Source organism: Hippopotamus amphibius, chromosome X, assembly GCF_030028045.1.
Source record: "Hippopotamus amphibius kiboko isolate mHipAmp2 chromosome X, mHipAmp2.hap2, whole genome shotgun sequence".
In the NCBI taxonomy this organism is placed as follows: Eukaryota; Metazoa; Chordata; class Mammalia; order Artiodactyla; family Hippopotamidae; genus Hippopotamus; species Hippopotamus amphibius.
Genome location: NC_080203.1, coordinates 86,622,860 through 86,694,948, shown reverse-complemented (window position 1 = coordinate 86,694,948; position 72,089 = coordinate 86,622,860).

The window sequence follows — 72,089 nt, the reverse complement described above, 5'->3', positions numbered from 1 at the left end:
GCTTTCATCCTATTTGGTGGGCGGAGCTCAGTAAAACTTTAATCCGCTTGTCTGCAAATGGGTAGGGCTGTGTTCACACCTTGTTGGTTGTTTGGCCTGAGGCCACCTAGTGCTGGAGCCCACAGGCTTTTTGGTGGGACTAATAGCGGACTCTGGGAGGGCTCACACCAATAGGCACTTCCGAAAACCTCTGCTGCCAGTGGCCCTGCCTCCTCGATGAGCCACAGATGCCCTGCACCTCAGCAGGCAACCCTCCAACACCAGCAGGTAGGTCTGGTTCAGTCTCCTATTGGGTCACTACTCCTTCCTCCTGAGTCCTGGTGAGCACATTTTTTTGTGTGCCCTCCAAGAGTGGAGTCTCTGCTTCCACCAGTCCTGTGAAGGTCCTGCAATCAAATCCCGCTGGCTTTCAGGGTCGATTCTCTGGGGATTCCTCTTCCCGTTGCTGGTCTCCCAGGTTGGGAAGCCTGATGTGGGGCTCAGAACACTCACTTTAGTGGGTGGACGTCTGCAGTATAACTGTTCTCTGGTTTGTGAGTCACACACCCAGCATTTATGGGATTTGATTGTAATGCCATTGCACCCCTCCTACCGTCTCACTGCGGCTTCTCCTTGGTCTCTGGATGTGGAGTAGTTTCTTTTGGTGAGGTCCAGTGTCTTTCTCGACCCTTTATTTTTTTCTTCTTCTTCTGGGATGCCTATAATTCGAATGCTGGTATGCTTAATGTTATCACTGAGGTCTCTGAGACTGTCTCCTATTCTTTTTATTTTATTTTTTTCTTTTTCCTGCTCTTTGGCATTTCTTTCCCCCACTCTGTCTTCCAACTCAATTATTTGTTCTTCTGCCTCAGTCATTCTGCTGGTTATAGCATCTGGAGTATTTTTAATTTCAGTTATTTTATTATCCATTGCTGATTGTTTTTCTGAGTTCTTATGAACTGTTTCTTGTACTTTATTTTGTTATCGAGATTTTGTATCATTTTTACTATCATTACTCTGAATTCTTTTTTCAGGCATCTTTCCTATTTCCTCCTCATTTATTTGGTCTTGTGGGGTTTTTTCCTGCTCCTTTGCCTGCATGGTGTTTCTTTGTTTCCTCATGGTTGTCCAAACTTTTGGGGTTGCTTGTCCTGGCGATAGAGGTGTTTATAGAAGACTGTCCAAGCCTCACACTAATGTCTGAGTGTTGGGTTAAACAAATACTTAGTCTAGGAAACACACACATGTATAAGGCACACAATTACTGAATCCATTAGGACATAAGGCTCTAGAAAGACCTGTTGGAATTCCAGTATGCTATCAGATATTCAAAGAGAAACCCAACAGAAGTTGACAACTGAAACAGAACAAATCAGAGACAAAAGCAAAAGCAAACAAACAAACAGATATCACCTTACACATACAAACACTAATCCAGGGAGATTTTGTAAGCTAGGATCAAATATAGAAAAGAGCTAGAGTACCACCAGTCAAAATGAATATTCTCAGAATGAAATTAGACAATTGTACTAAGAACTAAGATAAAGACAAAAGCCTAATATTAAATACCAAGGCAGTGCGTCATCTGGAGAATAGAGCAAGGAGTCAGAGCAGATCGATAGTGTTACTTATAAGTATGTTAAGATAAAATAAACTAAAAATGGATGGAAGACAGGGGAACAGAAGAGTGTAGTGTGATTGGAAATATGCAAATAGAAAGAAAGGAATAGAAATGTATAAAAGATAGGGATGAAAGGAATGTATGAGAGATATATTGTCCATACTACCAAAAACTTAGCTAGAAATAGAAGTATATAAAAAGGCCAAAAAAAAAATAGAATAAAAATATCATTAAAAATTAGGTTATAAAACTTGTAGATCCCTTAGGACTAAGATCATAATTAATAAAGAAAAAAAAAATGCAGACCTGATCCCAGAATGTACCAGTTCAATAGGATTGATACTAATATTTCTGTTTCCTTAGAGTCTCAGCTGTAAGTGTCCTTCTCCTCGCCTTGGGTTTTTTTGCATTATTCTGTGACCAGCAGAGCTTCCTTTATTGTTCATCTGTAAGTGTCGGTGTGTGGGGAGGGAGAGGGTACAATAGTGGCTCCTTCCCCTGGGAGTGAGTGAGCAGTGGCACACTGTTGTTTCAGTCGGGCTTGGAGGTACCTGTTGCAGAGGGACGTCGGTGGCTCAGGGGTAAACAGAAAGTCTTAGAGTTGAGCCTCTCTCAGGTTTTTTTTTTTTTCTTCTTCCTGGCAGCCTCCCTGCTGCAGGAGTTCCAATGGGTTTTAATCTAGCCCCACCCGAGTGCCTGATGGTACTTGTTATCCCTGAGCACCTTAGGTGGCTCACAGGGCGTCTCTCCACTGCCTGTTGCAGAGGTGCTGAAAGAGAGAGAGAGGCTATGGCCACAGCTTCTCCCCACCGCCCCTGAACCTGCAGCATCCAGCTGCCATCGTGGGCAGGCAGCTCTCAGGGGCAGGCACTCCTCACCGCAGATCTCTTCCCTCTTGTCCTCTCGGTCTGTCACCTTACTGGCAACAATTTTCCTCACCCTAAACCAGCTCTCTGGTTCCCACGCTCCTGCTCCCGGACCCTCTGTTCAGCTGTGAATCAACGTCTCAGTCTGGGAATGCTGAGCTAAGGTGCGGAACCTCCGTGTGTTTCTCACTCCCTCCCATCTGCCACAGCTCCGCCGCTTCACCCTCTTTAAGCCGTTGTAGATGCCTCCCTACAGGTTATGTCGGGATCCTTGCGGTCCTTTCTGGTGTCCAAGGCCGTCTGCTGGTGTTCAGCTGGTTCTCTGTGGGAATTATTGTGTCCTTTGGTGCATTCCCAATGCATCTGTGGAGAAGGATGCATTCTACGTCCCTCTACTTTGCCGCCATCTTTTTCTCTCCCTGAAGTTTCTTTTAGTGTGATAAAAGTATTCTGGAATAAGATAGTGATTGTGGTCTGAACTATTTTATATTTTTAGAAATCACTGAATCATACATTAGAAATCAGTGAACTTTAAGTGAATTATATTTCAATATTTTTTTATTTGTACCTATATATAAAAACAGTTATGGGATGCAGATAAATCTGAATATAGAAGAAATATTTATGTTTGTATGCATATTCACATAAGTTTTGATATGTAGTGTTTTCATAATCCTTCAATTCAAAATATTGTTATGTGTATGCTTGAAAACAATGTGTCTTGTGAATTTTGGGTGCAATGATTATAATCTATCTATCTATCTATCTATCTATCTATCTATCTATCTATCATCTATCTATCTATCTATCTATCTATCATCTATCTATCTATCTATATCTATGTGTCTGTCCATCATGTCATACATCTATTTATCCATCATTTGTCTGTTATCTATCCATCTATTTTTCTATTGCAACATTTGATACAAATATCCATTAAATCAAAATTCTAATTGCATTTTTCAGTGTTGCCTGTCTTATGATGTTTAGCAATAGCACAGTGTTCTACTGACCAATAGATTTTTTAATGGATATTTAGTCAATTTACATTTAGTATAATTGTTGAATATTTGAATTTAATACACCATCTTACTAATTGCTTTCTACTTGTTCATTCTCTGTTCTTTTATTTTTTTCTCTCTCCTTCCTTACCTTCTTTTGGATTGAGCATTTTTTACAAAACCACTTCTCCCTACTATTAGCTTAGAAGTTGTTTGCTCTTTTAATATGCTTTCAGTCATCACTTAGTGATTAAAGCATGCATCCTTGATTTATGAATGTCAAATATTAATTGGCTCTTTGTTAATCTTTTCCTAAATAATGAAGGGAAATGAGAACACTTAACTCTGTTACCTCTCAACTTGTATACAAACTTTGTGCTGTATTTTATGTTTTTTATCTATCATCATCTATCTATGTCAATTATCTATTATCTTTCCTTCCTTCCATCCATCAATTTTCTACCTACCTAACAATCCCCAAGTAGTCAATATTATTATAGTTTGTACTGTCAGTGCTCTTTTAGTTTTTGCTCACATGTCTATGCTTTTTATTGCTCTTTATCCCTGCTGGTGTTAATTTGCCTCTTCCTAAAGCACAATTTCTTTTTTTTAACACCTTTATTTAGATATAATTCACATTCCATATAATTCACTGATTTAATGTGTACAATGGTTTTTGATATATTAAGGTATTATTTTTAAAAAGTATTGTAGCATAGTATATAACATAAATTTTTAACCACTTTAACCAAATTTACAATTCAATGATTCAGTGGCATTAAAAACATTCACAGGGTAAAGCACACTTTCTTTACAGTAAATCAGCTGGTGATGAAATTTCTGGCTTTTCATTTATCTGATACTCTCCCCCTTTAAAACTTTATCATTAAAGTTTATTTCCTCTATATTATTATAGGCTGAATGCTGTGTGCTTTTAATATTTTAAGATATATTTCTGTTGTCTGCTGATTTCTGTATATAATGAAGGAGATATCATCTTCTAGCTTTTAAAAATGCAGTTTATCATTTTCCCTAGGTTTCTAAGATTTACTTTTTGCCTTTTATTTTCATCAGTTTAATTTTTATATTCATAGATGTAAATTTTTAAAAATCTATCCTCCTTGTTTTTTTTTAGGAATTCCTAAAACTATGTTTTGATACTTTTTATCAGCGTTGGTGAAGTCTCAGCAATTATCTCTTGAAATGCTTTTTCTCCTCCTTCTGGGAATCTAATTACATGAACATCAAGTCTTCTCACTGTAAGCTTTATGATTCTTTACTTCTCCTCTGTCTTTGCAATTATTTTGTTTCTCCAGGGTTTTTTTTCTGATTTGAATTTTAATTTACCAACTCTCTTGCTAGCTGTGTCTAGTATACTATTAAACCCACCCACTTTAGTACATAATTTCCATTATTAAAATTTGGATTTCAAAATTTTGGGTTCTTTATGTTTACTTATTTATTGTCTATATATATATTTATTAAGTTATATTTGACATACATTATATTAGTCCCAGATATATAACATAATGATTCAATATCTGTATATATTGCAAAATTACCATGCACAGTAAGTATAATTAATATCCATCACCATACATAGTTATACATTTTTTGTCTATAGTCTTGTCTATATTCTTATTGTCTATATTCTTTTTCTGGAAAATTTTATTGGAGTATAGTTGACTTACACTGCTGTGTTTCTTTCAGGTGTACAGCAAAGTGAATCAGTTATACATATATATACATATGTATATACATACATATATGTACATTCTTTTTCAGGTTATTTTTCCATATAGATTATTACAGAATATTGAGTAAAGTTCCCTGTGCTATATGGTAGGTTCTTATTAGTTATCTATTTTATATATAGTAATGTGTATATGCTAATCCCAATCTCCTAGTTTATCACATGTCCCACTTCCCCCTTTGGTAAACACAAGTTTGATTTCAAGGTCTGTGAGTTGTGTGTTTTTATTTGTTTTTGGTAAATAAGTTCATTTATATCATTTTTATTAGATTCCACATATAAGTAATATCATATGATATTTGTCTTTCTTTGTCTGACTTGCTTCACTTCAAATAATAATCTCTAGGTCCATCCATGTTGCTGCAAATGGCATAATTTCACTTTATATGGCTGACTAATATTCCATTGTATATATGTAACACATCTTTATCCATTCCTCTGTTGATGGACATTTAGGTTGTTTCCATGTCTTGGCTATTGTAACTAGTGCTGCAATGAACATCGGGGTGCATGTATCATTTCAAATTATGCTTTTCTCCAGATATATGCCAAGGGGTGAGACTGCTGGATCATAGGGTAGTTCTATATTTAGTTTTTTTAAGGAACCTCCATACTGCTCTCTATTATGGTTTTACCAATTTATATTCCCACAAACAGTCAAAATTTCAGTTTTTATTTTTTAATAGTTTGAAGACTTAAAAATGTGTATTTTTAAAAACTCTCTTTAATCACATATTTTAAAGCTTGTACCTGTCAATATCAATATTTGGAACTTTGTGATTAAGTTTTTTTTTTTTTAATTTCTTTTGGGGGTACACCAAGTTCAATCATCTGTTTTTATATACATATTTCCGTATTTCCTCCCTCCCTCGCCTCCCCCCCACCCTCCCTTGAGTCTCCCACACACTCCCCATCTCAGTCCTCTAAGGCAAATTCCATCCTCGAATGGAAATCCCTTTGCTATACAACAACTTCCCACTGACTATCTATTTTACAGTTGGAAGTATATATATGTCTGTGCTACATACTCACTTCATCACAGCTCCGCCATCACCCCCCGCTCCCCACAAATTTCGAGTTCTCCAGTCCATTCCCTGCATCTGCATCCTTGCTCTTGTCTTGTCACTGAGTTCATCAGTACCATTTGTAGATTCCTTATATGTGAATTAGCATACAATATTTGTCTTTCTCTTTCTGACTTAATTCACTCTGTATGACAGACTCTAGGTCTATCCACCTCATGACATATAGCTCCATCTCATCCCTTTTTATAGCTGAGTAATATTTCATTGTATATATATGCCACATCTTCTTTAACCATTCATTTGTTGATGGGCATTTCGGTTGCTTCCATGTCCTGGCTATTGTAAATAGTGCTGCAATAAACATTATGGTACATGTTTCTTTTGGGATTACGGTTTTCTTTGGGTATATGCCCATTAGTGGGATAACTGGATCATATGGTAGTTCTATTTGCATTTTTTTAAGGAACCTCCAAATTGTTTTCCATAGTGGCTGTACCAACTTACATTCCCACCAACAGTGCAGGAGAGTTACCTTTTCACCACATCCTCTCCAACAATTGTTGTTTGAAGATTTTGTGATGATGGCCATTCTGATCAGTGTGAGGTGATACCTCATTGTGGCTTTGACTTGCATTTCTCTGATGATTAGTGATGTTGAGCATCTTTTCATGTGTTTGTCGGCCATCTGTATGTCTTCTTTGGAGAAATGTCTATTTAGATCTTCCGCCCATTTGTAGATTGGGTTATTTGTTTTCTTGGTATTAAGCTGCATGAGCTGCTTGTATATTTTGGAGGTTAATGCTTTATCCGTTGATTCATAGGCAACTATTTTTTCCCATTCTGAGGGTTACCTTCTTGTCTTGTTATGGTTTCTTTCCCTGTGCAAAAGCTTTTAAGTTTCATGAGGTCCCATTTGTTTATTCTTGATTTTATTTCCATGATTCTAGGAGGTGGGTCAAAAGGGATCTTGCTTTGATGGATGTCATACAGTGTTTGCCCAAGTTTTCCTCTAGGAGTTTTATAGTGTCTGGCCTTACATGTAGGTCTTTAATCCATTTGGAATTTATTTTTGTGCATGGTGTTAGGAAGTGTTCTAATTTCATTCATTCATTTTACATGTTGCTGTTCAATTTTCCCAGCACCACTTATGGAAGAGGCTGTCTTTCTTCCATTGTATATTCCTGCCTCCTTTGTCAAAGATAAGGTGCCCATATGTGTTTGGGCTTACTTCTGAGTTCTCTATTCTATTCCATTGATCTTCCTTTCCATTTTTGTGCCAGTACCATACTGTCTTGATCACTATGGCCTTGTAGTATAGTTTGAAGTTAGGAAGCCTGATTCCATCAACTCCATTTTTCCTTCTCAAGAATGCTTTGGCTATTTGGGCTCTTTTGCGTTTCCATACAAATTGCAAGATTTCTTGCTCTAGTTCTGTGAAAAATGCCATTGGTAATTTGATAGGGATTGCATTGAATCTGTACATTGCTTTGGGTAGTACAGTCATTTTCAAGATGTTGATTCTTCCAATCCAGGAACATGGTATGTCCCTCCATCTGTTTGTGTCATTTTTGATTTCTTTCATCAATGTCTTAAAGTTTTCTGCATACAGATCTTTTGCCTCCTTAGGCAGGTTTATTCCTAGGTATTTTATTCTTTTTTTTTGCAATGGTGAATGCGAGAGTTTCCTTAATTTCTCTTTCTGCTCTTCCATTGTTAGTGTATAGGAATGCAAGAGATTTCTGTGCATTAATTTTGTATCCTGCTACTTTACTAAACTCATCAATTAGTGCTAGCAGTTTTCTGATAGAGTCCTTAGGGTTTTCTATATATTATATCATGTCATCTGCAAAGAGTGACAATTTTACTTCTTCTTTTCCCATTTGGATTCCTTTTATTTCTTTTTCTTCTCTGATTGCTGTGGATAAAACTTCCAAAACTAGGTTGAATACTAATGCTGAGAGTGGACATCCATGTCTTTCCTTGTTCTTAGAGGGAATTCGTTCAGTTTGTCCCCATTGAGAGTAATGTTGGCTTTATGTTTCTCATATGTGGCTTTTTTTATGTTGAGGTAATTTCCTTCTATGCCCATTTTCTGGAGGGCTTTTTATCATAAATGGATGTTGAACTTTGTCAAAAGCTTTTTCTGCATCTATTAAGATGATCATATGGTTTTTATCCTTCAATTTGTTGATATGATGTATCATGTTGATTGATTTGCGTATATTGAAGAATCCTTGCATCCCAGGGATAAACCCCACTTGATCATGGTGGATGATTTTTTTAATGTGCTCTTGGAGTCTGTTAGCTAGTATTTTGTTGAGGATTTTTGCATCTATATTCACCAGTGATATCACTCTGTAATTTTCTTTTTTTGTGACATCTTTGCCTGTTTTTGGTATCCGGGTGATGGTGGCCTCGTAGAATGAGTTTGGGAGTGTTCTGCCTTCTGCAATATTTTGGAAGAGTTTGAGAAGGATAGGTGTTAGCTCTTCTCTAAATGTTTGATAGAATTCGCCCATGAACCCATCTGGTCCTGGGCTTTTGTGTGTTGGGAGATTTTTAATCACAGTCTCAATTTCCGTACTTGTGATTGGTCTGTTCATAGTTTCTATTTCTTCCTCGTTCAGTCTTGGAAGATTGTATTCCTCTAAGATTTTATCTATTTCGTCCAGGTTATCCAATTTATTGGCATAGAGTTGTTTGTAGTAGTCTCTCATGATCTTTTGTATTTCTGAGGTGCCCATTGTTACTTCTCCTTTTTCATTTCTAATTCTGTTGATTTGCATCTTCTCCCTTTTTTTCTTGATGAGTCTGGCTAATTGTTTATCACTTGTGTTAATCTTCTCAAAGAACCAGCCTTTAGTTTTATTAATTTTTGCTATGGCTTCCTTCCTTTCTTTTTCATTTATTGCTGCTATGATTTTTATGACTTCTTTCCTTCTGCTCACTTTGGGGTTTCTTTGTTCTTCTTTCTCTAATTGTTTTAGGTGTAAGGTTAGGTTGTTTATACTATAATTTTCTTGTTTCTTAAGGTAGGACTGTATTGCTATAAACTTCCCTCTTAGAGCTGATTTTGCTGCATCCCATAGGTTTTGGGTTGTTGTGTTTTCATTGTCATTTGTTTCTAGATTTTTTTGATTTCCTCTTTAATTTATTTAGTGATTCCTTGGTTGTTTAAGAGTGAATTTTTTAGCCTCCATGTGTTTTTATTTTTTGCAGTTTTTTCCCCCTGTAATTGATATCTAGTCTCATGGCGTTGTGGTCAGAGAGGTTGCTTGATATGATTTCAATTTTCTTGAATTTGCTGAGGTTTGATTTGTGACCCAAGATGTGATCTATCCTGGAAAATGTTCCGTGTGCACTTGAGAAGAAAGTGTATTCTGTCGTTTTTGGATGGAATGTCCTATAAATATCAATTAAGTCGAGATGGTCTAATGTGTCATTTAAAGCTTGTGTGTCTTTATTTATTTTCTGTTCGGATGATCTGTCCATGGATGTAAGTGGGGTGTTCAAGTCTCCCACTATTATTGTGTTACTGTTGTTGTCCCCTTTTATAGGTGTTAGCATTTGCCTTATGTCTTGAGGTGCTCCTATGTTGGGTGCATAGATATTTACCATTGTGATATGTTCTTCTTGAATGGATCCCTTAATCATTATGTAGTGTCCTTCCTTGTCTCTTGTAATAGTCTTTACTTTCAAGTGTAATTTTTCTAATATGAGTATTGCTACTCCAGCTTTCTTTTGACTTCCATTTGCATGGAATATCTTTTTCCATCCCTTGACTTTCAGCCTATATGTATCCCTTGGTCTGAAGTGGGTTTCTTGTAGGCAGCATATAGAAGGGTCTTGTTTGTGTATCCATTCAGCCAGTGTATGTCTTTTGGTTGGAGCATTGAATCTGTTTTCATTTAAGGTGATTATTGACATGTGTGTTCCAATTACCATTTTCTGAATTGTTTTGGGTTTGTATTTGGAGGTGTTTTCCTTTTCTTGTGTGTCCTACTTAGAGAAGTTCCTTTAGCACTTGTTGTAAGGCTGGTTTGGTGGTGCTGAATTCTCTTAACTTTTGCTTGTCTGGAAAGCTTTTGATTTCTCCCTCAAATCTGAATGAGATTCTTGCTGTGTTCAGTATTCTTGGCTGTAAGTTTCTCTCTTTCAGGACTTTGAGTATATCCTGCCATTCCCTTCTGGCCTGCAGAGTTTCTGTAGAGAGGTCAGCTGTTATCCTTATTTTTGTTTTCCATTATATGTTATTTCTTGCCTTTCTCTTGCTGCTTTTGATATTTTTTGTGTGTATTTAATTGTTGTTCATTTGATTAATATGTGTCTTGGTGTATTTCTCTTTGGGTTTACTCTGTATGGGACTCTCTGTGCTTCTTGGACTTGGGTAATTATTTCCTTTCCCATGTTGGGGAAGTTTTCCACTATAACCTCTTCAAATATTTTCTCAGACCCTTTCTTTTCTTCTTCTTCTTCTTCTGGGATGCCTATAAATCAAATGTTATTACATTTAATGTTGTCACTGAGGTCTCTGGGACTGTCTTCTATTCTTTTTATTCTTTTTTCTTTTTCCTGCTCTGTGGCATTAATTTCCCGCATTCTATCTTCCAACTCACTTATTCATTCTTCTGCCTCAGTCATTCTGCTGGTTATAGCATCTAGAGTATTTTTAATTTCAGTTATTTTGTTATCCATTGCTGTTTGTTTTTCTGAGTTCTTATGAACTGTTTCTTGTACTTTATTTTGTTATCGAGATTTTGTATCATTTTTACTATCATTACTCTGAATTCTTTTTCAGGCATTTTTCCTATTTCCTCCTCATTTATTTGGTCTTGTGGGTTTTTTTCCTGCTCCTTTGCCTGCATGGTGTTTCTTTGTTTCCTCATGGTTGTCCAAACTTTTGGGGTTTCTTGTCCTGGCGATAGAGGTGTTTATAGAAGACTGTCCAAGCCTCAGACTAATGTCCAAATGTTGGATTAAACAAATATTAAGTCTAAATTTAGCTTTTGTTCATGAGGCTACATAGTGTTAATCAGCTTACAAGCGCTGGCTCGTTGTACAGTAGTCTCTTTGGAATCTCTCATGGCATCAGGGACTGGCTCAATGTAACAGAAGCAACCACTTCCTTCCAAACACATTGACGGAAACACACTTTCCAACGCTTTTCAACAAGTAGTTCAGTTTAGCTTAGGGTTGAAACTAAAAAGTAAGCTTCGTCACAAAAACTCAATCCAACACTACCTCCCCCCCCATCTGCAGGTCTCTGAGAGAAAAAGGAGTGGGGTCACAACATAGTTCACAAAGCAGAGTTGAAAGCGAAGATTTTATCTTTCCCACTAGTTTCTAAAGGACCAACCGTACAGATATTGCTTCGTGCTATCGTGATTACGTTTCTATTGTTACTTTTTAAAATTATTTTCCTTATGTAGTCTTACCACATGCTTGCTTGTTTTTTATTGTGTACTGGAAGTTATACTCAAAAATATTTCTAAATAAATTTGAGACCAACCCTAATGTTATATTTCTCTAAAGAGTAAATTTTTGGAAAAGTATACATACATAAGGGTACTGATAATCTGGAATCCAATTTCAAGGATTGACATAACTGAAAGCTCAATTCCAGTCCTTGTGAGTACCTGTATAGGTTGTAGTTGAAATTCAAGAGCCACCATAGATGACACTGGCAGAACCTGACTTCAATATTTAACTCAATAACTTTGTGAAGTTATTAAGGAGCTGCTTACTCTGTTTGTGGCTTTTTTACTCCCTCTGGAATAAGTAGTTTCTCCAAGAAAAAGCAGACCTAAAACTGGGGTTTATCTATATTGGCCTTTGTGCTCTCCATGGATCCTGTTCTTATAATTCATTATTGTCTTATTAGATCACTGATTTCTTCAAGCAGGTGTTTATTACTAATTTTCTAGCTTTCCTAGTGTTCCTTAATGGGAGGATTGGTTCAAATTACCAAGACTGGCCATTACCAGAATCATATGTCTTGTTTCACATAATGTTTAATTTAACTGATAACTTGGAAGCTATTCAAATTATTATTATTTCTATTTTAAACAAATACCCAATGAACAAATGTATGCCAGGCACTGGCTCAGGCAGGCTCACTTTTGGTTTTCCCATTAGTAATGTCTTATTACTGATATGCTTCCTCACATTTTTCAGTTTAGGAAACCAAGATACTGAGATGTTTAGTAAATTGCTCAAAATTCTGTCCCAGTCATATCTATGTCGCATAATAACAGTAGAATTTTGTGTCATATTTTTAATATACACAATAGGGCTAATACAGTATGGCTGGAGCAGGCTTTCTGTCATGGCAGTGTGAGGAGTCTGGTGGACACTCTCTTCAGTAAAAGAACAATTTAACTGGTGAAAATGATAAAATCAACTATTTTAATTTCCTGAAAATTATGTTAAGTGTGCAGAGTAAATTAATAAACATGTATTTTAAAATTATATTAAATCTAAATAAGAACAGTAAAAATTTGTAGCATTTGAGACATTATTTGCTTTCATTTCCTTTTTCTCTTCCTCCAACAGCTCCTTGTGCTGGTAGTTCCACTTTGATTTCTGTACTAAAAGCAGGTACAGACAGGGAGATGAATCTCCTTCCCCCTAATTCCTAGTTTAAGGATGCAATTTCACCATGGGAAAAGTAGGCTGCCACTCTCTCTTATCCCATTCTAGGCAGACATGGCTGAGAGAATTGGATCTCCCTTCCCCTAGCTATCTCTCACTTGTAGAATGAAAGATCTGCCCCAGGTGTGACAGACTGAGACTACTGGGCCATCATCAATATTATCCCAATTTTCTCACACACTGGAGGTAACATATTGAGAAGGACAAGCAGTGAAGGTTAGCACCAAATATCCCTCTCCCCTCTAGTGCCCAGTTGTAGAATACAGGTGTTACTTTGGGAGAAGTGAGGCACCATTCCCATATCCATCTCTGGTGCAGTTGGGCAGAAGTTTTTCCTAGGGGAAAAGACAAACAGTAAGTACAGAGATAACACAGCTCTGTCTTCAGAAACTAAGTTTAGTTGAAACAGTCTCGAGAAGTTTGGGCCTCAAAACACTGTGTAAAATGTCAGAGAGGGCTGACCACCTCATGATACTAGTATCCACAAATGAAATGACAGGCCAACCAGAAATTTAAAACAGAAAATCATAGAAGGAGACAGCCAATCAGAACCCTCTTGGGATCACACTCACTAAGGTGTCAGGAATCCTGGGTACACGTGCTAGGTAGATCCCACTCAGGAAAGATCAGAATGAAAAGAAGGTAATGTAGATAATGATTGAGTTAGGAGCTTGACAAAAAGCAACAATAAAAATTGACAAATTATCAAAAACAACAATTTTAGGACTCTGAAGATAATCCCAAGGTGTAAAACAAATTGGAACAAGGCAAGCTGTGAGAAATAGCAGCTTGTCAATAAAACCTAGGCCTATGGCTGTTACCAAGAGAAATAACAATATTGGTGGAAAAAAAAATGGAACAAACCAACTTTGTAGCTAGCCTGAGGTCGAGGCTCTGAATTGTGACAATCAACAGACTATCAATACTGCTAGAAATTTAATAGAGAGATCTAGGGAATGAGATATAAAAAGAGGGTCTTCATAAGTTTCCACATGTCCCTTGTAGTCTGAAAGTGTGCTTATATACAGGACGGTGTACACACTCAGGAGAGATAATAGAAGAGCCTAACTACTCAACCTAGGATGAGTGTAAAACCTTTTACATGCAAAAATGAGAATGTAAGCTAGACTTGTGAACTCCCTAAACTGTGACTGTTCCACTGCCATACACATATCCAATAGTAAACAGTGGAAGTTTTATTGACTCCAGATGTTTAAGTACAAACCTCTGACTACTTGCTGGATGTATAAGAATCAAAACTTAAAAATAGAAAGATAAATTAAAAATAATTAATAGAGGCATCAGCAGCCATACACTTCAGGGCAGATAGTCGTTACAGAATTAAGCCAAGGAATTCACTATAAAAATAATCAAATAACACCTGCCCCACAATAAAAAGAACACAATAACCCCCAGGGGGAGGACCAAAATTCAGAGTTGGTACAACAAATTCATGTTTAGATTTCAGCCAAAACAGAAATAAAGACACCAATGAGACCTTAAAAGTAACAGGGAAGTGTAAAGCATAGGCATGAAAGATAGCAATCAGTAGAATTGAAGACTTTAAAACACTTATATTTTCAAAGAGAAACAATGCTTTAAAAGGCAGCTAGGGGAGCTGCCAGGAAGATGGCAGAAGAGTAAGACTTGGAGATCACTTTCCTTCCCACAAATACATCAAAGATACATCTACTTGTGGAAAAGCTCCTGCAGAACACCTTCTGAACACTGGCAGGGGACCACAGACTTTTAAAAAGGCAAGAAAATCCCCACATAACTGGGTAGTGAAAAAGAAAAAAAAAGGGGGGGGGATAAAAGAGACAAAGGAATATCAAGGACACATGCCCCTCTGGGAGGGAGCTGTGAAGGGGGTAAAAGTTCCACATACTAGGAAGCCCCCTAATTTGTGGGGAGAGATGGGGGGAGCTTCAGAGCCTCTGGGGGAGAGAGCAACAATGGGTGCAGAGAGGGCAGAGTGAAAAGATTCCCACATGGAGGATCTGGGCCAATCAGCACTCCCCAGCCTGTGATGCTACTCTGCTCACTGCTGGTAGTGGGTGGGGCTGGATGGAGAGGCTTGGGCCTTGGAGAACAGACACCAGAGAGAGAACTGGGGCTGGCTGCGTGAAGATGGCCTGGTGGGCAAGTGCATGACAGCTAGTTGGGCAGGCATCTGGGAAAAAGCTTGGGCTTGACAGAGAGTAAGGAAACCTTTGTTTTGGGGAGCTTAAGAGGAGCTTTCTACCCCTAGAGCCCACAGGCTGCAGAGCAGCACTGTTGTGAGCATCACTGCAAACCACAGCTGCTAAATCAGAACACAGAGCCTGCTGCCATGGCCACCAAGGGTCCTGCGTGTAAGGCAGGTCATTGGCCACACCCTCTTGGCAGCAGGTGCAGCCCACCAATGCCAAGGGTCCCGCATTCAGGACCAACCTCCAAGGGAGAACACAGGGCACACCTCAGGCTCACACTAACCTCTGCTGCTGCTAGCACTCCTGCAAATTTCAATTAGACTGCCATATCCCTCCCTCCCCCTGACGTGAATTTACAAGTGAACCCCAATCACCCTCTTTTGCCCCTCTTGCCTGGGTGGAGAACTGACTCCTGAGAGCAACCCACAGGCAAAGAAGGGACCAAAATGAAAACTGATCCCTAAGTACTGTAGGAACAAAAATGAGAAAGGGAAACAGCTTCAGGAGGAGCAGATTTAATACCCACAATAGGTTTGATAGACCCTGCATCTGTGAATCACCTGAATAGATGAGTGTTTCTACAATAGAGGCTGTAGACTTAGTGGGCAACTGTGGAATGTGGGGGCAAGTACACACAGGACTAGTACCAGATCACAGCCTGAGCTCTCCACAGTCCCCTTAACAACAGGTTCAGACTTACCTAGAAGTATTGGAGGGTTTCTGGGTGTGTGACTTGTTCTTGGTTTTATGTATTTGTTAGTTTCATCTTTACTGTATATATTTGTACCTGGGTTTATTTATTGGTTTGATTACTCTGTTCTTTGTTCTCTCTCATTTTCTTTTTTTGTTTGTTTTCTCTTCTCTTTTCTTCTCTTTTTGCAAGTGCAAGTGTGTACATCTCCTTGTGTTATTTTGACTGCTTAGTGTTGATTTTACCATCTGTCTTGGGGATGTGTCTGTTCTTCCCCATTCTGTTTTTTTTTTTTTTTCTTTTCTCTCCTTCTTACTCCTTTCTCTCAGGAATGTGCAGCTTCCATGGTCTTGGTGCCCCAGCTGGGGATTGGACATGGACCCCCAATGCAGCAGAGCTGAGTCCAGGATGTCAGACAACCAGAGAACTCCCGACCCCATGGAATATTAAACAGCAAGTGCTCTCTCGGAGGCCTTATTCTCAACACTAAGATTCAACTCCAACCAAAGGCCAGCAAGCTCCAGTACTGGATACCTCAAGCCAAACAACTAGCCAGACAGGAACATAACACCACCCATTAGAAAACAGACAGCCTATAGTCATACTAAGCACATAAACACACCCAAACACACCAAGAGATGTAGCCCTGCACGTTAGAAGGATAAGATCCAGCTCCATGCACAAGACAACAGTCACCACCACCCCCACACACACCACCAAAAAGCCTACACAACACACTGGAGCAACCTCCCCACTGGGGACAGACAACAGAGTTAAGAAGAACCACAACCCTGTAACCTGAGGAAAGAAGACCCCCAAAACAGTAAGTTAAACAAAATGAGAAAACAGAGAATGATGCAGCAGATGAAGGAACAAGGTAAAAACCCACAAGACCAAGCAAATGAAGACGAGATAGACAGTCTACCTGAAAAATAATTCAGAATAATGCTGCTAAAGATGACCCAAGATTTCAGAAATAGTATTGAGGTACAGATGTAGCAAATGAAAGAAATGCTTAACGAGGAGCTAGAAGTACTAAAGAGCAACAAACAGTGACGAACATGAAAATAACTGAAATTAAAAATACTCTAGAATGAATGCAGAGCAGAATGACTGAGACAGAATAATGGATAAGTTACCCGGAAGATACAATGTTGGAAATAACTGACAAGGAGTAGAATAAAGAAAAAGGAATAAAAATAATGAGGACAGCCTCAGAGACCTCTGGAACAACATTAAATGTACCAATATTCAAATTATAGAGGTCCCAGAGGAAGAAGAGAAAAAGAAAGGGTCAGAGAAAATGAAGAGGTTATAGTGGAAAACTTTCCTAACATGGGAAAAGAGTCCAGGAATCACAGAGAAATACCACATAGGATAAACCCAAGGAGAAACACACTGAGACACATATTAATCAAACTATCAAAAATAAAATACAAAGAAAAAATATTAAAATCACCAAGGGAAAAGCAACGAATAACATACAATGGAACCTCCATAAGACTAACAGCTGATCTTTCAGCAAAAACTCTACAGGCAAGAAGGGAGTGGCCGGGTATATTTAAAGTGATGAAAGGGAAAAACCTACAACCAAGATTACTCTGTCCAGCGAGGTTCTCATTCAGATTGGAGGGAGAAATTAAAACTTTATAGACAAGCAAAAACTAAGAGAATTCAGCACCACCAGACCAGCTTTACAACAAATAATAAAGGAACTTCTCTAGACAAGAAACACAAGAGAAGGAAAAGACTTAGAAAAACAAACCCAAAACAAATAAGAAAATGGGACTAGGAAGCTACATATCGATAATTACCTTAAATGTGACTGGATTACATGCTCCAACCAAGAGACACAGACTGGCTGAATGGATACAAAAGCAAAACCTATATATATGCTGTCTACAAGAGACACACTTCAGAACTAGGGACACATACAGACAGAGTGAGGGGATGGAAAAAGATATTCCATTCAAACGGAAATCAAAGAAAACTGGGGTAGCAATACACCTATTAGACAAAATAGACTTTAAAGTAAAAATTATTGCAAGAGACAAGGAAGGACACTAAATAATGATAAAGAGCTTAATCCAAAAAGATGGTATAACAATTGTAAATATCTATGCATCCAGCATAGGAGCACCACAATATATCAAGCAAGTGGTAACAGCCATAAAAGGGGAAAATGACAGTAACACAGTAATAGTAGGGGACTTTAACACCTCACTTACAACAATGGACAGATTATCCAAACAGAAATTAAATAAAGAAGCACAAGCTCTAAATGAGACATTAGAACAGATGGACTTAATTGATATTTATAGGACTTTCCATCCAAAAAACAACAGAATACACTTTCTTCTCAAGAGCACATGAAACATTCTCCAGGATAGAGCATATCTTGGGTCAAGCCTCAATAAATTTAAGAAAATAGAAATAGTATCAAGCATTTTTCTGACCACAAAGCCATGAGACTGGATATCAATTACAGGGGAAAAAAAACTGTAAAAAAATGCAAACACATGGAGGCTAAACAAAACTCTACTAAAAAACCAAGAGATCACTGAAGAAATCAAAGAGGAAATAAAAAATACCTAGAAACAAATGCCAATGAAAATATGATGACCCAAAACCTACAAGATGCAGCAAAAGCAGTTCTAAGAGGGAAGCTCATTGAAATACAATCATATCTCAAGAAAGAAAAAAAAAGTCAAATAAACAAGCTAACCATAAATCTAATGCAATTAGAGAAAGAAGAACAAAAAAAACTCCAAATTTATCAGAAGGAAAGAAATTATAAAGATAATACCAGAAATAAATGCAAAATAAATCAAGGTCACAATAGCAAAGATCAATAAAACTAAAAACTGGTTATTTGAGAAGATAAACAAAATTGATGAACCATTAGCCAGGCTCATCAGGAAAATAGGGAGAAAATTATAATCAGCAGAATCAGAAATAAAAAAGGAGAAATAACAAATGACACTGCAGAAATACATAGGATGATGAAAGACTACTACAAATAACTATATGCCAATAAAATGGACAACCTGAAAGAGATGGCCAAATTCTTAGAAAAGGACAAACTTCCAAGACTAAACCAGGAAGAAACAGAAAATACGAGCAGACCAAACACAAGCACTGAAATTGAAACTGTGATTAAAAACCTTCCAACAAACAAAAGCCCAGGGCCAGATGGTTTTACAGGCGAATTCTGCCAAACATTTAGAGAAGAGCTAACGCCTATCCTTCTCAAACTCTTCCAAAATATAGCAGAGAAAGGAACACTCCCAAACTCATTCTATGAGGCCACCATCATCCTGATACCAAAAGCAGACAAAGGTGTCACACAAAAAAGAAAATTACAGGACTATATCACTGATGAATACAGGTGCAAAATTTCTCAACAAAATACTAGCAAACAGAATCCAATAGCACAATAGAAGGATCATACACCATGATCAAGCAGGGTTTATCCCAGGAATGCAAGAATTCTTCAATATACACAAATCAATCAATGTGATACACCATATTAACAAACTGAAGAATAAGAACCATATATAATCTCAATAGATGCAGAAAAAAAAAAACGTTTGACAAAATTCAACACCCATTTATGATAAGAACTCTTCAGGAAGTGGGCATAGAGGGAACATACCTCAACATAATAGAGGCCATATATGACAAACTCACAGCCAACATCATCTTCAATGGTGAAAAATTGAAAGCATTTCCTCTAAGATCAGGAACAAGAGAAGTGTGCATACTCTCACCATTATTATTCAACATAGTTTTGGAAGTTTTAGACCCAGCAATAAGAGAAGAAAAAGAAATAAAAAGAATCCAATTTGCAAAAGAAGAAATAAAAATGTCACTGTTTACAGATGACATGATACTATATATAGAAAGCCCTAAAGATGCTACCAGAAAATTACTGGAGTTAATCACAGAATTTGGCAAAGTTGCAAGATACAAAATCAATGCACAGAAATCTCTTGCATTCCTGTCCACCAACAATGAATAATCAGAAACAGAAATTAAGGTAACACTCCCACTTACCATTGCAACAGAAATAATAAAATATCTAGGAAAAAAACTGCTTAAGGAGGCAAAAAACTTGTATGCAGAAAATTATAAGACACTGATGAAAGAAATCAAAGATGACACTAACAGATGGAGAGATATACCATGTTCTTGGATTGGAAGAATCAACATTGTGAAAGTGACTATTATATCCAAAACAATCTACAGATTCAATGCAATCTCTATCAAATTACCAATGGCATTTTTCACAGAACTAGAACAAATATTATACAATTTATATGGAAACACAGAAGACCTTGAATAGCAGAAGCAATCTTGAGAAGAGAAAACGGAACTGGAGGAATTAACCTCCCTCACTTCAGACTAAATTACGAAGCTACAGTAATCAAGACTGAATGGTACTGGCACAAAAACAGAAATCTAGATCAATAGAACAGGATAGAAAACCCAGAGATAAACCCACGTACATATGGTCACCTTATTTTTGACAAAGGAGGCAAGGATATACAATGGAGACAAGGCAGTCTTTTCAATAAGTGATGCTGGGAAAACTGGAGACTTACTTGTAAAAGAATGAATTTAGAACATTCCCTAACACCATACGCAGAAATAATTTCAAAATGGATCAAAGTCCTAAATGTATGTCCTGACAGTGTAAATCTCTTAGAGGAAAACACAGGCAGGACACTCTATGACATAAATGACAGCAAGATCCTTTTTGACCCACCTCTTGGAGTAAAGGAAATAAAAACAAAAATAAACAAGTGGAACCTAATGAAACCTAAAAGCTTTTGCACAGAAAAGGAAACTATAAATATGACAAAGAGATAACCCTTGGAGGGAGAGAAAATATTTGCCAATGAAGCAACTGACAAAAGATTAATCTCCAAAATATATAAGCAACTCATGCAGCTCAATATCAAAAAAAAAAAAAAACCAACCCAATCCAAAAATGGGCAGAAGACCTAAACTTACATTTCTCTGAAGAAGACATACAGATGGCCAACAAACACATGAAAAGATGCTCAACATCACTTATCATTAGAGAAATTCAAATAGAAACCACAATGAGGTATCACCTCACATCAGTCAGATTGGCTCTCATCAAAACATCTAGGAACTATAAATGCTGGAGAGGCTGTGGAGAAGAGGAACCATCCTGAACTGTTGGTGGGAATATAAATTGATACAGTCACTATGGATAACAGTATGGAGGTTCCTTTTAAAAACTAAAAATAGAGCTACCATGTGACCCAGAAATCCCACTACTGGGCATATACCCAGAGAATACCATAATTCAAAAAGATACATGTACCACAATGTTCATTGCAGCATTATTTACAATAGCCAAGACATGGAAGCAATCTAAATGTGCATAGTCAGATGAATGGATAAGGAAGATGTGGCAAATATATACCATGGGATATTACTCAGCTGTAAAAAGGAATGAAATTGAGTTATTTGTAGTGAGGTGGATGGAGCTAGGGTCTGTTATACAGAGTGATGTAAGTCAGAAAGAGGAAAAAAATACCATATCTTAACACATATATATGTAATCTAAAAAGAAAATGGTACTGATAAACTCAGTGGTAGAGGAACAGTAAAGATGCAGATGTAGAAAACAGACTTTAGGACACGGGAAGGTGGGGAAGGCGAAGCTGGAACAAAATGAGATAGTAGCATTGACATTTATTCACTAGCAAATATAAAATAGATGGCTAGTGGGAAACAACTGCCTAACACAGGGAGATCAACTCAATGCTTCATGATGACTTAGAGGGGTGGGATAGGGAGTCTGGGAGGGAGGCTTAGGAGGGAGACTCAAGAGGGAGGGGATATAGGGATATATGTATAAATACAGCTGATTTGCTATGTTTTACAGTGCAAACTGGCACAACACTGTAAAGCTATTACACTCCAATAAAGATTTTTTTAAAATATTAAATCTAAAGGCAGCTAAAATATTTTGACAATAATTCACCAAATAGATCAATATATCAAGAAAATATAGGAATTTTTTTAAAAGAAAGTCTGGAGTTGAATAGTAATGTAAAAACGTAATATAAAACATTCAATGGCAGATTTGAGATGGCAGTATAAAAGATCAGAAAACTTGAAAATAGATCAATAGAGATAGATCAATAGAGAACCAATCTGCAATATAGAGGAAATACATTTTTTAAAATGGGGATATATGTATAAATACAGCTGATTCACTTTGGTGTACAGAAAAAAACTGGCACAACAGTGTAAAGCAATTATATTCCAATAAAGAGCTTAAAAAAATGAACAGAGCCTCAGAGACCTATGGGACACTATCAAGTATACCAAAATGTGTGTAATGTATTTCCAGGAAAAAAAGAGAGAAAAGAAACAGAAAAATATTGGAAGAAACAATGACCAAAATCTTTGCAAATATTTAAAACAGTATCTATGTGAGTGGTTCTCAAGTGAGGGTGACTTTTCCCCCTAGGTGGCATTTGTCAATATTCCTAAATACTTTTGGTTGTCAAAAATTGATGGGCTTTTACTACTGCCACCTAGTAGGAATAGGCTACAGATATTGTAAAACATCCTATAATGTACAGAACAGAACCCTACAATAATTAATTATAAAGCCCAAAATGTCAATAGTGATAGTGTTGAAAAACCCTAATCAACAAATGTAAGGTCATCAAATTCCAATTAAATAAACACAAAGAAAGCCCTACCTATCTAGACACATTACAAACTATTGAAAAAAAACTTCAAAATGGAGAGAAAAAATATTTATCACATACATGGTAATGATAGTCATATTAGCAAGTAACTTAGAAACAATAAAGAAGTGAAATTATATATTCAGAATGTTGAAAAAACTGTTAATCAAAAATTCTATATCAGACAAAACATCAAGAAAACATTTACAGATGAACAAAGAGTAAGACAATTCACTGTAAATAAACCTAACTTACAAGAAATTCTAAAGGAAGTCTTGAAGGATGGAAAGAAATGATATGAAGGTGCAATTAAAATTTACATGAAGAAATAAAGAGGACTCCATGGGAAATTATGTAAATAAATATAAAAGAGAGTATAAAAGAATAACACACACTCTTTCCTTGTCTTAACATAATTAAAGAGCATATCAATGAGTACTAAACTTAATGTTTACATTTATAGCAATTTTAATTGAACTACAGTTGAATTGCAACATTATATTAATTTCAGGTATATAACACAATTTAGTATTTAATAGATTATACTCCATTTACAGTTATTACAAAATAATGGCTATATTTCCTTTGCTGTAAAATATATTTTTATTTTTAAAAAAAATTATACATAGAAATTTGTGTTTCTTAATCGCATACTGTGTCACACCCATCTCCCTTTCCTCTCCCCACTGGTAACCACTGGTTTATTCTCTATATCTGTGAGTCATTTGTTTTATTTTTTTAGATTCCACCTATAAATGATAAAATATAATATTTGTCTTTCTCACCTGATATTTCACTAAGCATGATACTCTCTAGGTTCATCCACATGGTTTTAAATGACAAAATTTCATTCTTTTTTATGGCTGAGTAGTATTCCATTGTGTATGTGTACCATATCTTCTTAATCCATTCAACAATTGGTGGATGCAAAAATTCTTCCATACACTGGCTATTGCAAATAATGCTGCTATGAATATTGGGACACATGTATCTTTTTGAATTACTGTTTTCATTTTCTTTGGCTATATATCCAGCAGTGGAATTGCTGAATCATGTGGTATTTCAATTGTAAGCTTTCTGAAAAACCTCCATATTGTTTTTCCTAGTGGCTGCACCAATTTACAACCCCACATAAAGTGTGCTAGTCTGCCTTTTCTCTACATACTAGCCAACATTTGTTATTTGTAGACTTCTTTATGATAGCCGTTTTGACAGGTGTGAAGTGATACCACATTGTGGTTTTGATGTGCATTTCTCTGATGATTAGTGATGTTAAGCATTTTTTCACATACCTCTTGGCCATCTGTATATCTTCTTTGGTAAAATGTCTTATTCAGGTTTTCTGTCCATTTTTACCTGTATTCTTGTATTTTTTATATTAAGTTGTATGAGCTCATTACAAATATTGGATATTAACCCCTTATTGGTAATATCATATGCAATTTTTTTCTCCATTCAGTAAGTTTTTTTTTCTTTTGTTAATGGTTTCATTTACTGTGCAAAAGCTTTCAAGTTTAATTAGCTCTCACTTATTTATTTTTACTTTTATTGCCTTTTAGAGACAGATCCCCCCAAAAAATATTTCTACTACTTATTGCAAAGAGTGCTCTATATTCTCTTCCAAGAGTTTTGTGGTTTAAGGTCTTACATTTAGGTCTTTAATCAATTTTGAGATTTTTTTTTGTATAAGATGTGAGAAAATATTCAAATCTCATTCTTTTACAGGTGTCTGTCCAGCACCAATGTTGAGGAGGTTGTCTTTTCTCCATTGTATACTCTTGCCTAATTTGTCATGCATTAATTTACCATAAATATGTGGGTTTATGTCTGGACACTTTTCTGTTCCATTGATCTATGTGTTTGCTTTTGGGCCAGTACCATGTTGTTTTGATTACTGCAGCTTTGTAGTATAGCATGAAGTCAGGGAGTGTGATACCTCATATTTTGTCCTTTTGTTTTTCAAAATTGCTTTGGGTATTTGTTTATTTGTGTGTGATTCCATACAAATTTTAGGATTATTTGCTTTAGTTCTTTGAAAAATGTCATGGCTATTTTGATGGGTATTGTATGAAATCTGTAGATTGCTTTGGGTAGTATGGAAATTTTAAAAATATTAATTCTGGACGCAGATACAGAGAATGGACTGGAGAACTCGAGGTTTGGAAGGGGGCGGGGGGTGAAGGGGAAGCTGAGACGAAGTGAGAGAGTAGCACAGACATATATATACTACCAACTGTAAAATAGATAGTCAGTGGGAAGTTGTTGTATAACAAAAGGGAGTCCAACTCGAGGATGGAAGATGCCTTAGAGGACTGGGGTGGGGAGGGTGGGGGGGAACTCGAGGTGGAGGGAGTCAAGGAAGGGAGGGAATACGGGGATATGTGTATAAAAACAGATGATTGAACTTGGTGTACCTCCAAAAAAAGAAAAAAAATTCTTCCAGTCCATGAACATGGGATATCTTTCCACTTATTTGTATCATCTCCTATTTCATTCCTCAATGTTCTATATTTTTGAGAGTATAGGCCTTTCACCTCTTTGGTTAAGTTTATTCCTAGGTATTTTATTCTTTTTATGTGATTAAAAATGGGATCATTTTCTTAACATTCTCTTTCTCATAGTTTATTATTGTATAGAAAAGCAACTGATTTCTGTATATTAATTTTTAACCTGCAACTTCACTGAATTCATTTATTAATTCTAAAACTTTTTTGGTGGAGACCTTAGGGTTTCTATATACAGTATCATGTCATCTGCAAATAGTGACAGTTTTACTACTTCTATTCCAATTTGGATGCCTTTATTCCTTTTTATTGTCTGATTGCAGTGGCTAGTACTTCCAATACTATGTCATGTAGCAGTGGCAAAATTGGGCATCCTTGTCTTATTCCTAAAACAGAGGAGGTGCTTTTAGCTTTTAAACATTATGATGATAGCTGTGGATTTCTGTAGACGGTCTTTATCATGTTGAGATATGTTGCCTGTAATTCAACTTGAATGAGAGTTTTTATCATGAATGGATGTTGAATTTTGTCAAATGCTTTATCTGTGTCTCATTGATAATCATGTGTTTTTATCCTTCTTTTTGTTAATATGATGTATCACATTGATTGATTTGTGAATATTGAACCATCCTTGCATCCCTGCAGTAAATTCACTTGCTCATGATACATGATCCTTTCTATATATTTTTGAGTTCTATTTGTTAAGATTTTGTTGAGGATTTTTGTATTTATTTTCATCAGAGATATTGGCATGTAATATTCTTTTTTGTAGTGTCTTTGTCTGGTTTTGATATCAGGGTAATTGTGGCCTCATAGAATAAATTTGGGAGCTTCCTGTCCTCTTCAATTTTTTGGAATAGTTTGAGATGGATAGGTATTAGCTCTTTTTAATATGTTTGGTAGAACCCCCTGTGAAGCAGTCCAGTCCTGGACTATTTTTTGGTGGGATTTTTTCTGTTACAAATTTAACTAAAGCACTAATGATCTGTCTGATCAGATTGAATATGCCTCTGTGACTCATTCTTGGGAGGTTGCATGTTTCTCAAAATTTGTCCATTTTTTTCTAGGTTGTCCAATCTTTTGGCATATAACTGTTCAAAATATTCTGCTATGGTTTTTATAACTTTGTGGTCTTGTTTGTTATTCCCCCATTTTCATTTTATTTATTTTGGTCCTCTCTCTAATTATTGAAGAGCCTGGTTAAAGGTTAATGAATTTTATTTATTTTTTTCAGAGAACCAGCACTTGTTTTCTTCAATCCTTTCTGTTGTATTTTTTCTCAATTTTAGAATTTTTTCCTCTGATATTTACTATTTCCTTCCTTCTACCTTTGGTGTTTGTCATTCTTTTCCTACTTACTTTAAATGAAAAGTTATTTATTTGAAATTCTTCTTGTTTCTTGAGGTAAGCCTGGATGGCAATAAACTTCCATCTTAGAACTGCATTTTTTTTGAAGAATCCCTTGGATTTTCAAAAGTCATCTTTCCATTTTCATGTGTTTCATGCATTTACAGATTTCCTTCTTGATTTATAGTGGCATGTTATTTAATCTTGGTGTGTTTGTACTTTTCTCATATTTCTTCTGATAATTGATTTGTAGTTTCATGATGTTTGGACTGAAAAAATGCTTGATATAATTTCTATCTTGTTAAATTGGTTGAGAATTACTTTGTGGCCTAGCATGTTATCTTTCCTGATGAAAGTTCCATGTGCACTTGAAAAGAATGTTTATCCTGCTGATTTTGGGCAAACTGTCCTGTAAATATCTATGAATTCCAACAGGTTGATTGTGGAATTTGACAACTATTGGCTCATTGACTTTCTCTCTGTATGGTCTTTCCCTTGATGTAAGTGGCATGTTAAAGTCCCATACTAATATTGTATTGTATTGTTATCAATTTCGTCTTTATGTCTGTCAATATATGCTTTGTACATTTAGTTACTTCTATGTTGTTTGCACCTTTTTGAGTGAGTGTAATATCCTCTTATTGATCCCTCTATCACTATATAATGTCCTTCTTTGTCTACTGTTATAGACTTTTTGTAAAGTCTATTTTGTGTGATATGACCATTGCTATTGCTGCTTTCTTCTTGTTTCTATTTGCATGAGATATCTTTTTCCACTCCTCAATTTCAGTCTGCGTGTCTTGTTTTGAAGCAGGTCTCTTGTAAGTAGCTTATAAAAGGGTATTGTATTTTTTCATCCAAATACCGACCCTAAACCCTTTCATTGGAACATTTAGTCCATTGACATTTCAAGCAATTATTAATGTGTGTACTTAGCGCCATTGTGTTATTTGGCTCCCCATGGTTTTTGTACATCTTCCCTGTTTTTTCTTCTTTTAGTTCCCTTTTAGTTGGATGATTTTCACTAGCAGTTTGTTTGTGTTTCTTTTACTTTTTTTGTGTGTTTTTTATAGTAGGTTTTTCATTCATGGTTACCACATGGTTCATATATGTTTACCTTTATCTGTTTGTTTTAAACAGGTATTTATTCAAGTTCAAATGCATTCTAAAAGACATATTTTGTACTCCTTTCCCCCAACTTTGTGGTTTATATGTCATATTTTACATCTTAAGGTCTGATTTGGTTCATCTTGTTTGGGATACTCTGTGCTTCCTGTAAGTGTATACATGTTATCTTCTCCAGGCTTGGGAAAATTTCAGCCATTATTTACTTGAATACATTTTTGATCACCTTCTCATTCACATCCCTCTGGGACCCCTTTAATGGGGATATTACACTTTATGTTGCCCAAAAGATTCCTTAACCTGTTTTCTACTTTTTAATTTGTTTTTCCTTTAGATCTTCTGATTGGGTGATTCCACTATTATTTTATTTAACTGAAGAATAATTGATTTCCAAATTTTGTTAGTGTCAGGTGTACAGCATAGTGATTCAATTATTTTTTTCCATCATACTCCATTATCAGTTATTACAAGATATTGAACATAACTCCCTATGCTATACAGTAAATCCTTTTGTTTATCTATTTTATATATACTAGTTTGTAGCTGTTAATAACATACTCCTGATTTGTCCCTCCCTCTCCCCTTTGGTAACTATAAGCTTGCTTTCTATATCTATGAGTCAGTTTCTGTTTTCAATACAGGTTCATTTGTATTATTTTATAGATTCCCCATATAAGTGATATCATATAGTATCTGTATTTCTCTGTCTGACTTACTAAGTATAACATTTTCTAGGTCAAACCATGTTGCTGCAACTGGCAATACTTCATTCTTTTATATGACTGAGTAATATTCCATTATATATATGTACCACATCTTCTTTACTCAATCCTCTGTTGATGGACATTTAGGTTGCTTCCACGTCTTGGCTATTGGAAACAGTGCTTCAAAGAACCCTGGATCACATGTGTCCTTTCAAACAATGTTTTTCTCTGTATATATGCCCAAGAGTGGGATTGCTGGGTCACATGGTAGTTCTATTTTTAGTTTCTTAAGGAACCTCCTACTGTTCTCCATAGAGGCTGTACCAATTTACATTGTACCAACAGTGCAGGAAGTTTCCCTTTTCCCCACACCCACTACAGCATTTATTTATTTATTTATTTTTGTAGATTTTTTTATTACGGCCACTCTGACTGGTGTGAGGTGATAACTCCTTGTAGTTTTGATCTGCATTTCTAGAATTATTAGTGATGTTGATCATCTTTTCATGTGCCTCTTGGCCATCTGTATGTCTTCTTTGGTTAAATATCTATTTAGGTCTTCTCATTTTTTAAATTTTTTTTAATTGAACTGTTTATAAATTTTGGAGATTAATGCCTTGTGGGTCGCATCATTTGTGAATATTTTCTCCAATTCTGTGGATTGTCTTTTCGTTTTCTTTATGGTTTCCTTTGCTCTGCAAAAGCTTTAAGGTTAATTAGTGCTTGATTTATGTCAAAAGTGTTCTGCCTATATTCTCCTCTAGAAGTTTTAAATTATGAGGTCTTACATTTAGGTTTTTAACCCATTTTGAATTTATTTTTTATGTATGATGTTAAAAATGTTCTAAGTTTCTTCTTTTACATGAACTTCAGTTATCCCAGCACAATTTATTGAAAAGGTTGTCTTTTCTACACTGTATATTCTTGCCTCCTTTGTTGTAGATTAATTGACCATAGTTGTGTGTGTTTACTTCTGGGCTTTCTATCCTGTTACATTGATTTATAAGTTTGTTTTTGTGCCAGGACTATACTGTTTGATAACTGTGGCTTTGTAGTATAGTCTTAAGTCTGGGAGCCTGATTTTTCCAGTTCCATTTTTCTACCTGATGATTGCTTTTGCTATTCAGGGTCATATGTGTTTCCATACAAATTGTAAGACTTTTTTTTTGTAATTTGATAGGGATTACATTGAATCTGTAGATTGTCTTTGTGTGGAGTTCTAACCACTGCCAGGGAACTCCAAAGAACATAGTATATTTTTCCATTTCTTTGTGTCATCTTCAATTTCTTTCATCAGCATCTTAGCATTTTCAGAGTAAAGGTCTTTTGCCTCCTTATGTAGGTTTATTCAAATCTTTCCTTGGGCACATGGCGTGTTTCAATGTCTTAGCTATCGTAAGTAATGCTGCAATGAACATTGGGGTGCATGATTTTTTCAAATAAGTGTTTTCACTTTTTCCAGACATATATCAAGGAGTAGAATAAGCGGATCATATGACAGCTTTATTTTTAGATTTTTGAGTAACCTCCATACTACTCTCCATAGTGTCTGTACCAATTTACAATCTCAACAAGAGTGTACAAGGATTCACTTTTCTTCGCACCCTTTTCAGCACTTATCTTTGTAGAAATTTTAATAATAGCCATTCTTACCATTGTAAGGTAATATATGAGGTATTACATTACAATGAGTAGTTTTGTTGCACACTTCTCTAATAATTAGCAATATTGACCATCTTTACATGCGTCTTTTGGCCATCTGTGTGTCTTCTTTGAAGAAACTTCTGTTTAGAACTTCTACCAGTTTTTTTTATTGGATTGTTTGTTTTTTTCAATATTGAGTTGTATGAACTGCTTGTATATTTTGGATATTAAGCCTTGTTGATTGCATCATTTTCAAATATTTTCTCCTATTCTATAGGTTATATTTTTGTTTTCTTGATTTTTGCCTTTTCTCTTTCTTTTTTCTTTTTTTATCTGTTCAAATCGTTTAAGCTTGATTAGGTCTGGTATATTTATTTTTGCCTCTAAATTCTTTACCTTGGGAGACGGATCTAACAAAATATCACTACAATTCATGTTAGAAAACTTTATACTTGTGTTCTCTTATAGAAGTATTATGGTATTATGACTTATTTTATGTATTTAAAGCATTTTAAGTTTATTTTTGTATAAAGTGTGAGAGAACATACTAAATTCAATGATTGACATGTAGCTGTCCAGATTTCCCAACATCACTTTTCAAGATACTGTCTTTCCTCCATTGTATCCTCTTGTCTCCTTTTCTTTTTGGATATTAACTGTTGGCCTATGGGTTTATTTCTTAGGTCCCTATTCTGTTCCATTGATCTATATGTCTGTTTTTGTGCCAGTGCTACAATTTTTTTAAGCTCTTTATTGGAGTATAATGGTTTTACACTCTTGTGGAAAGTTCTGCTGTACAACAAAGTGAATCAGCTGTATTTATACATATATCCCTATATCTCTTCACTTCCACTACTCCTTCCAACGCTCCCTATCTCACCCCTCTAAGTCATTACCAATCATTGAGTTGATCTCCCTGTGTTATTCAGCAGTTTCTCACTAGCTATCTATTTTATATTTGGTGGTGTATATATGTCAATGCTACTCTCTCACTTCATCACAGCTTCCCCTTCCCACCCACACCCCTGCCCTGTATCCTTAGGTCCAATCTCTGAATCTGCATCTTTATTCTTAACTGGTCACTGGGTTCATCAGTAACATTTTTACAGATTCCATATATATGCATTAGCATACGGTATTTGTTTTTCTCTTTCTAGCTTACTTCACTATCTATGATAGACTCTAGGTCTATCCACCTCACTACAAATAACTCAATTTCATTCCATTATATGGCTGAGTAATATTTCATTGTATATATGTGCCACATCTCCCTTATCCATTTATCTGTTTATGGGCATTTAGGTTGCTTACCTGTCCTAGCTATTGTAAATAGTGCTACAATGAACATTGCAGTACATGTATCTTTTTGGATTATGGTTCTCTCTGGGTATATGCACAGGAGTAGGATTGCTGGCTCATAGGGTAGTTCTATTTTTACTTTTTAATGGTACCTGCTTAAAGTTTTCCATAGTGGCTGTACCAATTTAGATTTACAAAAAAAAAGTGCAGGAGAGTTTCCTTTTCTCCACACCCTCTCCAGCAGTTACTGTTTCTAGACTTTTTGATGATGACCATTCGGACTGAATGGTGAAGTGATTCCTCATTGTGGCTTTGACTTGCATTTCTCTAATGATTAGTGATGTTGAGCATCTTTTCATGTGTTTGTCAGCCATCTGCATGACTTCTTTGGAGAAAAGTCTATTTAGGTCTTCCACCCATTTTTGGATTGTGTTATTTGCTGTTTTGGTATTGAGCTGCTTTTATATTTTGGAGATTAATCCTTTGTCAGGTGTTTCATTGGCAAATATTTTCTCTCATTCTGAGGGATGTCTTATTGTATTACTTATGGTTAATTTTGTTGTGAAAGAGCTTTTAAGTTTCATAAGGTCCCATTTGTTCATTTCTGTTTTTATTTCCAGTATTATAGGAGGTGGGTCAAAAAGGATCGTGCTTTGTTTTATGTCATAGAGTGTTCTGCCTATGTTTTCCTCTAAGAGTATTATAGTGTCTGGCGTTACATCTAGAACTTTAATCCATTTTGAGTTCATTTTTGTGTATGGTGTTAGGGAGTGCTCTAATTTCATTCTTTATATGTAGCTGTCCAATTTTCCCAGAACCATTTATTGAAGAGGCTTTTTTTTTTCTCCATTGTATATTCCTGCCTCCTTTGTCAAAGATAAGGTGACCATAAGCACTTAGACTATTTCTGGGCTCTCTATTCTGTTCCATAGATCTATATTTCTGTTTTTGTGCCAGTACCATACTGCCTTAATCACTGAAGCCTTGTAATATAGTCTGTAGTCAGGGAAACTGATTCCTCCAGCTTTGTCTTTCCTTCTCAAGATTGCTTTGGGCATTTCGGGTCTTTTGTGTTTGCATACAAATCATAAAATTTCTTGTTCTAGTTGTGTGAAAATTGCCATTGGTAATTTGACAGGGATTGCATTGAATCTGTAAATTGCTTTGGGTAGTACAGCTATTTTCACAATATTGACTCTTCCTATCCAAGAACATGGTATATCTCTCTATCTGTTTGTATCATCTTTTGATTTCTTTCATCAGTGTCTTATAGTTTTCTGCATACAGTTTTTTTTTTCTCCTTAAGCAGGTTTATTCTTAGGTATTTTATTCATTTTGTTGCAATGGTAAATTGGAGTGTTTCCCTAATTTCTCTTTCTGATTTTTCATTGTTAGTATATAGGAATGCAAGAGATTTCTTTCCATTAGTTTTGTATCCTGCTACTTTACTAAATTCATTGATTAGTGCTAGCAGTTTTCTGGTAAAATCTTTAGGTATTTCTATGTATAATATCATGTCATCTGCAAAGAGTGACAATTTAACTTCTTCTTTTCCAGTTTGGATTGTTTTATTTATTTTTCTTCTCTTATTGCTGTGGCCAAAACTTCCAAAACTAGTTGAATAATAGTAGTGAGTGTGGGCACCTTTGTCTTGTTCCTGTCCTTAGAATGATTTCACTTTTTCTGCATTTAGAATGATGCTGGCTGTTGATTTGTTATATGTGGCTTTTATAATGTTTAGGTAGGTTCCCTCCATGCCCACTTTCGGGAAAGAATTTTCCATAAATGGATGTTGAATTTTGTCAAAAGCTTTTTCTGCATCTGTTGAGATGATCGTATGGTTTTTATCCTTCAGTTTGTTAATATGATGGATCACATTGATTGACTTTTGTATATTGAACAATCCTTGCATTCCAGGGGGAAACCCCACTTGATCATGGTGTATGATCTTTTCAATGTGCTGTTGGATTCTGTTTGCTAGTATTTTGTTGAGGATTTTTGCATCTGTATTCATCCATAATATTGGCCTGTAATTTTCTTTTTATGTGACATCTTTGTCTGGTTTTGGTATCAGGGTGATGGTGGCCTCGTAGAATGAGTTTGAGAGTGTTCCACCTTCTGCAATATTTTGGAAGAGTTTGAGAAGGATAGGTGTTAGCTCTTCTCTAAATGTTTGATAGAATTCTCCTGTGAAGTCCTCTGGCCCTGGACTTTTGTTTGTTGGGAGATTTTTAATCACAGTCTCAATTTCAGTGCTTGTGCTTGGTCTGTTCATATTATCTATTTCTTCCTGGTTCAGTCTTGGAAGATTGTATTTTTCTAAGAATTTATCCATTTCTTCCAGATTGCCCAATGTATTGGCATATAGTTGCTTGTAGTAGTCTCTCATGGTCTTTTGTATTCCTGTGGTGTCAGTTTTTACTTCTCCTTTTCCATTTCTAATTCTGTTGATTTGCATCTTCTCCCTTTTTTTCCTGATGTGTCTGGCTAATGATTTATCAATTTTGTTTATCTTCTCAAAGAAGCAGCTTTTAGTTTTATTGATGTTTGCTATTGTTTCCTTCCTTTGTTTTTAGGTTATTTCTGTTCTGTTATTTATGATTTGTTTTCCTTCTGCCAACTTTGGGAGATTTTGTTCTCCTTTCACTAATGTTTCAGGAGTAAGTTTAGGGATTTTACTTGAGATTTTTCCTGATTCTTGAGGATTGTATTACTATAAACTTCCCTCATGGAATTGATTTTGCTGCATCTCATAGGTTTTTATCATCGCTTTTTCATTGTCATCTGTTTCTAGGTTGTCTTTGATTTCCTATTTGATTTCTTCATTGATCTCTTTCTGATTTTATAGCATACTGTTTAGCTTCCATATGTTTGTGCTATACATATCAATTAAGTACTTCCGATAATGTGTCATTTAAGACTTGCATTTCCTTATTTATTTTCTGTTTGGATGTTATGTTCATTGGTGTAAATGGGGTGTTAAAGTCTGCCTCTATTATTGTGTTACTGTCAGTTTCCCATTGAATGGATGTTAGCATTGCCTTCTGTATTGAGGTGCTCCTATGTTGGATGCATAGACATTTACAATTGTTATAGCTTCTTCTTAGATTGATCCCTTGTTCATTATGTAGTGACCTTCCTTTTCTCTTGTAGTAGTCTTTACTTTAAAGCCTAATTTTTCTGATATGAGTATTGATACTCCAGCTTTCTTTTGACTTTCATTTGCATGGAATATCTTCTTCCATCCCCTTACTTTCAGTTTGTATGTGCCCCTGGTCTGTAGTGGGTTTCTTGCAGATAGCATATAAAAGGGTCTTGTTTTTGTGTCCATTCAGCCAGTCTGTGTCTATTGGTTGGAGCGTTTAATCCATTTACATTTAAGGTAACTATTGACGTGTATGTTCCTATTACCATTTTCTTAAGGGTTTTGGGTTTGCTTTTGTAGGTCTTTTCCTTCTCTTGTGTTTCCTGCCTAGAGAAGTTCCTTTAGCCATTGTTGTAAGGCTGGTTTTGTGGTTGCTGAATTCTCTTAACTTTTGCTTGCCTGTGAAGCTTTTGATTTCTCCACCAAATCTGAATGAGATTCTTGCTGGGTAGAGTATTCTTGTCTGTCGGTTTTTCTCTTTCAGAACTTCAAGTATATCCTGCCACTCCCTTCTGGCCTGCAGAATTTCTGCAGAAAGATCTGCTCTTATCCTTATTTGTTTTCCCTTATATGTTATTTGTTGCTTTCTCTTGTTGATTTCAATATGTCTTCTTTGTGTTTAATTTTCATTGGTTTGATTAATATGTGCTTCGGTGGGTTTCTTCTTCAGTTTATTCTGTATGAGACTCTCTGCACTTCTTGGACTTGATTGACTATTTCCTTTCCCATGTTGGGGAAATTTTCTATTATAATCTCTTCATATACTTTTTCAGACCCTTTCTTTTATTCTTCTTCTTCTTCTGGGACACCTATGATTCAAATATCTGTGTGCTTAAGGTTGTTGCTGATGTCTCTGAGACTCTCTTCCATTCTTTTTATTCTTTTTCCTTTTTCCTGCTCTGTGGCAGTTATTTCTACCATTCTATCTTCCAACTCACTTACTCATTCTTCTTCCCCAGTTATTCTGCTGTTTATACACTCTAGAGCATTTTTAATTTCAGTTATTTTGTTGTTCATTACAGTTTGTTTGCTCTTTAGTTCTTCTAGGTCCATATTAAATGTTGCTTGTAATTTCCCTATTTTGTTTTTGAAATTTTGGATCATCTTTACTATCATAACTCTGAATTCTTTTTCAGGCAATTTGCCTATTTCATCTTCATTTGTTTGATCTTGTTGGTTTTTAGCTTTCTCCTTTGCCTGCAAGGTTTTTCTTTGCTTTCTTGTTTTATCTAATTTATAGTATTTGCTTTCTCCTTTCCCTATGCTGCCTATTAATAATTACTCTTGTTTCTGTCCTCTGTCCCCTGTGGTGCAGTTGGTCCAGCGTCTGGAATAGGCTTCCTAATGGGGGGTCTGGTGCCTCATTTCTGCTGTATGGATCTTCGTCTTTTCCCTCTCAGGTGCAGGGTCTTGACAATTGGTGTGTTTTAGGGTATCTGTGTGCTTAGTATGGCTTTATGCAGTCTGTGTGCTGATTGGTTGGTTTGTGTTCCTGTCTGGTTTATAGTTTGTTGTGAGGTATTCAGAACTGGCAGTTGCAGGCAGTCAGGTGAAGCTGGGTCTTAGACTTTGATAGAAGCCTCCATGAGAGTTCTCTGAAATTAATACTCCCTCTGGATGAGGATTATCTAGGTGTCTAGTGTCCTTGACTTGGTGCTCCCTCCCCAGAGCCTCAGGCTTGACTTCTGGTAGAGGAATATGGGATCTACAGGTCAGTCATGCCAGCAATTAAAGGGATTCAAATAGACTATCCAAACCCCATAGTAATGATAAAAGGTTAAGTCAAACCAACAAATACTGAATCAAGGAAACACACACACACACACACACACAAAACAGAACCCAATAGAACATAAAGCCCTAGAACAACCAGAATGTAGAACCCCAGAATGCATTCAAATAATTAAAGAGAAAGCCAAGAAAAACTTAAAGGCAAAAAACCAAAACCTAAACAGAGTGCCAACTAAAGATTGATGCAGAGAAAGAAAAAAAATGGACAGACATCATTAAACAAATAAACAAGTAAACAAGAGAGTGAAAGAGAGAGAGAGAAAGGGGAAAGAAAACAGCACAAGGGAAGAGCATCATAGATATGGAAATATATAGACAAAATTTAAAAAGGAGAGAAGAGGAAAGGAAGAAAAAGAAAACGGGGGGAAAGGACAAATAAAACCCCAAAGTAATTGTGAAAATGAGGACCAAATATAATGGGGACCAAATAGAGGAAGGGCTAAATATAACAAAGAGCAAGACAACAACCAGATAGGCTGAAGATCCCCTAAAGAAAATCAAACAATTATAATTAGAACTAAGATAAAGGCAGAGCCTAAAAATAAAAACGAAAGCAATGTGGTATCTGAAGAAAAAAGCAAGGAAAGAGAGCTGACCAATAATAATGATTAAAAATATAATAGAGACTGAAAAAAGATGGTGGAGGAGTAAGATGTGAATATCACCTTCTTCCACACAAATATATCAAGAATACATCTACTTGTGGAAAAGTTCCTAGGGGACACCTTCTGAATGCTGACAGTGGACCTTGGACCCTCAGAAAGGCAAGAAAATTCCCATGTAAGTGGGTAGCACAAAAGAATAATGGGAAGAAAACAGATAAAAGAATCTGGAGGAGACATACCCCTCTGGGAAGGAGCTGTGAAGGGGAGAATGCTTCCACACACTGGGAAGGCCCCTTGCTGGTGGGGACAGTTAGGGGGAGCTTCGGAGCCCTAAGAGGAGAGAGCAACAACAGGTGTGTGGAGGACAGAGTGGAAAGATTCTCATACCAAGGATTCAAACAGCACTCCCCAGGCAGAGATGCTGGTCTGCTCACCCATAGAGGCAGGTGGGGGCTGGGCGCTAAGAATTGGGCTTTGGAGAACAGACACCGTGGAGAGAACTGGGGCTGGCTGCAAGAAAACAGCCTGGGGGAAAGTGCATGACAGTTAGCTGAGAGGGAGTCTGGGGGAAAGCCTGGGCCTGATGGAGAGGCAGGAGACCTTTGTTTCCTGCTCAAGAGGAGCTTGATGCTGTGTGAACTCACAGGCTGCAGAGCAGCGCCTCTGCCAGCACCACCCGAGACCTCTGGCTGCTAAATTGAAACACAGAACCTGTCACTCACTGCCATTGCTGCCAAGGGTCCTGTGTGCAAGGCAGGTCATTGGACACACCCTCCCTGTGGCAGGTGCATCCCACCAGTGCTGTGAGTCCTGCATTCAGGACCAGCTTCCCTGGGAGAGCCCACTGCATGCCTCAGGCTCATGCTGACCTCTACTGCCATAAGCACTTCTGAAAATTTCAATTAGACTGCCATACCCCTCCCTGCCCCCAACCTGAATTTGCAGGTGAGCCCAAATCACCCTCTTTTGCCCCCTCCTGCCTGGGCAGGAAATGATTCCTGAGAGCAGCCCACATGCAAAGAAGGGACCAAAACCAAAACTAATCCCCAAGGACTGTAGGACCAAAGGGAAACAGACACAGGAGGAACAGATTTAATACACACAATAGACCTAATAGACTCTACATCTGTGGATCACCTGAAGAGATGAGTGTTTCTACAATAGAGGCTGTAGACTTAGGGGGCAACTGTGTACTGTGGGGGCAAATACATGCAGGACTAATACCAGATTAGTCTGAGCTCTCCACAGTCCTCTTCATGGCATGTGGAGAGGCCTACCTAGAAGTATTAGAGGACTTCCTGGTATGTTTGACTCCTTTCTGGTTTCATGTATTGTGAGTTTAATGTTTACTGTATACATTTGTATGTGGGTTTGTAAATGGGTTTGATTACTCCCTTCTTTGTATTCTCTCTTTCTCTTTTCTTTGTTTTTTTCTTCTCATTCTCTTTTCTTCTCTTTATGCAAGTGCAATTGTGCACATGTCCTTGTGTGATTTTGACTGTTTAGAATTGCTTTTACCACCTGTCTAGGGGATTTGTCTGTCCTTACCCTTTCTTCCTTTCTTTTTTCTTTTATCTCTTTCTACCTACTTTTTCTACATGCTGTGCAGCTTCAAGTGGCTTGGTGCCCCAGCTGGGGGTCAGACTTGGACGTCTGAGGCAGCAGAGCTGAGTCCAGGATGTTGGACTACCAGAGAACTCAAAATCCCATGGAATATTAATCAACAAGTGTTCTCCCAGAGGTCTCATTCTCTACAATAAGATCCAAATCCAACCAAAGGCCAGCAAGCTCCAGTTCTGGATGCCTCAAACCAAACAACTAGCAAGACAGGAACATAACCCCACTCATTAGTCGACAGTCATACTAAGCCCACTTACACACCCAAAGACATCAACAGACGTGGCCCTGCACATGAGAAGGATAAGTACCAGTTTCACACATAAGAACACAGGCACCAGTCCCCCCAAAAAATAAGCCAACACAACCCATTGGATGAAACTCCCCACTGGGGACAGCCAACAGAGTTAAAAAGAACCATGACCCTTCACCCTAAGGAAAGAAGACCCCAAACACAGTAAGTTAAACAAAATGAGAAAACAGAGAAAAATGCAACTGATGAAGGAACAAGGTAAGACTCCACAACACCAGGAAAATGAAAATGAGACAGCCATTCTATCTGAAAAAAAAATTCTAAATAATGATAGTAAAGATTATCCAAGATTTCAGAAACAGTATTGAGGCACAGATGGAGCAAATAAAAGAAATGTTTAACAAAGAGCTGGAAGAAATAAAGAGCAAAGAGTGATGAAAACAGAATAAGTGAAATTAAAAATACTCTAGAAAGAAAGAAGAGCAGAATAACTAAGACAGAACAATAGATAACTGATCTGGAAGGTAGAGTGGTGGGATTAACTGACAAGGAGCAGAAAAAAAAAAAGAATGAAAATAATTGAGGACAGAATCAGAAAGATTGGAAACAACATTAAATGTACTAACATTCGAATTATAGGTGTCCCAGAAGAAGAAGAGAAAAAGAAAGGAGTGAGAAAATATTTAAAGAGATAATAGTGAAAAATTTCCCCAACATGGGAAAGGAAATAGTCAATCAAGTCCAAGAGGCGCAGAGTCTCATACAGAATAAACCCAAGGAGAAATACACCAAGACACATATTAATCAAACCAATGAAAATTAAACACAAAGAAGACATATTGAAATCAACAAGAGAAAGCAACAAATAACGTATAAGGGAAAACAAATAAGGATAAGAGCAGATCTTTCTGCAGAAATTCTGCAGGCCAGAAGGGAGTGGCAGGATATACTTGAAGTTCTGAAAGAGAAAAACCGACAGACAAGAATACTCTACCCAGCAAGAATCTCATTCAGATTTGGTGGAGAAATCAAAAGCTTCACAGGCAAGCAAAAGTTAAGAGAATTCAGCAACCACAAAACCAGCCTTACAACAATGGCTAAAGGAACTTCTCTAGGCAGGAAACACAAGAGAAGGAAAAGACCTACAAAAGCAAACCCAAAACCCTTAAGAAAATGGTAATAGGAACATACACGTCAATAGTTACCTTAAATGTAAATGGATTAAACGCTCCAACCAATAGACACAGACTGGCTGAATGGACACAAAAACAAGACCCTTTTATATGCTATCTGCAAGAAACCCACTACAGACCAGGGGCACATACAAACTGAAAGTAAGGGGATGGAAGAAGATATTCCATGCAAATGAAAGTCAAAAGAAAGCTGGAGTATCAATACTCATATCAGAAAAATTAGGCTTTAAAGTAAAGACTACTACAAGAGAAAAGGAAGGTCACTACATAATGAACAAGGGATCAATCTAAGAAGAAGCTATAACAATTGTAAATGTCTATGCATCCAACATAGGAGCACCTCAATACAGAAGGCAATGCTAACATCCATTCAATGGGAAACTGACAGTAACACAATAATAGAGGCAGACTTTAACACCCCACTTACACCAATGGACAGATCATCTAAACAGAAAATAAATAAGGAAACACAACCTTAATCCATGCATTAGACCATCTCGGCTTAAGTGATATTTATAAGACATTCCATCCAAAAACTGCAGAATATGCTTTATTCTCAAGCTCACAAGGAACATTCTCCAAGATAGATCACATTTTTGATCACAAATCAAGACTCAGTAAATCAAGAAAATTGATGTTGTAACAAGCAATTTCTCGGACCACAATGCCATGAGACTAGATATCAATTACACGAAAAAAAAAGTGTAAAAAATAGAATCACATGGAAGCTAAACAATATGCTATTAAACAACCAAGAAATCACTGAAGAAATCCAAGAGGAAAACAATAAATACCTAGAAATAAATGACAATGAAAACACGAACTCAAACCAAAAGGACACAGCAAAAGCAGTTCTAAGAGGACAGTTTACAGCACTACAATTCTACATCAAGAAACAAAAGAAAATCTCAAGTAAACAACCTAACCTTACACCTAATACAACTAGAGAAATAAGAAAAACATATCTCTAACTGAGCAAAAGGAAAGAAATCAAAGAAATAAACAAAAAAGAAATGAAGGAAACAATAGCAAAGATCGATAAAACTGAAAGCTGGTTCTTTGAGATGTTAAACAAAATTGATAAAACATTAGGCAAACTAATCAGGAAAAAAAGGGAGAAGATACAAATCAACAGAATTAGAAATGACAAAAGAGAACTAACAGCCAACACTGCAGAAATACAAAAGATCGTGAGAGACTACTACAAGCAACTATATGCCAATAAATTGGGTAATCTGGAAGAAATGGATAAATTCTTAGAAAAATACAATCTTCCAAGACTGAACCAGGAAGAAATAGATAATATAAACAGACCAATCATAAGCACTGGAATTGAGACTGTGATTAAAAATCTCCCAACAAACAAAAGTCCAAAGCCAGATGGCTTCATATGTGAGTTCTTTCAATCATTTACAGAAGAGCTAACACCTATCCTTCTCAAACTCTTCCAAAATATAGCAGAAGGAGGAACACTACAAAACTCATTCTATGAGGCCACCATCACCCTGATACCAAAACCAGACAAAGATGTCACATAAAAAGAAAATTACAGGCCAATATTATGGATGAATACAGATGCAAAAATCCTCAACAAAATACTAGCAAACAGAATCCAACAGCACATTAAAAAGATCATACACCATGATCAAGTGGGTTTATCCCTGGAATGCAAGAATTCTTCAATGTACAAAAATCAAACAATGTGATCCATCATATTAACAAACTGAACGATAAAAACCATATTCTTCACAAGAGATGCAGAAAAAGCATTTGACAAAATCCACATGCATTTATGAAAAAACTTTCTAGAAAGTTGTCATAGAAGGAAGTTACCTAACCACAGTAAAGCCACATATGACAGGCCAACAGCCAACATCATTCTCAAAGTTTAAAAACTGAGAGCATTCCCTCTAAGAACAGGAACAAGACAAGCGTGCCCACTCTGTTCACTATTTTTCAACATAGTTTTGGAAGTTTTAGCCACAGCAATTAAAGAAGAAAGCAAAATAAAGGGAAACCAAAATGGAAAAGAAGAAATAAAAGTATCACTCTGCTGATCACATGATATTATACATAGAAAACTCTAAAGAAGTTACCAGAAAACTGCTAGCACTTATCAATGAATTTTGTAAAGTAGCAGGATACAAAATTAATGCACACAAATACCTTGCATTGCTATACACTATCAATGAAAGAGCAGAAAGAGAAATTAAGGAAACTCTGTCATTTACCATTGCAACAAAAAGAATAAAATACCTAGGAACAAACCTGCCTAAAGAGGCAAAAGATTTGTATGTAGAAAAGTATAAGAAACTGATAAAAGAAAGCAAAGATGATACAAACAGATGAAGGGACATACCATGTTGTTGGATTGCAAGAATTGACATTGTGAAAAACACTATACTACCTAAAACAATTTACAGATTCAAAGCAATCCCTATCAAATTACCAACAACATTTTTCGGAGAACTAGAACAAGAAATTTTACGATTTGTATGGAAATGCAAGATCCAGAATAGCCAAAGTAATCTTGAGAAGGAAAGAAGGAGCTGGAGGAATCCAGTTCCTGACTTCAAAGTATACTACAAGGCTACAGTGATCAAGGCAGTATGGGACTGACCCCAAAATAGAAGTATACATCAATGGAACAGAATAGAGTGCCCAGCGATAAATCCATGCACATATCAGTACCTATATTTGAAAAAGGAGGCATAAATATACAATGGAGAAAAGACAGCCAATTCAGTAAGTGGTGCTGGGAAAATTGTACAGCTACATGTAAAAGAATGAAATTAAAACTCTTCTTAACCCCATACACAAAAATATACTCAAAATGGAGTAAAGAGCTAAATATAAGGCAACACACTATAAAATTCTTAGAGGAAAACATAAGCAGAACACTATAATATAGATGAAAGCAAGATCCTTTTTGACCCACCTCCTAGAATAATGGAAATAAAATTGAGAATAAACAAATGGAACCTAATGAAACTTAAAAGCTTTTGCACAGCAAAAGAAACCATAAACAAGACAAGAAGACAACCCTCAGACTGGGAGAAGATATTTGCCAATGAAGCAACTGATAAAGGATTAATCTCCAAAATGTACAAGCAGCTCATGCAGCTCATTACCAAAGAAGCAAATCACCCCATCAAAAAATTGGCAGAAGACCTAAATAGACATTTAGCCAAAGAAGACATGCAGATGGCCAACAAACACATGAAAAGATGCTCAACATAACTGATCATTAGAGAAATGCAAGTCAAAGCCACAATGAGGTATCACCTCACACCGGTCAGAATGGCCATCATCAAAAAATCTAGAAACAATAAATGATGGAGATGGTGTGGAGAAAATGGTACCCTCCTGCACTGTCGGTGGGAATATAAGTTGGTACAGCCTCTATGGAAAACAGTATGGAGCTTCCTTAAGAAACAAAAATAGAACTACCATATGATGTAGCAATCCCACTCCTGGGCATAAACCCTGAGAAACCCATAATCCAAAAAGAAATATATACCACAATGTTCATTGCGGCACTATTTACAATAGCCAGGACATGAAAGCAACCTAAATGCCTATCAACAGATGAATGGATCAAGAAGATGTGGCACATACATGCAATGGAATATTACTCAGCCATAAAAAGGAATGAAATTGAGCTATTTGTAGTGAGGTGGATGGACCAAAAGTCTGTAATACAGAGTGAAGTAAGCCAGAAAGAGAAAAACATTACCACATGCTAACACATATATATGGAATGTAAAAAAATGGTATAGAAGAACCCAGTGACGGGGCAAGAACAAAGATGCAGATGTAGAGAACGGACTTGAGAACATGGGGTGGAGGGTGAAGAGGGAAGCTGGGACGAAGTGAGATAGTAGCATTGACATATGTACACTGCCAAATATAAAATTGATAGCTAGTGGGAAGCTGCTGCATAAAACTGGGTGATCAACCCAATGATGGGTGACGGCTTGGAGGGTGGGATAGGGAGGGTGGGAGGGAGTAGTGGGAGGGAGGGGATATGGAGATATATGTATAAATACAGCTTATTCACTTTATTGTACAGCAAAAACTGTCACAACAGTGTAAAGCAATTATATTCCAATAAAGAGCTTAAAACAAGAAAACACACAAAACAAAACAAAAATATAACAAGATAAACTGAAATAAAAAGTGATAGCACATAGAGCAATAGAAGAGCATAGTGTAACTGGAAATACAAAAAGATAAAGAAAAAGTAAACTAGAAATGTATTAAAGAAAAAGAAGATAAAAAGGGGAGATGAATTCAGCAATATAAAAAAGCTAGCTAGATACAGAAATATATAAAAAGGATAAAAATAAAAATAAAAGTAAAAAACAGAATGAAAAAATATATTATAGGACATGAACATCCCTTAGGAGTGTTACAAAGAAAAAAAAAAAAGCTAGAACTGACAACAGAATGGATCAAATCAATAGAATTATAATAGTAATTCTGTTTCCTTGGGATGTTAGCAGTAAGTGCCCTTGTATAGGCCTTGAGCCACAGGTCACCTTCACATCCCCAAGAGGCCCTCCTCTGCCTCTGCATTGGACTCTGGAGCTGCTGTGGGCACTATGGGGTCCTTTAGGCTCTAATCTGGCTGAATTTCTCTGTGTGCTTCCTCCCAAGGTCCACATCTGCCAGAGCTAGACATTTTCCAACTGTGGGAACATTTATTGTCTACTCAGATATTCCAAAGATATGAGGTCTACCCAGCTGATTGCAGGGATGTAGTCTGCAGCTTGTATAGATGATGGAAAGATTTTAGAACCTCTTCCTTAGCCCCTTGTCCCTAGCATTCAGCTTTGGTTTTGTCCCTGCCTCTGTGTGTGGTCCAATGGCAGGAGTGTGTTTCTGTGGCTGCCTTGAAGCTCTTGGGTCTGCCTCAGTGAGGGCTTCCTTTATTATTCATCTGCAGGTGCCAGAGTGTGGGGAGAGCTAGGCTATGACAGTGGCTGCTTTCCCTGCATTTGACTCAGCAGTAGCACCTGCTTGGATCGCAGGAGCCAAAGGGGTGACACCAAATGTGCAGGGATGCCTGCAGCCATGGGTGTAGGGAATTTAGCCTTAATGTGGTTCTTTACTGATGCCTGGCATAAGGCACATGAAGGCCAGCCATCAGGGAGCTTTTTGTATTGTTCTGCGACCAGTGGAGCTTCCTTTATTTTTCATCTGTAGGTGCTGGTGTGTGAGGAAATAGCGTGTACAATACTGGCTCCTTCCCCTGTGTATGAGTCAGAAATAGCTCCCTGTTTGGATTGCAGGAGTCCTGGTAGTGACACCAAATATGAAGTGAAGCCAGTGGGCATGGGCATTAGAGGAATGTCCCTAGAGATGGCCCCCCAGGCAGACTTTTTTTGGCTCTCATCAACAGGCATGGTAACACCATCGGTTGAGGGGGCTTTTTCTATTACTTGTCAACTAGCACTTGACAGCTGTGCCTAGAGAGGCCTTCCTTTATTGTTCATCACAGGTGCAGAGAGAGAGAGATCACAATAATGGCTCCTCCCCCTGTGTGTGAGTCAGCAGTAGAACTCTGCTACCATGGCAGCCTAGTCTTCCCTGCTGTGGGTTTCTTGCCTCCCATTCTCCCAGTCCATCTCCCCACAGCCAACAATGGTTGCCACCCTGTGCCCATTCTCTGGCCCCCACGTTCCAGCTCCCAGGCCCCCTGTACTGCTGTGAACCCACGTCTCAGTTGGGGGCATGCAGGGCTGTTGTATGCACCATCTGGTTGTTTCTCACTCTTTCCTGCCTGCCATAGATCGGCCACTTCACCCTCTTTTGACAGTCCCAAATGCCTCCCTTCTGACGCAATCAAATTTCCCAGTGGAGAGGAGATTTCCCCATTAGATAAGGGGGGTTCTCCCAAATTCAGCATTCTCTCCTCTGTTTCAGCTCCCTCCTCCCCAGGGTGCAGGTCCTGTCCCTTTATTTTTCTCCTCCTCTTTATCCTTTCTCTCTCTCTCTCTTTTTCTTTGTCCTATCCAGTTACATTGGGATCTTTGTGGTCCTTTCCAGTGTCCAAGGTCTTCTGCTAGTGTTCAGCTGGTTTTCTGTGGGAATTGTGGCATCTAATGATGTATTCCTGATGCATCTGTGGGGAGAGATGCACTACATGTCCTTCTTCTTCTCTGCCATCTTTCCTTCTTCCTCTTACAATGTTTTAATTATTATAGCTTTGTTGTGTAGGCTGAAGCCTGGAAGGATTATACCTTGAGCTTTAATTTTTTCTACAGGATTGCTTTCACAATTCTGCATATTTTGTGGTTCCACATAATTTTAGGGTTATTTGTTTTAGTTCTGTGAGAAAAGTCATTCATATTTTGATAGGGATTTGTTTAAATTTGTAGATTACTTTGGGTAGTATGGCCGTTGTAACAATATTAATTATTTCAAAGAGCATAAGATATCAACAATTATTTTATTTGTCCCCAATTTTCATTATCAATGTCTTATAGTTTAAGGTGTATAGGACTTACACCTCCTTAATTAATTTTACTCTTAGGTATACTATTTTTATTCTACTTAGATTTTTTCTCTCTCTCCCTGATATTTTATTATTGGTGTATAGAAATGCAACAGATTTTTTTATACTAATGTTGTATCTTTGTACCTTTTTGAATTTATGTATTAGTTTTTTAGTTATTGTGTGGAGATTTTAGGACTTTATATATAGAATATAATGTCATCTGGAAAGAGTGAGAATTTTATCTCTTTGATTACAATTTGATAGCATTTTTTTTTCTTTTTCTGGTCTGATTGCGGTGGCTAGGACTTCCAATACTATGTGAATAGAAATGGTGAATGTGGGCATTCTTGTGTTGTGTTTTTTCTGGTTTAGGTAGAATGATTTCAGCATTTCACTGTTGAGTATTGTATTGGCAGTGGGTTTGTTATAAATGGTTTTTATTATTTTGAGTTATGCTTCCTCTATACCCACTTTGCTGGGAGTTTTTATCAAGAATGATGTTGAACTTTATTAAATGCTTTTTGTGCATCTATTGAGCTGATCTTGTGGTTTCTGCCATTCCTTTTGTTAATGTGGTGTATCATATTGATGGATTTGCATATGGTGACTTATCCCTGTGCCACTGTAATCAATTCAAGTTGATCATGGTGTATGATCCTTTCTATGTATTGTTGCATTCCATTTTGATAATATTTTGTTGAGGATATGGTCATCTATAATCATCAGTGGCATTGGTCTGTAAATTTCTTTTTTTGTAGTTTTTTAGTCTGGTTTTTGTATCTAAGTGATGGTGGCTTCAGAGAATGACTTTGGGAGTATTCCCTCCTCTTCAATATTTTGGAATAGTTTGGGATGGATCGGTATAATTTTTCATTTTATATTCAGTTGATTTTCTGAGTGAAGCCTTCTAGTCCATGACTTCTTTTCATAGGGAGTATTTTGAATTACAGAATCTATTTCACTTCTAGTGATCAGTTTATTCAAATTATCTGTTTCTTCTTTTCCTTAGCATACTGGGGTTTTAAAAATTTTATTGAATTATAGTTGGTTTACAATGTTGTTTTAGTTTCAGGTGTACAGCAAAGTGATTCAATTATACATACATACATATATTTATATATTATTTTATAGATTCTTCTCCATTATAGATTTTTACAAGATATTGAGTGTAGTTCCCCGTGCTATATTATAGGTCTTTGTTGGTTATCTGTTTTATATATAGTAGCATTGTATTTTCTAATCCCAAACTCCTAATTTAGCCCTTCCCTCTCTTTCCTCTTTCATAAGCATGTTTGTTTTCTATGTCTGTGACTCTGTTTTGTAAATAAATTCATTTGTATCACTTTTTTTAGATCCCAGACATAAGCGATATCATATGGTATTTGTCTTTCTCTGTCTTACTTCACTTAGTATGATAATCTCTAGGTAGATCCATGTTGCTGCAAATGGCATTATTTAATTTTTCTTATGGTTGATTAGTATTCCATTGTGTATATATACTACATCTTCTTTACCCCTTTAATTGTTGATGGACATTTAGTTAGCTTCCTTGCCTTGGCTATTGTAAATAGTGCTGAACTTTGGGTACATGTAATTTTTGGAATTAGAGTTTTCTGCCGATATATTCCCAGGAGTGAGATCATTGAATCATATATTAAACTTATTTTTAGTTTTCTAAGGAACATTCATACTGTACTCCATAGTGGGTGCAAAAATTTACATTCCCACCAATAGTGTACTAGGTTTCCATGAGGTTTTGGTATAGTGTTCTATACACACACACATACACACACATATATATATGATTGTTTTAGGTTACTGATCTCCTAATTTCCCATGCATTTAAAATACCCTACTTTTTTACTCTCCTCCTCTCACAATTACTTGTTTCTATCATATTTTATATCTAATTCTTTTGATTATCCCTTATGTGCTTATTGTAGATACAAATAATTTTATTACATTTATCCTTCAATTTATCTACTTGTTTGTTTGTGGAAGATTTCCTACCTGTACTGTAAGTTTGCCTTTACCAGAGAGATTTTCCATTTTGTAAATTTCTTGTTTGTATATGTGGCCTTTTTTTCACCTAAGGAAGTTCCTTTAGCATTTGTTTTAAAGCTGGTTTGGTGGTGCCGAATTCATTTAGCTTTTCTTGTCTGCAAAGCTGTAGATTTCTTCATGAAATCTGAATGAGAAGCTTGCTTGGAGAGTATCCTTGTTTGTAGGTTTTTCCCTTTCATCACTTTAAATATATTATGCCACTCCCTTTATTTTTATTTTATTATTCTTTTTTAAAATTTATTTTATATTGGAGTATAGTTGGTTAACAATGTTGTGTAGGTGTACAGCAAAGTGATTCAGTCATACATATACATGTATCTATTATTTTTCAAAGTATTTTCCCATTTAGGTTAATACAAAATATTGAGCAGAGATTCCTGTGCTTGTGGGTTATCTATTTTAAATACGGTGGTGTGTACATGTCAATTCCAAACTCCCAATATATCCCTCCCCTCCACCCTTCCCCACTGGTAACTATAAAATTCATTCTCTTAGTATGCATGCAGTTCCTTCCTGGCTGCGGAGTTTCTGTTGAAAAATTAGCTGATAATCTTAGGGAGTTCCCTTGCATGATATTTGTTGCTTTTTCCTTTTTGCTTTTAACATTTTCTCTTTATTTTTAATTCTCATCCTTTTGACTACAATGTCTTGTGGAGAAATCCTCCGTGGGTTAATCCTATATGTGACACTCTGTGCTTCCTGGACTTGGGTGATTGTTTCCTTTCCCAGGTTAGGAAAGTTTTCGGCTTTTACCTCCTCAAATATTGCTCAGACCCCTTTTCTCTTCTCACTTTTCCTTCTGGGACCAGTGTAATGCAACTGTTAGTGTGCTTGATGTTGTCTCAGAGATCTCTAAAACTTCTCACTTTTTTTTTATTCTTTTTCTTTTTTATACTCTGTGGTAGTGATTTTTCCTGCTCTGTCTTCCAGCTCATTGATCTGTTCTTCTGCTTAATTGATTCTACTATTGATTCCTTCTAGTGTGTTTTTCATTTCCGTTATTGTATTATTCAACTTTGTTTTGTTGTTCTTTATATTTTATAACTCTTTTTTTTTAAATCTTCTAGTGTTTCACTCTCTGTATACATTCTTCTCTCAAGTTCTTTGACAATCTTTGTTGATTGTCTGAACTCTTTCTTGGGTAGATTTCCTATCTCCACATAATTTATTTCTCTGGGGTTTTATCTTGTTCCTTTGTTTGAAACATATTCCTCTGCAGCCTCACTTTTCTAAATTTCTATTTGCATTTTTATGTATATGGTGAGTTAGTTATGTTTCTCTACCTTGGAGAAGTGGCTCTCTATAGGAGATGTTCTATGCATCCCAGCACTGCTCTCCTCTCTCGTCATCCATGGGCCAGGGGCCAGCTGGTCCCAGGGAAGTGTCTGGCCTGTTTGCAGACTTGGTCTGCAAGCTACAGGATTGCAATTTTCTTGATTCTGGAGTCTCTCCTGTGGTGGGTGAGGCTGTTCTAAAGGCTTGTGCAGGTTTCCTGGCAAGGGGGACTGGTTCCTGCCCACTTATGGTTGCAGCTGGGTCCTGGCCTTTTGGTGGTCAGGGCCATATTTAGGGGCATGTCAAAAGGTGGCTGTTGGATCAGGAAGTCTTTAGGCAGCCTGTCTGCTGCTGTGTTCCCAGCTGGTTAGTTGTTCAGCCTGAGGTGTCACAGCATTGGCATCTATAGGCTGTTGGTGGGGCCAGGTCTTGGTGCTAATGACCCAAGCAAGATGCCTGTTTCAAAGAGAGTTCATGCAGGTTAATACTCCCTGGTATTATCATCACCAGATTTTATGACCATAGAGTGAGCTATAGCTGCCCCTCACCTCCCAGCAGACCTTCCACGACCAGTAGGTAGGTCTGGCAGAGGCTCTTATGAAGTTCCTGCTTTTGCTCTTGGTCCCAGTGCATGTGAGTTTTTGTGTGCATCCTTTAAAAGTCAAGTCTCTGTTTCCCTCAGTCATGTGGAGTTCCTGCAATTAATCTCCAGTAGCCTTCAAAGCCAAATTCTCTGGGGCTCCTTTTCCTGATGCCAGACCTCTGGTCTGGGAAGCCTGACGTGGGACTCAGAGCTCTCGTTCTTATGGAAGAGCCTCTGTAATATTATAATTCTCTAGTTTGTGGGTCACCAACCTGGGGGATATGAGATTTGATTACTTCTTGAGTTTACCCCTCCTACCATCTCATTTTGGTTTCTTCTTTGTCTTTAGTTGTAGAAGATCTTTTTTGGTAGGTCCCAGTTTTTTTTTTTATAAATGATTGTGCAGAACTTAGTTGGATTTTGGTATGTTTGTGAGAGGAGGTGAGTTCAAGGTCCTACTCTGCAGTCCTTGCTCCAGATCTGCAGGAGCCTCTTTTGGAAATCATCTCATTTCATCCTTACCAATCAAATCTGTCATTAAGGCTCAGGAACTTATTATCTTTGTAGTACCAAGACCATTTCAGGAAAGGTTAAGCAGGCCAGTGTTGGAGGTCATCAAGGGGATGTGACCATTTGCTGAACTGGGAGCTGGATCTGGGCAATCAGAGGCTCCTCAATTTCTCTCCTGTCCTTGGAATGTACCTGCCCTTCTATTTCTTCTTGACTCAGTCTTGGCAGACTCTATACGTTAAGGAAATTATCCTTTTCTTCCAGGTTGTCCAATATGTAGGCATATAACTCTTTATAGTATTTATATATATATATATTACTTTATAGTATTTATATATATATATATATATATATATATAAAAATTACTTCTGTGGTATTAGTTTTGATTTTTTCCTTTCATTTTTAATTTTGTTTATTTGAATTCTTTCTTCTCTTCTTGGTGAGACAGGCTAGATGTTTGTCTATCTTGTTTATCTTTTGAAAAGCATGGGTTTTTTTTTTTTTTGGTCTTATTGATATTTTCTACTGTGGTTTATCTGTATTTTGTTTATTTACTCTCTGTTCTTTACTATTTCATTCCTTCTGCTGAATTTGAGTTTCGTTTTTTCTTTTTCTAATTCTTTTAGTTGGTAGGTTAAGTTGCTATTTGAGATTTTTCTTGTTTCTTGAGGAAGGCCTGTATCATTATGAATTTCCCTCATAGTACTGCTTTTGCTGTGTCCCATAAATTTTGTAAGGTTTTATTTTCATTTTCCTTTATCTCAAGGTATTATCTAATTTATTCTTTGATTTCATCATTGACCCATTTGTATTTTAGTTTAGTCTCCATGAGACCATTCTTTTTGCATTTTTCTTTTTGTGGTTAATTTTTAGTTTTATGAAGTTGTGGTCAGAAAATATGCTTGTAATAATTACTATCCTCATAAATTTGTTGAGGCTTCTTTTGTGCCCTAGTCTGTTTTCTATCCCTGAGAACATTCCATGCACATTTGACAAAGATGTGCATTTTTTTTTAGTGTAGAATCCTGTAGATAGTAATTAAGTCCACTCTATCTTAAAATTTCAAACCTCTGTTGCTTTATTGATTTTCTGTCTCCTTCATCTTTCCATTGATATCAGCGGGGTGTTAAAGTCTCTTACTGTCATTGTATGATTGTGATTTGCTCCCTTTATGTCTGTTATTATTTGTTTTATACATTTAGGTGCTCCTATGTTGAGTGCATGTATGTTAGCGAATGTAATATCCTCTTCATTTATTAAACCTGTTATCATTATATAATGCCCCTTTTTGTTTTTCCTTATGACATTTGTTTTAAAGTCTATTTTTGTGTGATAAAAAAATGAGTATCACTACCCTTGATTTCTTGTCATTTCCATTTGCATCACATATCTTTTTAAATCCCCTCAATTTCAGTCTGTTTGTGTCTTTTTCCCTTAAGTGAGTCTCTTGCATGTAGATTCCTGTTTTTTTTATTTAATCTGCCACTCTATGTCTTTTTACTGAAGCATTTAGTTCTTTAACATTTTAAGTATTTATTGAGAGGTATGTACAGTAAGTCCCCTACATACTAATGAGTTTCATTCTGAGAGCACATCCGTAAGTTCAATTTGTTTGTAAGTCCAACAAAGTTAGCCTAAGTACCCAACTAACACAATCAGCTTTATATACTGTGCTGTAACAGTTACATAATACTTTTCACACAAATAATACATAAAAATAAAGAAAACATTTTTAATCTTACAGTACAGTACCTTGAAATGTACAGTAGTACATTATAAGAGCTGGCATACAGTGGCTGGCATCAACTGAACAGGCAAGAAGAGTTACTGACTGGAGAAGGGAGAGGAGGTGGGAGATGAAGGATCTTCAGCAATAGGAGATGGAGAGCAAGCTGCAATTTCACTCATGTCTGACATTGATGGCACAGGTCTGGTTACTTGCTGGATTCGGTTCTATCTACCATCTTGAAAAAACGATCCAGTGATGTCTGGGTAGTAGCTCTTTTTTTCTCATCATACATTGCACGGTAGCACTGGATTGCATTCTGAATGGCTGCTGCAACCTTTATGTACGATGCTACTGTCACACAAAGTGAAGTAAGTCAGAAAAAGAAAAACAAATATTATATATTAATGCATATATGTGAAATCTGAAAAAAATTGGCGTAGACAATATTATTTACAAAGAAGAAATAGAGACACAAATGTAGAGAACAAACGTATGGATACCAAGGGGGAAAGGGGGTGGGATGAAATGTGAGATTGGTATTGACATATATACACTATTGATACTATGTATACAATAGATAAGTAATGAGAACCTACTGTATAGCACAGGGAACTCTACTCAATGCTCTGTGGTAACATTAATGTGAAGGAAATCCAAAGAAAGAGGGGATATGTGTATATGTATAAGTGATTCACTTTGCCATACAGTATAAAATCTTGCTGCTTTTAGAATCTTCTCTTTATCTTTCACTTTTGCCATTTTAATTATGATATGTCTTGGTGTTGGTCTGTTTGGTTTCATCTTGTTTGGGGCCCTCTGTACTTCCTGTATCTGGATTTCTGTTTCTTTCTTTAGGTTTGGAAAGTTTTCAGCCATACTTTCTCAAATACATTTTTTAACCCATTTTCTCTTTTCTCCATCTGAAACCTCCTTTATGCGTATGTTGGCACATTTTATTTTATCTTATATATCTTGTATGTTCCTTCCATTTTATTTTGTTTTTCTGTCTTCTGTTCAGATTGGGTAATTTCCATTATTTTATCTTCTACTTCATTTATTTTTTCTTGTGCATCATTTATTTAGCTATTTATCTTCTAGATTTAGTTTTTTTCTCAGCAATTGAATTGTCTATTTTTTATTGATTAATTACTATAGCTTCCAGTTTCTTGTTACAGTGATCTGTGTTTTGATCTTTTGAACTTGGGATCTAGTAGAATGGTGAGCTCTGTTTCATTATTTGTTCTTTCACAGGATTGCTCTTGTTCTTTTATTTGTGAGCAGTTCTGCTGCCTTTTCATTTTACTTAACTTTCTCTGTCTCTGAGTGCTGGAGAAGCAGTTATCTACTGTGGTCTTGAAGAGATGTTTTCACTTGTCTGTGTCCCTATGTAGGCTGTATGTGTAACAATATCTTTGTTGCAAGGGCTGGTTGTGGAATGGACTCCATCCATGCCTTTCCTCAGGGAGTGCTAACCATTAGCCCCTTGATAGTAGTTGTGGTTGGTGTTGGAGTACCTAAAGCCTGTGTAGGATGTGTGATGTCTTCCATTTTGCTCTGTGGCTGTCCCTACCCTGCCAAGGTCAGGAGCTGCTTGCCAGTTGTTTGAGTAGATGCCCTACTGGCTAGGTTCAATCAAGCTTCATATCCCTTGAGTGAGTGCCCTGCCCCAAAGAAGGTGATTCCAGAAGCAAGTGAGGCCTGTGCAGTCAAAGAGGATCTATGTTTCACTTGTGTACGTGTCCATGGTTTCACTCAGAAGCAGCCCATGTTTGTGTCCCTATTTCTGTTTTGTTTACCCCATATCTAGTGCAAGACTATTGGGTGAACTTGGCTGAGGCTGAGAGCCAGGGCTTTGTGGCTATAGGACTTGTGGTTAGTGCACTACCAACTGAGATCTGGGCTGCCACTTTGGTGGTATTCTCCCAGGACCTGTCATCCCCAGATCTAGTGCTCAAGTGTGGTGTGGAGTGTCCAGAGCTGAGGTGGCTTACCTGAGAGATGAACTGCTGCATATTCCTGAGCACACTGATAATGATCACTGCCACCCCACCAGTACCACACATCAGGTCTTCTGGGTTGTCTTTGCTTAGCTAGATGAATCTTATCCCAGGGCCTGTCTACCTGAGATTCAGCACTTAGCTGCTGTGCACTCTTGTGGTGCAGCCCTGTGTGTCCATTGACAATGACCACTGCGACCCCATCCATTACCCTGTGCACATGCTGGCAGTGGCTGCCACAACCCCACCTGGACCACACCCCAGATCATCTGGGCTGTCTCTGCATAGCTGGATCAAGTCCTTTCCCAGGGCCTCTTGGTCCAAGATCCAGTTCTTAGCCACTGAATACTCATGGTTCAGTGCCATGCATGTGCTGACAATGGCTGATGTGGATACACCAGGGTCACACCACAGGAGCCCTGGTTACTCTGCATAGCTAGACCAAATCTTTGCCCATAACTCTCCCCAGGCTGTGATGTGGAGTGAGAAGGGCAGGGGTGTTCACCCCTTTGGATTGTGAAGTGTAGTAAGGTGGCAACCAATGGTGCAAGTCTTTCTCCACCCTGAGTATTGGAAACCCAGCACATGCACATCAATTGCAAGTAGAGTCTAGGCTTCTCCAGCCCTTCTGTCTGTCCCAGCTGATTCCCCAGCAGGCAAGAGGGCTTGTTTCCTCTACACAGGACCACAGGACTGGGATGCCCAGATTGTGGCTCAATCTGCTCACCTTCCAGGGTGAGGATCCATCCATTGATCTGCTCTTTTTACCACCCCTCCCAGGGGAAAAGTTCTTTCTATGATGCCATTTGGCTCCATCTTATCTGGTTACATGGAGATCTTTCTTGCAGCTTTGGTTATATAGTTCTTCTCAGGTACCAGTTAGTTTTCTGTGAGAATTGTTCCACATGTGGATATATTTTAATGTGTCTGTTGGGGGAGCTAAGCTCCACATCTTCCTACACTGCCATCTTTTAAAAATGTTTTTACTACTCAAAGTACCAGAATCTTATGAAAAAATGATCACTTCAAGATTATTACATCTTAGGGATTGGGGAAAAAAGTAGGGAAGTTCTATCTTAAAAGTTGGGGAGAATTGCTGATTGCTGAGACAGGGCAATGCTGGTGAATAGGTCAGGCAACAGGACAACAAAACAACAATGCTGGGAGAAGTGTGTGAAAGGGCAACCTTCTCACACAAGGAGGGGCCACTGCAGACCTTATTGTTGCTACTCCAATCCCCTTGACACCCTCAACTCTATCCTCATGGACCCAGAAGTTGCAAAACTTGGGGAAAGCTGCAAGCAGTTTCAGGCCATTCCAACACAGATTAGAGTGTGCTACAAAGAAAGAAAAGGACCATTAAAATATTTTCTCTTTGTACTTCATACCTTGCAGTTTTACTCTGATTTATCTAGATGGGATGTGTTTACAACTGCTTAGGACATGATTTGTTTTATCTACCTGAGAGGTTGTGCCATCCTTTTTATTATTTATTTATTTATGGGTTTTTTTGGTTTGATTTTTGTTTTTGGGTTTTTTATTTTTTTCAATCTTTCTTGGAGTATAGTAGCTTTACACGGTGGTGCCACTTTCTGTTGTACAACAAAGTGAATCAGCTGTATTTATACATATATCCCTATATGCCCTCCCTCCCAAGCATCCCTCCCACCCTCCCTATCCCACCCCTCTAGGTCATCAGATATCAATGAGCTGACATCCCTGTGTTAGGCAGTTTCTTCCCACAAGCTATTTTATATTTGGTAGTATATGAACATCAATACTACTCTTTCACTTTGTTCCAGCTTCTCCTTCCCCACCTCCCCATGTCCTTAAGTCTGTTCTCTACATCTGTATCTTTTTCCTTCCTCTACCACTGAGTTCTTCAATACCATTTAAAAAAAAAATCCCTATATATGTGTTAGCATATGGCATTTGTTCTTCTCTTTCTGACTTACTTCACTCTGTATGACAGACTCTAGGTCCATCCACTTCACTACAAGTAACTCAATTTCATTCCTTTCTATGGCTGAGTAATATTCCATTGTGTATATGTGACACAGCTTCTTTATCCATTCATCTGTTGGGCATTTAGGTTGCTTCCATGTCCTGGCTATTGTAAATAGTGCTGCAATGAACATTGGACTGCATGTGTCTTTTTGAATGGTGGTGTTCTCTGGGTATATGCCCTGTAGTGGGATTGCTGGGTCATATGGTAACTATTTTTAGTTTTTCAAGGAACCTCCATACTGTTCTCCATAGTGGCTGTATCAATTTACATTCCCACCAACAGTGCAAGTGCATTCCCTTTTCTCCACACCCTCTCCAGCATTTACTGTGTGTAGATGTTTTGATGATGCCCATTCTAACCGGTGTGAGGTGATACCTCATTGTAGTTTTGATTTGCATTTCTCAAATAATTAGTGATGTTGAGCAGCTTTTCATGTGCCTCCTGGTCATCCGTATGTCTTCTTTGGAGAAATGCCTATTTAGGTCTTCTACCCATTTTTTGATTGGGTTATTTGGGTCTTTTTGATATTGAGTTGGCTGAACTGTTTATATATTTTGGAGATTAATCCTTTGTCTGTTGATTTGTTTGCAAATATTTTCTCCTACTCTGAGGGTTGTCTTTTCATCTTGCTTAGAGTTTCCTTTGTTGTGCAGAAGCTTTGAAGTTTCATTAGGTCTCACTTGTTTATTTTTGCTTTTTTTTCCATTACTTTAAGGGGTGGATCAAAATAGATCTTGCTGTTATTTATTTGGAAGAGAGTTCTTCCTATGCTTTCCTCTAGTTTTATAGTGTCTGGCCTTAAATTTAGGTCTTTAATCCATTTTGAATTTATGTTTGTGTATGGTGTTAGGGAGTGTTCTGATTTCATTCTTTTACATGTAGCTGTCCAGTTTTCCCAACACCACTTATTGAAGAGGCTGTCTTTTCTCCATTGTACGTCCTTGGCTCCTTTGTCATGGATTAGTTTACCATAGTTTATCTCTAGGCTTTCTATCCTGTTCCATTGATCTATATTTCTGTTTTTGTGCCAGTACCATACTGTCTTGATCACTGTAGCCTTGTAGTATAGCCTGAGGTTAGGAAGCCTAATTCCAACAACTCTGTTTTTCCTTCTCGAGATTGCTTTGGCTATTTGGGGTGTTTTGCATTTCCAAACAAATCATAAAATTTCTTGTCCTAGTTCTGTGAAAAATGCCATTGGTAATTTGATAGGGATTGCATTGAATCTGTCAATTGCTTTGGGTAGTATATTCATTTTCACAATGTTGATTCTTCCATTCCAAGAACATGGTAGGTTCCTCCATCTGTTTGTGTTGTCTTTGATTTCTTTCATTAGTGTCTTATAGTTTTCTGAGTACATGTCTTTTACCTTTTAGTTAGGTTTATTCCTAAGTATTTCATTCTCTTTGTTGCAATGGTGAATGGGATTGTTTCCTTAATTTCTCTTTCTGATCTTTCATTGTTAGTGTATAGAAATGCAAGAGATTTCTGAGTGTTAATTTTGTATCCTGCAACTTTACCAAATTCATTGATTAGCTCAGTTAGTTTTCTGGTGGCATCTTTAGGATTTTCTATGTGTAGTATCATGTCATCTGGGTACAGTGACAGTTTTGCTTCTTCTTTTCCAATTTGGATTCCTTTGATTTCTTTTTCTTCTCTGATTGCTGTGGTAAGGACTTCCAAAACGATGTTGAATAGTAGTGTGGAGAGTGGACATCTTGTCTTGTTCCTGATCTTAGGGGGAATGCTTTCATTTTTTCACCGTTGAGAATGATGTTTGCTGTGGTTTTGTCATATATGGCCTTTATTATGTTGAGGTATTCTTCTATGGAATGCCTATGATTTGAATGTTGGTGTGCTTAATGTTGTTTCTGAGGTCTCTCAATCTGTCTTACATTCTTTTCATTCTTTTTTGTTTTTCCTGCTCTGTGGCAGTTGTCTCCATCATTCTATCTTCCAGTACACTTAGTCATTCTTTTGTCTCAGTTATTCTGCTGTTGATTCCATGTAGAGTATTTTTAGTTACTGTTATTGTGTTGTTCATTATTGTTTCCTAGGTCTTTATTTCTTCTAGTTTTGTTTTCTAGATTTTGTATCATCTTTACTATTATTGCTCTGAATTCTTTTTCAGGCATTTTGCCTATTTCTTCTTCATTTATTTGGTCTTCTTGGTTTTTATTTTTCTCCTTTGCCTGCAAGGTGTTTCTTTTTTTTTTTTTTTATTTTGTCTAATTTACAGTATTTCCCTATGCTGTCTGGTAGTAATTCCTCTTGTTTCTGTACTTTGCCCCCTGTGGTGGGGTTGGTCTAGTGTCTCGAATAGGCTTCCTGATGGGAGTATCTGGTGCCTCCTTTCTCATGTGTAGATCTATTATTTTCCCTCTGATGAGCAGGGTCATGACAAGTGGTGTGTTTTAAGGTCTCTGTGATCTTAGTATGGCTTTAGGTATTCTGTGTGCTGATGCATGTGTTTGTGTTCCTGTCTTGTTTGTAGTTTGGTGTGAGGTATCCAGCACTGGCAGTTCCAGGCCATTGAGTGAAGCCAGGTCAGAGGCTCTGATAGAGGCCTCCTTGAGTGCTCTCTGTGATTAATATTTCCAGTGGCTGAGGATTGTCTAGTGGTCTAGCATTCTGGACTCGGTGCTCCCTCCTCAGAGATTCAGTCTTGATTTCTGGTCGAGGAATCCAGACTCCACAGGTTGTTCATCCCAGCAGTAAAGGGGATTAAAAAAGACTATCCAAGCCCCAGACCAATGGTAAAATGTTAAGTCAAACAAACAAATACTTAAGGAAACACATACACACACAAGAAAAACAAAAACAGATCCCAATATAACATAAAGCACTAGAACAACCAAACAGAAGAACCTCAGAACACAATCAGACAATTAAAGAGAAAACCAACAAAAATTCAAACCCCCCCCCCAAAAAAAAACCTAAGCAGAGTGCCAACTGAAGAAGACTAATGCAAAGAAATAAAACAAAATGAGAAACATGGGGTGAAAAGGAATTGTGAAAATGAGGACCAACTGTAACAGGGACCAAATGGAAACAAGGACCAAATAGAAAAAAGAGCAAGAGAACTACCAGATAGACTGAAGATGCCCAAAACAAAATCAAACAATTATAATTAGAACTAAGATAAAGATAACAATCTAAAAAAAAAAAAAAAACCCAAAGCAGTGTGTCATCTAAGGAGTAAAGAAAGGAAACAGAGCAGACCAATAATAATGATTAAAAGTATAAGAAGATAAAATAAAAAAAACAAAATAAAATAAAAAGGGATAAAACACAGAGCAACAGAAAATCATAGTATAAATGGAAATATAAAAAGGTAAAGAAAAAATAAAATAGAAATGTATTAAAGATAAAGAAGGAAGATAGGGGAAATGAATTCAGCACTACAGAAAAGCTAGCTAGGAAAAATGTATAAAAAGGATAACAATAAAGATAAAATTAAAAAATGGTGAGAAAAATTTCTTATAAAACAAGAATATCCCTTAGGACTAAGATAATAATAATAATAATAATAATAATAATGTCAGAACTTACAAAAGAAAGGATCAAATCAATAGAATTAATGTGTCCTTGTACATGCCTTGAGCCTCAGGCCAACTTTGCTTCCCCAGGAGGCCCTCCTCTGCCTCTGGGTTGGACTCTGGAACTGCTGTGGGGTCTATGGGGTCCCCTTAGGATCTGATCTGGCCCAATTCCTGTGTGTGCTTGCTCCCACAGTCCACAGCTGCCAGAGCTAGACTTTTTCATTTGTGGGAACATTCATTGTCTACTCAGATATTCCATAGACATAGGTTCTAACTAGCTGTTCGTGGGGATTTAGTCTTCAGCTTGTATAGCTGATGGAAAGATTTTAGAACCACTTCCTTAGTCCCCTGTCCCTGGCATTCAGCTTTGGTTTTGTCCCCGCCTCTATGTGTGGCCCAATCGCCAGATTCTGGTCCTGAGGCTGCTTTGGAGCTCTTGAGTCTGCCTCAGTCAGTGAGGCAATAAAGTGAACCTTTATTGTTCATCTGCAGTTGCTGGTGTGTGGGAAGTGGGAGGTTTTAATAGTGAATCATGTCCCTACATGTGACTCAGCAGTAGTGCCTTGCTTGGATCATGAGAGCCCTGAGAGTGATGCTGAATGCACAGGGATGCTGGTATCCATGGGTATAGGAAATCTGGCCTTAGTGTGGTTCTTTACTCGTGCCTGGCATAAGGCACATGAAGGCCAGCCCTTGGGGGTTTTTGTATTACTCTACAACAGAGCTTCCTTTATTGTTCATCTATAGGTGCAGGTGTGGGGAGAAAGAGGATACAAAAGTGGCTCCTTCCCCTGTGTGTGAGTCAGCAGTAGTGCCCTGCCTGGGTTGTGGTAGACCTGGTGGTGGTGGCAGTGCCTATTGCACAGGGAAGCTGGCGGGTTCAGGTGTAAGAGGAATGTCTCCAGAGATGGTCCACTCTGCAGACTTATGGCTCTCAGCAGCAGGCACACCATGGCCAGCCCATGATGGGGCTTTTTCTTTTCCTTCTTGACTAGCATTTGACAGCCAAGCTCAGAGGAAGCCTCCCTTTGTTCATCACAGGCACGAGATACAGGCTACAACAGTGGATCTTCCCCCCTATTTGTGACTCAGCAGTAGTGCCCTGTTTCCATGACAGCCCAGTTTTCCATGGTAGGGATCCTCTGCTGTGGATTTCTTCCTTCATGTTCCCTCAGTCCATCTTCCCACAGCCAACAATGGTTCTCACCCTGGGCCCATTCTCTAGTTCCCACGTTCCAGCTCCCAGGCCCCCTGTACTGCTGTGAACCCATATCTCAGTCTTGGACACACAGGGACATGGTATGGACCCTCTGTTTCTCTTTCCCATCTGTCACAGATCATCTACTTCACTCTCTTTGGACAGTCCCTCACTTCTGATGCAATCAAATTTCCCTTTTGATAGGGGGTTTCCCCATCAAATAAGGGGGTTTCCCTGAATTTGGCAATCTCTCCTCTGTTTCTGTTCCCCTCTTCCCAGGGTGTACAACCCATCCCTTTTTTTTCTCCTCCTCTTTCTCCTTTCTTTTTTTTTATTTTTCCCATCCTACCCAGTTATGCCAGGATCTTTGTAGTCCTTTCTGTTGTCCAAGGTCTTCTGTTAGTGTTCAGCTGGTTTTTTGTGGGAATTATTGCATCTTTTGATGCATTCCTGATGCATCTGTGGAGAGAGATGCACTTTATATCCTTCTTCTTTGCCACCATCTTTCCTTCATCTTCCCGGCTTTTTTTGCTACTGTGGTTCTGTTTTACCTTCCGGCTGTTGTTTAATCTATATTTTTTATTTTTTCTAGCATAGCTGTTAGTTGTCTAATCTTGTTTTATTTTTTACTGTTTGTCATTGTTTTTTTGTTTGTTTGTTTGCCATGAGCTTGGGGTCAAGAATGAGCACCTGTGGTGGGAGCTCTGAGTTTGAACTACTAGACCAATAAAAAACCTCAGACCCCAGGGAATATTCACCTGAGTGAGGTCTCCCAGAGCTCCTCAATTAGGCACCAAGACCTAGCTCTAACAGCCTACAAACTCCAGTGCTGGAAGACTCAGGCCAAACAACCAGTAAGACAGGGACACAATTCCATCCATAAAAAAAGAATAAGATGACCAAAAACATGTTACAGATGAAGGAGCAAGGTAAAAACTTGCAAGACCAAAGAAATGAAGAGGAAATAGGCAAGCTATCTGAAAAAGAATTCAGAGAAATGATAGCAAATATGATCCAGAATCTCAGAAATAGAATGGAAGTATGGATTGATATACTACAAGAAATGTGTAACAAAGGTCTAGAAGAATTAAAAAACAAGTAAACATAGACAAGTAGCACAATAATTGAAAAATACACTAGAAAGAATAAAAAAAAAAGAATAACTGAGGCATAAGAAAGACTAGGTGAGCTAGAAGAGGTGGAAATAACTGCTGAAGAGCAGAATAAAGAAAAAAGAATAAAAATAATTGAAGACAAACTCAGTGACCTCTGGGACAACACTAAATGCAGCAACATTCCAATTATAGGGGTCCCAGAAGAGGAGAAAAAGAAAGATTCTGAGAAAATACTCAAAGAGATTACAGTCAAAACTTCCCTAAAATAGGAAAGGAAATAGACACCAAAGTCCAGGAAGCACAGAGAGTCCTATAGAGGATAAAGCCTAAGAGAAACACACAAAGACACATATTAATCAAACTAACAAAAATTAAATTCAAAGAAAAATATTAAAAACAGCAAGGGAAAAGCAAAAAATAACATACAAGGGAATCCCCATATGTTTATCAACTGATTTTTCAGCATAAACTCTGCAGGCCAGAAGGGAGTGGCAGGATATACTTAAAGTGAAGAAAGAGGAAAACCTACAGTCCAGATTACCGTGCCCAGCAAGAATCTCATTCAGATTCAATGGAGAAATCAAAAGTTGTACAGACAAGCAAAAGCTAAGACAATTCAGCAACACAAAATCATCTTTACAACAAATGCTCAAGGAACTTCTCTAGGCAGGAAATACGAGAAGAAAAAGATGCCAAAACACAAACCTAAAACAATTAAGAAAATAGTAATAGAAACGTACATATTGATAATTGCCTTGAATGTAAAAGAATTAAATTCTCCAGCCTAAGGACACAGACTGCCTGAATGGATACAAAAATAAGACCCATATATATTCTGTCTACAAAAGACCCACTTCAGACCTAGGGACATATACAGACTGAAAGTCAGGGAATGGAAAAAGATATTGATGCAAGTGGAAATTGAAAGAAACCTAGAGTACCAATACTCATATCAGACAAAATAGACTTTAAAGACTGTTACAAGAGATAAGGACAGTACATAATGATCAAGGGATCAATCCAAGAAGAAGATATAACAGTTATAAATATCTATGCACCCAACATAGGAGCACCTCCATAAGATAAATGCTAACAACCATAAAAGGTGAAATTGACAGTCACACAATGATATAAGGGAACATTAACATCCCATTTATGCCAATGGACAGATCATCCAAACAGAAAATAAATAAAGAAACACGAGCTTTAAATGATGAAATGTACCAGATAGATTTAATTTACATTCCACCCAAGAGAGGCAGAATACACTTTCTTCTCAAGTGCTCTCAGAAAATTCTCTAAGATAAATCAACTCTTGGGTCACAGATCAAGCTTTGTAAAATTTAAGAAAATTGAAATCATATCAATCACCTTTTCTGACCACAATGCTATGAGATTAGAAATCAATTACAGGGGAAAAATGTAAAAAGTAACAAACAGATGGAGGCAAAACAGTGTGCTATTAAAAACAAAACAAAACAAAACAAGAAATCACTGAAGAAATACCAAAGGAAAATTTAAAAAATACATAGAAACAAATAATGAAAACACGATGACCCAAAATCTATGTGATGCAGCAAAAGCACTCTAAGAGGGGAGTTTACGGCAATTCAATCTCACCTCAAGAAGCAAGAAAAATCTCAAAAAACAATTGAACCTTACATGTAAAGCAACTAGAGAAAGCAGAACAAAGAAAAACCAAAATAAGTAGAAGGAAAGAAATCATAAAGATAGCAGAAATAAATGAAATAGAAATGAATAAAATAATAACAAAGATCAATAAAACTAAAAGTTGGTTCTTTGAGAAGACAAAAAAATGGATAAACCTTTAGCCAGACTAATCAAGTAAAAAAAGGGAGAGGATGCAAATCAATAAAATTAGAAATGAAAAAGGAGAAATCACAGCTAGAACTGCAGAAATATGAAGGATTATAATAGACTACTACAAAAACTATATGCCAACAAAATGGACAAACTAGAAGAAATGGAAAATTTTTTGGAAAGGTAAAATTTTCCAAGACTGAACCAGAAAGAGTTAGAAAATATAATCAGAGCTACCACAAGTAATGAAATTGACATTGTAATTAAAAATCTGCCAACAAACAAAAGTCTAGGAGCAGATGGCTTCACAGGTGAATTCTATCAAATATTTAGAGAAAAGCCAACACCTATCCTTCTCAAACTCTTCTAAAGAATTGCAGAGAGAAGAACACTCCCAAAGTCATTCTACAAGGCCACCATCACCCTGATACCAAAATCAGACAAAGATATCACCAAAAAGAGAATTACCAGCTAATATCACTGATGAACATAGATGCAAAAATCCTCAATGAAATGCTAGCAAACAAAATCCAACAACACCTTAAAAGGAAAATACACCATGATCAATTGGGATTTATCCCAGGAATGCAAGGATTCTTTAATATATACAAATCAATCAGTGTGTTACACCATATTAACAAATTGCAGGATAGAAACATACGATAATCTCAATAGATGCAGAAAAAGCGTTTGACAAAATTCAACACAGATTTATGATAAAAACTGTCTAGAAAAAAAGGGCATGGGGAAACCTACCTCAACATAATAAAGGCCATATATGACAAATTCACAGCAAACATCATTCTCAATATGAAAATACTGAAAGCATTTCCACTACGAAAAGAAACAAGACAAGGATGTCCACTGTTGCCACTTTTATTCAACATAGTTTTGGAAGTCCTACCCACAGCAGTCATAGAAGAAAAAGAAATAAAAGGATTCCAGATTGGAAAAGAAGTAAAACTGTCGCTGTTTGCAGATGACATACAATACATTAAAAAAGCTAAAGATGCCACCAGAAAAGCTACTAGAACCAATAAATGAATTTAGTAAGTTTGCAGGATACAAAATTAATGCACAGAAATCTCTTGCATTCATATACACTAGCAATGAAAAATCAGAAAGAGAAATTAAAGAAACAATCCCATTTATCATTGCAGCACAAAGAATAAAATACCTCAGAATAAACCTACATAAGGAGGCAAAAGACCTGTACTCAGAAAATTATAAAACACTGTTAAAGGAATCAAAGATAACATAAACAGATGGATAAATATACCTTGTTCTTGGATTGGAAGAATCAATACTTTGAAAATGATTATACTACCCAAATCAATGTACAGATATAATACAATCCCTATCAAATTACTGATGGCATTCTTCACAGAATTTGAACAGAATTTTTACAATTTGTATAGAACCAAAAAAGACTCTGAGTAGCCAAAACAATCTTGAAAAAGAAAAATGGAGGTGGAGGAATCAAGCTTCCCAACTTCAAACTATACTACAAAGCTACAGTAATCAAGACAGTATGGTACTGGCACAAAACCAGAAATATAGATCAATGGTACAGGATAGAAAATCCAGAGAGAAAACCACACACATATGGTCACCTAACTTATGAGAAAGGAGGCAAGAACATACAATGGAGCAAATACAGCCTCTTCAATACGTGGTGCTGGAAAAACTGGACAACTACATGTAAATCTCAAAATGGATTAAAGGCCTAAATGTAAGACCAGGCACTATAAAACTCTTAGAGGAAAACATAGGAAAACACTCTTTAACATAAACCACACCAAGATCTTTTTTTTCCTGTTATGTATGATTTATTTATTTTTGACATACAATAAACTGAATATATTTAAAGTGTAAAATTTGATATTTTTCTTAGTAATGTATACATGGCAGTTGCAATCTCCCAATTCATTCCCCCAACCCCACTCCCCCCTTTCCCCACTTGGTTCTCTACATCCATGTCTCTATTTCTGCCTTGCACACCAGTTGATTTGTACCATTTTTCTATATTCCACATATATGTGTTAATATAAGATATTTGTTTTTCTCTTTCTGACTCACTTCACACTGTATGACAGTCTCTAGGTCCATCTATGTCTCTACAAATGTCCCGATTTCGTTCCTTTTTACAGCTGAGTAATATTCTATTGTATATATGTACCACATCTTCTTTATCTATTCATCTGTTGATGGACATTTAAGTTGATTCCATGTCCTGGCTATTGTAACTAGTGCTGCAATGAACATTGGAGTGCATATGTCTTTTTGAATTATGGTGTTCTCTAGGTGTATGCCCAGTAGTGAGATTGCTGGGTCATATGATAACTCTATTTTTAGTTTTTCAAGGAACCTCCATACTGTTTTCCATAGTGGCTGTACAGTATGGAGGTTCACAACAAGATCTTTTATGATCCACTTCCTAGAGTAATGAAAGAAAAACATAAATAAACACGTGGGACCTAATTAAACTTAAAAGCTTTTGCACAGCAAAGGAAACCATAAACAAGATGAAAAGACAACACTCAGAATGGGAGAAAATATTTGCACACGAAGCAGCAGACAAAGGATTACTCTCCAAAGTATACAGGCAGCTCATGGAGCTCAATATCAAGAAAACAAACAACCCAATCAAAAAATGGACAGAAGATCTAAAGAGACATTTGTCTAAAGAAAACATAGAGATGGTGGAGAAGCACATGAAACTAACTAAGCTCAACATCACTAATCATTAGAGAAATGCAAATCAAAACTACCATGAAGTATCACCTCATACTGGTCAGAATGGCCATTACCAAAAAATCTACAAACAACAAATGCTGGAAAGGGTGTGGAGAAAAGGGAACCCTCCTACGTTGTTGATGGGAATGTAAATTGGTACAGCCATTATGGAGAACAGTATGGAGGGTGCTTAAAAAATCTAAAAATAAAGCTACCATATGATTCAGCAATCCCTCTCCCGGGTATATATCCAGAGAAAACCATAATTTAAAAAACACATGCACCCCAATGTTCATTGCAACACTATTTACAATAGTGAGGACTTGGAAGCAACCTAAATGTCTAACAATGGTGGAATGTATAAAGAAGATGTGATACATATATATAATGGAATATTACTCAGCCATAAAAGACAACAGAAGGATGCCATTTTTACTTACATGGATCGACCTAGAGATTGCCATAATGAGTGAAGTAAGTCAGACACAGAAAAACAAATATCATATGATATTGCTTACATGTGGAATCTAAAAAAAGGGTACAAGTGAATTTATTTACAAAAGAGAAATTGAGTCAGAGAAGATGAAAATCCACCAGTAGTTACCAGGGGGTAAATGTGGGGAGGGATAAACTGGGAGATTAGGATTGACATATACCCACTACTATATATAAAATAGATAACTAATAAGGACCGACTGTATGGTACAGGGAACTCTACTCAATACTCTGTAATAACTTACATTGTAAAAGAATCTGAAAAAGAGTGGATACATGTGTGTATATGCTGATTCACTTTGCTATACAGCAGAAGATAATGCAAAATTGTAAATCAACTATACTCCAATGATTGTTTTAAAAAAGCTTTGGAGTTAGTTTCTATAATATTTCTGAGAGTTTAGAAATATTTAATTTCACGATCACTCATTTTTACTTGAACCAATTAAACAGATTTTTCTAACAAGTTAATTTTGGCAGTACCACCCAGAAGTAGAAAGATATCACATATCATAACTTTCAACCATAGACATACATAAACACATAGTCACCACGAGAGACCCTATAGCTTCTATTCCAAAATTTTGGTTGTGATTCAAGAACAACACATACAATGCTCACTAGTTTATAAATAACAGGTGAATCCAAATCTAGTCTCTGGTAGATGGAAGAAGTTATTTGTACCTGCTCATATGGGTAAAGTTTTTTAGTAATATTTGTGGAGAAGACTTTTGAGATTAGTATTCGTACTTGACAAGTAATCTTATGAAGGCTGTGGGCTAGATTTTGGGTATTGGAGCTTTTATAGCATTTGTGTTTTAAGAAGTCTCCCCCCCCCCTTTATCCTTTAGTCTCAATAGCTTATTGACAGTGTTTTAGCTAACTCCTGGGATGTGTATGTGTCAAAGGCATGGTAAGATTTCCATCTCCAAGGGACAAAGAATGTAAGTTTTATCTCAGGAGTTTTGGCGTATATTTATTACTATCAGAGATCTAAGGTAATTACTGTTTTAAAATTTCCTTCTTTTTCTTAAGTGCAAGATAGTTCTGTTTCCTAAGTCCTGAGTTTTTACACTATCTACAAGCATTTTGAGATAGAGATTAGGGCATTGATAAGGTTAAGTTGACCAAAAATTGCTTCCAAAGCCCCATGTCTGGTTTTGTAAAAAGTCAGTTTGTAAGGTAAGGACAGTCTCTGTGAATTCTTTAAAGAATTGAGTTGCAGCGTAAAGGATATCAAGGAGTTGACCTGCCTATCCAACTACATTGTCTTCAGTTTGCTTCTTTACATCAGAGAGATTTCCAACTAAGATGGGAATCAAAAGATTCCTATATTCTAGAGCTAATGTTTAATGTAATATGCCTTTGTAAAGACTGCATAAAGTGTTTAACAAAGGTCTTTGAAAGTTTACCTTTTTTCCTGAGTATACAATTCAAACTTGGATCAACTCATCTTAGGTGGAAAAGCTTCTAGTATTACTTGTATCAGCTCCTGTATATCAACCAGTAGCAGATCCATTTCCTGATCATTTGTAAAAGAACTTAGGAGAAATTCTGGTCATCCGTTTTCTCTGTGACAGGGGTATATATGAAAAGGAGTGGGGAAACTTTCCTGTTGAGGAAAATTCTTTGAGGGAGAGCCTTAGAGGTAGCTGGAGCAGAGGGGCAAGATTCTGAAATACCTGGGTGTCTGTGTGTAAGCCTCCTCTATGTCTAGTTCCAACTAAAAATGTTACTTACCATTCTGCTCTACAAAAATTGAGTCATTAGCCCCAGGAGTCACTGACCTTCAACTCTCCCTGAAAGGAGTCCTGGGTGGAGATTAGGAAAGAGACACTCTCTTCTAACTGGCAGAGTAAGCCTTCAGATAGTTAGATATGTTCAGGAGAAAATTTTATGAGCCCAATTTCTTGTATATTCCCATACTTAGAAAAACACAAAGATCATTAACTGAGATGTCTGTTCCTTGTGACTAACATCAACCCTTACCAAATTGTGTGGTTGATTACTGTTACACTTTGCCAAAGTCACATATATACTGACCTCCACCCTTACATCTTCAGAACAGTTTCTCAGGGCTATCAGAGAGGTTATCACTTGGGCTATAGTCCTAAATAAGATAGTGAATAAAGTTAACTCACAGCTCTTATGTTGTACTTTTTTTTCAAGTCTATACTAGCAATCATGTCAATTCCTTCCAGTATCTTTTGGATGGTTTTTGCAGTCCCAATAAAATGTAGTAGTTTCACCTTGCAATTAGGAGGAGTACCATGTAGAATGTACTTGCTAGACTCAGAGTCAAAAAGGGCACATTCAGGATTGTAAATGATGAGGGAATTATTTGGGTCACTATTGTCATGGAAATGATAAACACATTGGATCATGCCATTTTGTACAGTGGAACATGGGCCTTATCTAATGTTTGCCATTCACTGTGAGGCTTAGCAGTGATTACTGTCATGGAAGAATGGGCACATCACCAGCCAACAGGTATCTAAGTGAGGAGATGGAAGACTCTTTTATGAATATAGCTGGTTCTAGGTGTCTTTGCCTTCCCTTATCCTTCTTCCTCCTCACTAGAGGCCTCAATAATCCTGTCAGCTATTTCTTTGGTGGCAGGAATACCTTGTCAGGTGTGTTTTTTGGTTTTTCCCTATTCAGGGGAAAGCTGACAAGGTTTAGGATCTGTGGCTTCTTGGAGGACATGAGCACATAGCCCAGATGGATCTTTAAGAAATTATGGATTTTAAGGTATTTAGAGATACTACTCAGCTGGTGTGTTTTGGAAGCCATGAGAGAAAATTCAGAGACCATTCCAAAAGCCCACAATAATCAATCCATTCTCTGTTTCCTCCTGCACTAGATCATTAAGAAAGGTTTGAATACCAGTTAAGGTATAGATTTTTTTTTATCTTAGTTCTGTTTCCTGACATTCTCCCATTATGTTAATGTTACATGTTGTAATTGGAAAAATGTGTGGGTGATATCCTTGTGAACCCTCTTTAAAGGTGGCCACTTTTCTTTCCAGCATACCCCAAACTACTTCCCCAGGATTGGGTCTGCCTCCACTAGCATGATAGGTACAGGTATTTCAGAAAAATCTAGGATTCCAGAGCATAAAACCAGAGCCTAGGGCAGTTCAAGATGGTGGAAAGGAAGAAGTGTGCTCACTTCCTCTTTTGCAAGAGCACCAGAATTACAAATAACTGCTGAACAATCATTGACAGAAAGACACTGGAACTCACCAAAAAAGACACACCACATCCAGAGACAAAGGAGAAGTTGCAATGAGACAGTAGGAGGGATTCAATCACATTAAAATTAAATCCCATAAGTGCGGAGTGGGTGACTCACAAAGTAGAGAACAGTTATACCACAGAAGTCCACCCACTGAAGTCAGGGTTCTGAGCCCAACATCAGGCTTCACAACCTGAGGGTCTGGCAATAGGAGGATGAATCCCCAGAGAATCAGACTTTGAAAGTCAGCAGGATTTGATTGCAGGACATCCAGAGGACTGGGGGAAACAGAGACTTCACTCTTGGAGGGCACACAATAAATAGTGTGCACACCAAGACCCAGGGGGAAGGAGCAGTGACCCCATAGGAGAGTAAACCAGACCTACCTACTGGTGTTGGAGGGTTGCCTGCAGAGGTGGTGGAACAGCTGTGGCTCACCATGGGAACAGGGACACAGGCAGCAGGGGTTCTGAGAAGTGCTCATTGGTGTGAGCCCTCCTGGAGTCTTGAGTCCCAGAGTCCAGAGTCCGGAGTCCTTCCACCATTAGCCCCACCAAAAAGCCTGTAAGCTCCAGTACTGGGTAGCCTCAGGCCAAACAACCAACAGGGTGGGAACACAGCACTGCCCATTGGCAGACAAGCAGATTAAAGTGTCACTGAGTTCTGCTCACTAAATCAGATTAAAGTTTTATGGAGCTCTGCCGACCCAGCCCTACCTACCATCAGACCCTCCCATCAAGAAGCACCCAGGAGCCTCTTAGATACCTTCCTCCACAAGAGGGCAGGCAGAATTATCAAGCAGTATCAGCAATATTTTGTTCTGTGGAATTGAAAACCATAGCCACAGAAAGATAGAGAAAATGAAAAGGCAAAGGACTTTGTACCATATAAAGGGACAGGGTAAAACCCCAGAAACACAACTAAATGAAGTGGAGATAGTCACCCTTCCAGAAAATAATTCAGAATGAATGACAGTGAAGCTGATTCAGGACATTGAAAAAAGACTGGATGCAAAGATGGAAAAGTTGCAAGAAAAGTTTACTAAAGACCTAGACGAATTAAAGAACAAACAAATAGAGATAAGCAACAGAATAACTGAAATGAAAAATACACTAGAAGGAACAAATAGCAGATTAACTGGGGTAGTAGGGCTAATATGTGACCTGGAAGACAGAATGGTGAAAATGACGGATGTGGAAAAGAATACAGAAAAAAGAATGAAAAGAACTGAAGGCAGTCTAAGAGACCTCTGGGACAATGTTAAATGCACCAACATTCACATTACAGGGGTGCCAGAAGGAGAAGAGAGAGAGAGAAAGGACCTGAGAAAATATTGGAAGAGATTATACTTGAAAACGTCCTTAACATGGGAAAAGAAATAGCTACCCAAGTCCAGGAAGTGCAGACAGTCCCAGGTACAATAAACCCAAGGAGAAACACACCAAGACATACAGTAGTCAAATTGACAAAAAATAAAGCCAGAGTAAAATTATTAAAAGCAACAAGGGAAAAATGACAAAGAACATACAA